General features: G+C 36.9%; 5 protein-coding genes and 1 long non-coding RNA gene across 7 annotated transcripts; 3 read left to right on the top strand and 3 right to left on the bottom strand.

Annotated features, from left to right (window-relative positions):
* Positions 1 to 5,651: 5,651 nt before the first annotated feature.
* On the bottom strand, positions 5,652 to 7,790 carry LOC111802351 (uncharacterized). Of its 2 annotated transcripts, XR_002816253.2 has the most exons (4): positions 7,535 to 7,790; positions 7,374 to 7,455; positions 6,823 to 6,900; positions 5,652 to 5,834 (listed from the first exon to the last, which is right to left on the bottom strand). It is a non-coding gene; the product is annotated as an uncharacterized LOC111802351 (long non-coding RNA). The 2 variants fall into 2 exon arrangements; XR_002816252.2 differs by lacking the exon at positions 6,823 to 6,900 and having other exon boundaries at positions 7,535 to 7,786.
* A 6,034-nt stretch (positions 7,791 to 13,824) lies between these two features.
* Positions 13,825 to 14,796, top strand: LOC111801330 (putative CCR4-associated factor 1 homolog 11). Its single transcript, XM_023685288.2, has one exon. It carries the CDS (start codon positions 13,910 to 13,912, stop codon positions 14,753 to 14,755), a length of 846 nt encoding a protein of 281 aa, XP_023541056.1. The 5' UTR covers positions 13,825 to 13,909; the 3' UTR covers positions 14,756 to 14,796.
* Positions 14,797 to 20,256: 5,460 nt separating this feature from the next.
* Positions 20,257 to 24,334, top strand: LOC111801549 (NAC domain-containing protein 89-like). The gene is made up of 5 exons (XM_087126726.1): positions 20,257 to 20,744; positions 20,923 to 21,176; positions 21,695 to 21,754; positions 22,497 to 22,691; positions 23,723 to 24,334. Exons 1-5 carry the CDS (start codon positions 20,513 to 20,515, stop codon positions 24,152 to 24,154), a joined length of 1,173 nt encoding a protein of 390 aa, XP_086982852.1. The 5' UTR covers positions 20,257 to 20,512; the 3' UTR covers positions 24,155 to 24,334.
* Positions 24,335 to 29,071: 4,737 nt separating this feature from the next.
* Positions 29,072 to 38,403, bottom strand: LOC111802119 (uncharacterized). The gene is made up of 14 exons (XM_087127205.1): positions 37,914 to 38,403; positions 36,934 to 37,103; positions 36,556 to 36,659; positions 35,712 to 35,778; positions 34,166 to 34,258; positions 33,913 to 34,077; positions 33,450 to 33,590; positions 33,286 to 33,363; positions 31,621 to 31,733; positions 31,440 to 31,500; positions 30,991 to 31,158; positions 30,312 to 30,413; positions 29,941 to 30,030; positions 29,072 to 29,600 (listed from the first exon to the last, which is right to left on the bottom strand). The coding sequence occupies exons 1-14, from the start codon at positions 38,191 to 38,193 to the stop codon at positions 29,538 to 29,540; spliced, it is 1,695 nt and encodes a 564-aa protein (XP_086983331.1). The 5' UTR covers positions 38,194 to 38,403; the 3' UTR covers positions 29,072 to 29,537.
* Positions 38,404 to 53,918: 15,515 nt separating this feature from the next.
* Positions 53,919 to 55,082, top strand: LOC111802352 (NAC domain-containing protein 90-like). Its single transcript, XM_023686682.2, has 3 exons — positions 53,919 to 54,134; positions 54,342 to 54,610; positions 54,685 to 55,082. The coding sequence occupies exons 1-3, from the start codon at positions 53,933 to 53,935 to the stop codon at positions 54,943 to 54,945; spliced, it is 732 nt and encodes a 243-aa protein (XP_023542450.2). The 5' UTR covers positions 53,919 to 53,932; the 3' UTR covers positions 54,946 to 55,082.
* Positions 55,083 to 61,297: 6,215 nt separating this feature from the next.
* LOC111802294 (uncharacterized) lies at positions 61,298 to 62,935 on the bottom strand. The gene is made up of 2 exons (XM_023686605.2): positions 62,760 to 62,935; positions 61,298 to 61,859 (listed from the first exon to the last, which is right to left on the bottom strand). Exons 1-2 carry the CDS (start codon positions 62,890 to 62,892, stop codon positions 61,462 to 61,464), a joined length of 531 nt encoding a protein of 176 aa, XP_023542373.2. The 5' UTR covers positions 62,893 to 62,935; the 3' UTR covers positions 61,298 to 61,461.
* Positions 62,936 to 72,089: the final 9,154 nt, after the last annotated feature.

Raw genomic sequence — 72,089 nt, 5'->3', positions numbered from 1 at the left:
TAAATTTGTTATTTAAATATTCTTCCATATGTTGGGATTAAATTTGTTATTTAAATATTCTTCCATATGTTGGGATTAAATTTGTCCGTTATTTGTTTTCTTAGAAGAAGTTTCCTTGCTTTTTACAATATTTTCCTCTCAATTGACAGAAGTTTGGTACCAAGTTTAATCTACCGTGGTATATTATTGCGGAAGAGCCAACTTTGTCAACAGTCAAGTTGAATAGAATGTCGACCTAACAACACACAGATCTCAAGTTTAAGTAAAGAAAATGCATAGTGTGAAAATTCATACATCGTGGGGTCCATCCCGAGCAGGCTCACTCCTCCGTGATCCGCATTGAAAAGTCATCGACGGATTCGCCGTCCATAAAGCAGATCTCCGAGAGCTCCTTCTCCTTTTGGTCTTCCGATTCCAAATCTTTTCATGGTGAGTCCATCAGTCCTACCTGACGTCCCTACGGAGGTAATCGACGACGGCATAACTACTCCGGTGAACTCGAGGAAGAGCACCGGACTGGGCATAACAAAGGCACCGGCTATGGAGCCAATTCAACTGAAGGAGTAGCGAGTGTTCGCTCAAATCGGTGAAAGAGGCAAGTAGCAAAAGCACCGACGATGGATCCTCGACACGGGGGCAACAAACCATATGACCGGGGCCAAGTCTGCGTTCTTCGAGCTTGACTCGGGGATTCGCGGGACAGTTAAGTTCGGTCTTTACATCTTGGAGTTGGAGATAGAGCAACCACTTAGCCTCTCGGCCAGGACCGAAGAGGTATCTTGGAGGTGGCACGCAAGGTATGGTCGACGACACAAGTTCGGTGCACGGAAAATCGAGCAACCAGTTAGCCTGGGTCAACTCGAAGATCCGCAATGATCGACGACAGCTGCTCACACATGTTCGGTGCACGGAAAACCACCTTTACATCCTGTAGTTGGAGATAGAGCAACCAGTTAGCCTCTCTTGGAGGTGGCACGCAAGGTATGGGGCATGTCCTCGACACGAGGGCAACAAACCATATGACCAGGGCCAAGTCTGCATTCTCCGAGCTTGACTTGGAGATTTATGGGACAGTTAAGTTCAGCCTTTACATCCTGGAGTTGGAGATAGAGCAACCAGTTAGCCTCTCGGCCAGGACCGAAGAGGTATCTTGGAGGTGGCACACAAGGTATGGGCGCACCTAAACTTTCTTGCTCTATAGAAATTACACAAGGAAGAGATGGTGCACGGTTTATCTTGGAGGTGGCACGCAAGGTATGGACACCTAAACTTTTCTGCTCTACAGAAATTACAGAAGGTGGAGATGGTGCACGGTTTATCTTGGAGGTGGCATGCAAGGTATGGGCACCTAAACTTTTAGGCTCCATATAAATTACACAGGGAGGAGATGGTGCACGGTTTGCAAGCAATCAAGGGCGTGAACAAGCTGTGCGATGGGTACCTCATCGACAAACAGAGGCGCACCCCTTTCCGTCTCAGGCATCCTACCGCGCCAGTGAGCCATTGGAGCTCGTGCACGGTGATATCTGCGGGCCAATCAAGTTGGCAACCCCGAGCGGCAAGATCCTGCTGCAAGCGAAAAGTGAGGTGGCAGAGGAGGTTAAGCCCATTCAAGTGCGAGCGGAGGCCTAATGCGGGAAGAAGATGCGAGTGCTGTGCACAGACCAAGGCAGAGAATTCACCTCAGCGAGCTTCGGTAAGTACTGCAACGAGCTCGACATATAACGGCACCTAACAGCGCCCTACTCCCCCCAACAGAACGGAGTGGTGGAGCGCAGAAATTAGACCATCGTTGGGATAGCGAGGTCATTGCTGATGATGACGACCGGGATGCCTGGGAGATTCTAGGGAGAGGCGGTAATGATGGTCGTCTACTCCCCCCAACAAAACGGAGTGGTGGAGCGCCGAAATTAGACCATTGTCGGGACAGCGAGGTCATTGCTGATGACGGCCGGGATGCCTAGGAGATTCAGGGGAGAGGCGGTAATGACGGCCGTCTATCTCCTCAATCGGTCGCCAATGCGAAGTCGCGACGGGAAAACGCCACATGAGGCCTGGTACAACAAGAAGCGAGCGGTACGTCATCTCTGAGTGTTCGGCTGCGTCACATACATGAAGGTAGCGCGTCCTCACCTTGCCAAGCTCGATCCCAGAGGGCTGAAGGTTGTCTTCATCAGCTACGAACCCGGGAGCAAGGCGTACAAGCTCTATGATCCTGTAGAGGGGCGAGCTCACATGTCGCGCGACGTCATCTTTGACGAGAGCACCTTCTGGCAGTGGAACAACGTGACCGAGGCAGACCAAAACCCAAATCAATTCACGGTGGAGTACCTCATCACCGAGCCGGGAGAAGGAGGAGCGCAGCATCAGGAGCCGTCACCGTCGCTAGCAGCTGCACCGGGCACGCCTACACCAACCCCAACCACAACTCCGGCTGCACCCTTGAACCAGTGGAGTTTGCAACACCACGAACTGCGGATTCGATGTTGGATGCTGATCACGATGATGATCTAGTGGCCAGGTACCGGAGGATGGAAGACCTACTGGGAGGAGGTGAACCACTTGGACTGGCGGCGCGCGAGCTTGAACGTAGAGTTTGGAGGACATGCAGTCAGGACACCGAGCCATAAGACTCAAATTGGAGTTAAAACATATGGTAGACATATAACATAGGGCTTTGGGAGGAGATTTGGTAGACATATGGTAGACATATACCATACCGCTTCAGGAGGAGATTTGGTAGACACATAGGAGGGGGGATTTTTGGTAAATCTCTTGTTGAAATTCATTCCTAGTTTTGAGTTGAAATTCATTCCTAGGTGTTAGGTAACCATCTCTTCTGTTAAATCCACAATTAGATGAGTGGAAAGTCCACGTTAAACCCACACAATTAGATGGGTGGGAAGTCCATGTCTGAGTGGAAGCCCTTTGATTGAGTTACCCACTGCTAGATTAAATTTGTTATTTAAATATTCAACTCAATCATAAATAAACAATCGGATCTTCAGCAAATATTTCTCCCTCCTCTTCTTTTTGGTTATTGTTGTTCTTCCGGAGAAGTTTTCCTTTGGTCAGTTTTTACTCCCGTTTTTCTCTCAATTGCCAAAAGTCAACAAAAACTTCTTCAATCCCAGAACGACCCAAGCACGATGAAGGTGAACAACAACCTAAGCGTGATGATAATAAAAGGAATGAAGATGCTGTCGCTGCAGCAAAAGAACGCTTTTTGGCTCGAAAAAGAGCAAAGAACGCTTATTGTTGTATTGAGGATAGTCCATAATTATGTCCTTAATGGTGAAGTTCGTCTTTGAGCTTTGGCACGTTTCTTTTTTCCATGTGAGACTCCTTGTGAGGAAGCCCGAAGGAGTAGCTGCTCAACATCACGACTTCTTCATCATCAAAAGTAAGCAAACACTTCCCCATGTAGGAACAAATATAGTGGCATCATCTGTTAACTGTCCACAACATGTATCTAGGTAGGCTCCTCTTCCATATCAAATAGGGCCTTATTTTTCGCATTTTTTTGTTATCACATGACGAATGCCTGCTTAAATTTAGGTAGTTAAATGGCCCACACCCTTTGAAACTTGCACGTGATGATTGCACCGACCCCATCTAACATGTTTTTATTGCTGCATTAAATGATATAGAGCCTTGTGTGCGCAGATGAAATGGTGTTATCATTGGACATTGGACATTGGACATGAACTCTCCTGCGTAGCACGTCAAATGCATAAAGTAGATCTTCCAAACTTTATGCTCAACTCTTATAATCAGAATATGGAAAGATTGTGTTGGTTCCTTTTATCAATAATGGTTAGGACCCAAAAATTGAAGCAACTTTGCTTTGTTTGGAGTTCCTATCAACACCACAGTGGTAGCTAGATGGTGATGCTTAACGCATACACGTCTATGAAGGTCTTGAAGTAGTGGGACTGTGACTGAACGGTTATTTCCTTGATCATATCATTTTTTTTTTTTTTTTTTTTTTTTTTTTTTTTTTTTTTGCTATAAATAACACCTTTCCACCTTTCTTTCCATTGGGAGTGATTTTGGAACATTTCTGTTTTTAATCAAAGTTGTTTGATTATTAATTAGGTTAAGAGCATGTTTAATGATAGTAACATAATGAAAGGAGTTTAATGATATGATCTTCAAAACCAAGTTGTAGATGTATACCGCCAAAACATGCAAAGTCAATGTTTAAACTTTGTATTTGCTCTCTAATTTCTTCGTTGGAGAGCTCTCGATTTTGGATCGAAGCCTCAACATTTTGAAGTTGGAACTACAATATTTTTCGTTCTCGGTGTCTAACTTAACTATCGAAGACGGATGCCTCATGTACGTCTTGTCGTCTAAGTTTGATCGCAAGTGTCCCATCTGCAACACCACCATGTTGCTCGATTTCTTCAATTTGGGAAAACAAGCAACACGGAGAGAGGTTGTTAACGTGTCGATCGACGTTGCTAAATGAGATGAGTTTATTGACATGTCGATCGCAGATATCTTACTTTATTCATACTCTTTAATGTGCATCAACTTTCGTTTCTGAATTTCTTCTGTAGCCTTGTTCTTATATGTTTTTATTCTTAGTTGTGAATTTCAAAATGTTAAGAACCACGAACCTCCTCAATGGTTTGATCATAAGCTCTCATGACTTTATTTTTTTGTTTCTTCAAAAGTCTTTGGACCAATAAGATGTATTCCTTATTTATAAACTCATGGCCATCTCTCTTAATTAGTCAAAGTGGGATTACTCCTCTCAATAACTCTCAACAATCCTCACCTTGAACAAAGTATACCATAGAGTCTCTCCTAAGGCCTCCTTCTCTGAAGCTGTCAAAGAACCTCCCCTTAATCGAGGCTCGACTTCTTCTCTGGAGCTCTCAATAACTCTCAACAATCCTCGCCTTGAACAAAGTATACCATAGAGTCTCTCCTAAGGCCTCCTTCTCTGAAGCTGTCAAAGAACCTCCCCTTAATCGAGGCTCGACTTCTTCTCTAGAGCCCTCGAATAAACGACACCATTTGTTCGACACTTGAGTCACATTTGACTACACTTTTGAGGCTTATAACTTTTTTGTTCGACACTTGAGAATTCTATTGGCATGGCTAAGGGCATGACTCTGTACCAAAGGTTGGACATGTCCCATGTAGAAAAAACAACTTGAAGAAAGAGTTTCTTACGACCAAAAAAAACCTTAATCACTATGTTTTCAATTCTTAGTGTGAATAAAACAGACCTCTGAAAACTATAAATGAAAACTATTGATAGGAGAGAAATCACTAACATATGGGCCTAAATTTTTTACACAAGTTAACAACTCCTAACAATTTTCTCCAACAAAATGCTAGCAAGCATTTTTCCTAAATTTGTTCAAGCTAATAACTACAAATAATTATTTTACAATTGATCTTAGTTAATAACATTTGTTTTTTAAATCAAGCTTATTGACTCACAGAGTTAACTCAGGCACCATAGTAAGATATTCTTCCTATCCATTATAATAATAGATATAGGAAGAAAGTAGAGAGTAAGAGAGAAAGTAGAGTCTCACGACCCAATTTTCGAGGCTTTGAAAAACCGAATCGGGACTAAAAAGATGAAATCGAAAACAATCAAAAGAAAAGAAAATAAAAAGAAAGTGAAATAGAGAGATGAAAATCAAATAAAATTAAAAGATTTCAAAAGAGGATTTAAGTTTACAAAAAGGAAATAAAATACAAATATAAAAGGAAAAAAGACTCCAAAAGACCGGAAAGGGACTGACGCTCCGGAACGACCTCCTCTGTGACCGCACAGCTCTCCAACGCTCCTCCACCTCGACCGGCACCTGACAAAAAGGAAGGTAGAAAGGAATAAGTATAAAAATTATACTCAGTAAGCCACCTACTTATAGGCTCTCTTCGCATCTTAATTTACAGATTCCCACGGTTTCCTAACTCGGTTCTAGGTCATCTGGTTCTAGTCTTAGTCCCTTGGGGCTTGCCCCTTGGATTTCAGCGGTTCATCGTCCTTTCTTTAAACGCCTAGAGGTTCCTTACGCCAAGCTAATGTGGTCGGTATCTCTCTATAAGGTGCTACCTTTACATGGCTATCTGGGACTACATGGTATCTAGCCTAGGGGTGTGCTGAATACCCCTACGCCCATATAGTCCCCCTGTGGGGGGCGCGACCCAACCCGTTCCCATGCAGCTAATGGGCTGTACAACGTGGGGACACATTTCCCATGCGAAATGGCTAAGAGCAGTAAGGACTGATCAGGGACCCTTTGTCCTCTCACGAAGCTATAGATACCGTTCTCACGCTAGCAATCTATGAACACTCCGAGATACCCTCTTGCCGTGGCAAACCGCTAAGTTCCTAGGAAAAAATTAAATCTGGCTAGAGCGACATATCGCTCCTAACAATAATTCCCTAAGCTTATCATAGAAATGGGCCCTAGCAATTATCAGAGTGTGCATGCAATCGTCTTCTAACATCGTTACTATTAATTTATGCAAACTAGGCATATCGGCTCAACGGGGCGATGACCTCCATCAAGCACCCAGAGCACAAAGTTCGCGCTCAATGGGGGGCGAATTCGTCCATCAAGCACCCGGAACACAGAATACACAATTTCAACATAAATTAAATGCATGCATACATACAGCGGAAGCATAAAGCATACAGCAACACTCATGTAATTCACCCAATACAATCATATCAAATACTCTGACAAATAATTTACATGGAGAGCTAATCTGAAGTAAAACTACTAGCATGCATGCAATCCAAGCGAATCCTACAAGTTTCTTCCTAAATACCGGGTGGTGACTTACCTGGTTGACGCGTGCCCTTTTCTAGCGTTTCTTTGCCTGTGAGGTGTCTAAAAATACTGATTTCTTTAAATTAGGTCCCTATTCACTTAAAAACAGTATTAGAACTGGAACAGGGACAAAAATCGAGCAAACAGAAAGCAACAGGGTCAAATTGGCCGTCCCACGCGCGCTGGGAGTGTGTGGTCACGCGCGCGGGAAGGCGCCAGTCGCAGGCTGCACGCGCGCCCGCCTCCGCCTAGTCGCGGGTCGGCCCGGCTTGCAGGCGACACGTGTCGATGCCTCGCTGGAGCTGGTTTGCTCCAGCCGATGGTCGATTGTGTCCGGCGCCTGTCGCCGGCCGACTTTTTTTTTTTTTTCTTCTTTCTTCTCTGCCCTTTGAAAACCGAAACACAATCCTCTTTTCCGATTTTCATATCTTTCGATCCGTAGATCGGATCGACATGATTCCTTCGGCAAAGTTTTAGATCGTGTTACGGACTACGTCCTCGTATTTTTTTTTGTAATTTTTGCTTGACTACCGGACGAGTTAAGAACGTCGGAAGTTCGCTCACCGTTCTCGAACGACTCTCGGATCTCCGCCTTCAGGTTGAGATCTCGGCCAAACTTCTTCACAGAACATGCGTAGAGTTGTTCCTAGATGAATATATCAAGATTTCAGATCTTTATTCACAAAGGAAAACCGTAGATCTGAGAAAACGTTTAAGATCCTTACCTTGCGGGTTTTCCGATTTCTTGATGAAAAATGGGACTCCGGCCACCCACATTCTCTTTTCCCTTCCAAGAAAGTCTCCCTGCATCATGATCTTCACCTCCTTGCATCATGATCTTCACCGGAATAGACTCCGACAGTAGTTTTCGGTGAGTCTTCCGGCCGTTCATCCCTTCTCCTCTCTCTAGGTTCTCTCTACCCCTTTCTCTCACTATTTTTCTTTTGTAGGACTCCGGCTGGGGTTTCATTTGGATCCCTTAGATGGTTGGAGGGGAAAATTTACCAATTTGCCCCTCTCTTGACTTTTCCTTTTTTATTTCTTTTTCTATTTCTATTTCTCTTTCGGCCGTCGTTTGAATTTTTTTTTATAACTTAACGGGATGTTAAAGAAAGTTCTCCTCTCGAACAGATATGAGATCTCACAATCCACCCCAAGCCACCGCTAGCAGTTTTTTTCCTTGTTGGGCTTTCCCTTTCGGGTTCACCTCAAGGTTTTTAAAACACATCTACTAAAGAGAGGTTTCTACACCCTTATAAACGGTGTTTCGTTCTTCTCCCCAACCGATGTGAGATCTCACAGAATGTGACCCTCGAGTAAATGAGATATACATGAATAAATCAAGATTCTTTTCCACTCCAATCCTTCCAACTTCTTGCACCTTTGGGTCATTGGTATCCTCAATCGACACTACTGATTCTCCAAGCACCGGTTCCACACAACTCATTATAATACCTTTGATTATAATATCTCTAGCATATTTCTTATGGGAAAGATTACTAAAGTATTAGACATTTAACTCTAAAATATTTAATATTTATATTGATTAAACAACATATAATATATTTTTAATTCATTCGAGTAGTTGGTGTTTGTTTCGTCAAAATTACCTAGGTAGAGACTATGTTTCACTTAAAATTCACTCAAGAGAGAATAATTAAATACCGTGCCATATTCGATAGAGAATAACATTTCTTACCCTTGAAAAATAAGAGAGAATTAAAATTTAACAGTACCCGTTCAACCGAGCTTAATCCAAACATCGACTCACAAATTTAATTAACCTTAGTTGTATCCAACTATTAATAGGTAAGAAAAAATACACGTACAAAATGTTTGTACTATTGATAATACACTAGTCCCGATTGTTTGACTAAAACAATGTAACCATCATTCCAATTAAAGAATTTGATTCGAAGCTAGCTATCTCCTAATAGAGGAACGATCCATTAGTTTTTGTTGTAAGATTTGACTATATCAATTTGAGTAGCGTTTAGCCACAACTATAAATACCAAACTCTAAAGTATTTATAAGCAAAGTAAGTTTGCTAAAGGTATCTCTAAAAGGTGTTTCAAAATGAGTTGCGGAGATGAGTTGCCTTCCAATCTTGTTCCAATTAAGGATGTAAACGATGAAGAAGTGCAAATTGCTGCAAGGTTTGCAGTGGAAATGCATAATAAAAGTGGTGGACATTGTTAGATGAACACAACTCTCCTCAATAGTATGACATTGTCCTCAATAATAAGCTCTCATGGCCTTCCCCAAAAGGCCTCAAACCAATGGAGTTAGTATTCCTCACTTATAAACGCATGATCATTCCCTAAATTAGTCGATGTGGGACTTTTATCATCCAACGGACATCATTTCATTTACAAGCGTGAGGTGAATGGTCTGTTCCGTCTCATTAATGTTGTTGAGCCATTTTATATTCTTGTGATAGAAGCTATAAAAGACGAAGGGATTCATTGGTCATTTATTGCAAAGGTGAAGAAGTTCCTTTTTATGCATATGATATATCCGCCGCCGCCATCCCATAAGCTCTTATCTTTTGAAGAAGTCATCAAGTTTCCTGTCCCGAAGTAGCAGTACAACTAATAAATCTATTATCTCTACTTATAATAAGTCCTCTTTCTATATGTGTTTTTCGGGCACTACTCTCTTTTATCTATGAAAATGACATTAGCCATAATGATATAATTATCCTAATATGAGTATCTTTTCTTTCTCTCCTAATGGTAGTATCAACTAATTTGTTATTAAAAAGTGTTTGTAAAATCAATTCCGACCTAAAAAATAATATAGAGCATGGTTTTCACAAACTTATTTTCATTCAGAATATTAAAATAGGTCTTTACAAAAAGAGGTGGGTCATTTGAGTAAAAGTAGGTAAATGAATGAACCGAGACCACATCTAAATGAGAGCGATCCTTTTCGGTAGTTCAAGCATCTTAGAAGAACTCGTGTTAATTTGTGGGATTCGTGTTAGTTTATGGGGGTAGTTTTCACTTTTAGAAACAAAGAGTAACATGATCATGTCGGAACCATCAGGTGTCGAACTAATACCTTAATCTTTATATACTTATCTTTTGAAAGTGAAATAATATTTAGGAGAGAATAACCACTTTTCATTTGAGATTAAAAAAAAACAATTAAAATTTAAATTAACCACATGAAAAAATGAGTCCTAAGTTTAATAAGCATCTTATCTTTTGATTTGACACATTTTTAACTACGAGCACAAAATATTGTACTCTTTATGTAAAACTTGATAAGTTATAAAAATTAATTGAATATTAAAATTTGTTTTAGACGTATTTTCATTTATGAACAGTTACTAGAAATGAGTAACGAGAAACTAAAACAGTTATAAAAATAGTTTCGATTTTTATTCTCCTTTTCCTCCCGAATTTAACTTCGCTTTAGGTTGGGATATCCATTTATGAAAATCTAACATGTAAGAACTCGGAGAACATAATATAGGGACATGAGACACAATTATAACACCACACAGACAACATAAATATGACAAAAACACGTTTTTTTTCTTCTTTTTATTTCTTCTTCTAACTTCTAAAAAAAAAAAAAAAATTTGAGAGGCTTTTTCCCTCTTCCAAACATGAGACAGAACAAGAGTGCAACAACCAAGTCCATCGCTAGCCGATATTGTCCTCTTTAGATTTTCTCCTCTGAGCTTTTTCTAAAGGTTTTAAAACATGTTTACTAGGGGAGGTTTTCAGACCCATATCAAGAATGTTTCATTCCTCTCTCCAACCGATGTTGGATCTCATAATCAAATGCTTCTATTATGGAGAGGGCCTAGCCCTACTCTGACCATTGGTTGAAGAGGGGAATGAAGCATTCTTTATAAGGGTGTGAAAACCTGTCTCTAGTAGACGTGTTTTAAAATCGAGAGGCTGACAACAATACGTAACGAACCAAAGTGGACAATATCTACTCACGGTAGGCTTGGGCTATTACAAAAGGGTTTGTTCCCTATCTCATATTTGAAATGGATAAGGAGAAGCTCCTCTCTAATTCTTTTTTAAAAAAAAAATTTTGAAAGAAAACCTTTAATTCTAGAAGTGTATCAAATACTCTTTAACTTATTCTCACGTCCCATCTTTAAAACCATGTACTAAAGTTTAAGACTTAATTTCCCTTTGTCATTTCTATGTTCATTCCCATCTTCGCTTCTTTAGTCTAAACGGCCCCTTAAATAACAAAATTAAAGTTGTAGTTAGTGAATCGTAATATTTGACGTGCTAGCTTTCAAACTACATTAAACGGCCGTAAAGAAAGCATCGAAATAACTTATTCTCATATGATTTAAGATTACCTATTCCACCGAGCTTCCAAACGTCTACCTACAAATTTAATTAACCTTAATTGTATTGAATGTGTAATCTGAAAAATATACCTATATAATGTTTGTACTTCTAGTAATAAATTAGTTGTAGTCTATGTTGTAAGATTGGACTAAATCAATTTGAGTAGCATTCAACCACAACTATAAATATCGAACTCCAAAATATTCATGAGAAATGTTTATTGAAGCTATCTATCAAAGGTGTCCCAAAATGATCTCTGAAGTAGTGTTGCCTTCAAATCTAGTTCCAATTAAGGATGTTAATGTAGAAAAAGTGCAAAATATTGGAAGGTTTGCAGTGGAAATGAATAACTGGATAGGTGGGCGTCCTTTAATTTACAAGCGTGTGGTGAACGGTATGTCTAGTCAGATCAAAGTACGTCTTCCTCGCATGCTTTATATTATTGTGATAGAAGCTATAAATGATGATCGTATTTTTAGGTCATATATTGCAAAGGTGGATGTCTTTATATTTCACGAGTTACCGCACAATCTCTTATCTTTTGAAGATGTCCTCAAAGATTTTTACGAGCATTAGACTGCTCTCTTGCTTACACTAAGCTCTCTCTCTCTCTCTCTATATGGAGGGCGTTACTGTCTTTTAACTATGAAAATGGCATAGGCCACAATAAAATAATCACATAGTTATCTATATATATATATTTATCTCTTTTTTAACAACTAATTTATTATACAAATTCTCTAATTTTATTTCGAATATGCTTATTATCTTCCCGTCGTTTAAGTATAAATGTTAAAATAATTAGGAAGCAGAACAAAATAAGATGTATAGAAAGAACTTATCGTAATTAATTTATTCAGCGACATTTAACATTAAAAATAACTTAAAATAATTTAATCATCCATTATGAAATTAGGCAAAAATTAAAAAATAATTTTTTAAAAAAATAGGGAAAATTCTTAACCAAAAAATAATTATATAAATCACAAATAATATTAAAACAAAATTGTAAATATAAATGGTTCAAAATTTGTTTGCACTCAATTCTCCTTTTTATCATATAAAATAATAATTCACAAAAATTAAATCCGACCCGAAACCCATGTACTTCATCTTCCTTACCCGTTTCCTCGTATTTTTCCATGACTTTCTTATTATTCATTTCGACTGCAAACCTTACCGCAAGTGTCTTTCGCCATCAAACACCTCTCCTTCTCGATCGCACACCCTTAAGCCGACTAGCAAATGGAAACCATTAACAAAATTATTAAGAAGAATTACAAGGTAGAGCAACTGAAATGTCTTTTGATGGAAGGAACTACCCAGCATTGTCAGACAACTCATTTGTATTTTGTTTTTATTAGATATGGTTAAGGATATTTAGCTTTAAATTATGGTTTAATATAATTATCATATTTAACCTTTTATTATAGACAAATATCTTATATGATATTTAGCCTTCTATTACCGCTTATCATAATTACCATATTTGACCCTTTATGATAGGTATCCATTATATCATAGGTATAAGTCTATCAAGACATCAGCAGTTTATCAATGTTTTCGACGGGTCTATTAATGGCATGAAGTTGGACACAAATTGTTATGAAGGTACGAGCATACTCAGCGTTTGGTGTCGCATTTCATCAGCAGCAAGTCCTTCATGAGTCTTAGTTCACAGGCTTTCGAATGATGGCTGCATGTAGTTTTCAACGTAAGCCAAACGTCACGTGATGGAGAGACCAACGACGATAACAATGACTTCCTTAGTGAGAGAGGAGATAGAGAAGTGTTTGATCGATTACTTTCCACGCCAAATATTTGGTGATTAGTGTTGAGAAAGTTTCTAGTGGTAAAACCATAGTTTCATAAGAATATCAAAGCATTGAAAATACAAAATACAAATAAAATCTTTTGTGAGTTTGTATAAGACTGAACTACAAAATATTTAAATTCTTATTATAAATTCTTTCGTTAAAAAATTAATATTTGACATGAAAATTATATGCAAGGTTACATAAAGTGGACACCCATTCCATCAATGTTTAGTCTGATCTGGTCGAGAGGGATCGATCATGATGACATATCAAAACTCAACACCGAACTATACACATCACACGAACTAACTAAATAGTATCCCATAAATCAATTCTATGAGAGGACCCCGCCCAAAGAATGATCCCACCTCTAGTATTATTATTATATATCATTCAAACTATATTACTAAAAAAAATAACATCTATTAAAAAGTGTTATTTAATTCACAACCAAATATTTAATTTTTTTTTAAATGTTATTATATTTCATAAAAATAACTTCATATATACACCAAGATTAAATTCTCCACGTTTAAAATTGCATTAATTTAATTTTCTTTAATTAAAAGGGAAAAAAGAAAAAAAAAAAAAAATGGGAATCAGCGTAAACACTCCAAGAGGAAAGTGGCACGAAGACAGAAAAAGTTGGCCCACTAACTTCTTTTTTTTAATTATTATTATTATTTTAATAAAAAAAAAAAAAAAAAAAAAAATCGGGCCGTAGAGAACCCAATTTGGACCGAGTCAACTCGCTCCAGTGTCCGAGTCAAAACATTTAATTACGCGTTCAACCTCACAATACACTGCATCCATCCTCGCACCTTCCCCTAAATCCCTCACTTCTCCCTTTTCAATTTCTATAAGAACTTCATCTTCTTCCTTTTTTTTCTTCATCCAAATCTCACTCCAATCTTGTTTTCAGATCAGATCGGATCAAATCTCGAGAATTCGGCCATGGTTAGCCACGATCTCAACAACAATCACTACAAATCCATCAAAATCCGTGAAGTTTGGGCCTCCAATCTCGAATCTGAGTTCCAGTTGATCCGCGATTTGATCGATCACTTTCCTTGCGTTTCAATGGACACTGAGTTCCCCGGAATCGTTTTCACCGCTCCAACCGCGCCTTTCAACGCTCTAAATCGCTCCTCCTCCTCTGATCACTACAAACTCCTCAAATCCAACGTCGATGCACTCAATCTCATACAGATCGGTATCACTCTCTCCGATTCCGATGGAAATTTACCAGATCTCGGCACCGATGATAGTCGATTCATTTGGGAGTTCAACTTCATGGATTTCGATCTAGCGCGTGACATCTACGCGCCTGATTCCATCGATCTTCTCCGCCGTCAGGGCATCGATTTTGACCGGAACCGCGTGGAAGGAATCGACTCGCGCCGATTTGCCGAGTTGATGATGTCGTCGGGACTCGTTTGTAATGACTCAGTGAGTTGGGTGACGTTCCACAGCGCGTATGACTTCGCGTATTTGATTAAGATTCTGACTCAAAAGAGCCTTCCTAATCGGCTGGATGAATTCCTCGGGGTTCTAAGGGTTTTATTCGGCGATAACGTGTACGATGTGAAGTACATGATGCGGTTCTGCAAGAGCCTGTACGGCGGGTTGGACCGGATAGCGAAGAGTTTGAATGTGAACCGGGCGGTTGGGAAGTGCCATCAGGCCGGTTCGGATAGTTTGCTGACGTGGCATGCGTTTCAGAAGATGAGGGACACGTTTTTTGTACAGAATGAGGTGGAGAAACATGCGGGTGTGTTGTATGGATTGGAGGCATTCTGAAAAATAGAAAAGAAATTAAATAAAGTAATTTTATTTATTTATTTATTTGGTAATTCAATGGCCCAAACATATTAACACCCTTTAACCTTTTAATTTATTAATATACATATTTATATCGGTAAAAATGAAAAAATTAAAAATATTGAAATAAAAAATATACAAAAATTAAAACTATTGAAATAAAAAATATACCTAATCTATAAGCATTTGAAAATATTCGAACTATAATTTATGAAAAATAAAAAATATACTCATTTGAAAATATTGAACAATTTAAATGTATGATTTATAAAATAGAACTGAAAAATTTTAAATTTATATGTATAATTTATAAGATAGAATTGAAAATTTTAAAATAATCCTACATTTAAATTTAAAATTTAAATCTATCATTTATAAGTTAGGATGGTATGATTTATAAGATAGGATTCAATTTAAATGTATGATTTATAAGATAGAATTGAAAATTTTGAACTTTTTTAAACTTTTTTTTGCAGATTTCTAATTGTACTTGAAAACCAAGTTAGCCAACCCACACATACATAAACCGACCCACACATACATAAAAAAAAATTTCGGTTCGGACCAACCCAAAAATTTGTCCAATGAGCCTGAAACTTGAACTGACTCTATTCTTTTTCCAACCCAAATGTTATCTAACCCAACGCTTGCTTATAATTGGAGTTGGATCGAGTTTAATATATACTCCTATTATAATTGGGGTTGGGTCGGGTTTAATATATACTTGGATTCAATATACACTTCTATTTTTGGTTGGATAGTTTTTCAAGCTTAATTACAATTATATAATATACATAAAAATATGGCCCAAAACATTTAAAACATATTTATAATACATCACAATCAAAACATTTAAAACATGTTTATAATACATCACAGAGTCATATATTTACATTGGACATAAGTCCTAAATACAATATTTATCCAAACAACCTCCTCTAATCATTCAATTTATCTCTTTCAAGAGAGGTCAACCATACTTAATTTAAATAGAAATTAAATAGTCTTAATTTTAATTTAGTCAAAGTCGTCAGAGTTCTATTCAGTCTTTCACTTTGAAGGAGAAATTGAGTGAATTCCAAACCATAAATAATAACAGTTCGTGTTCATTTGGTGATGCTGGTTAGACAACTGAGTTCTTTAATAGATTCCAATATTCTTCGTTTGTCTCAACTAAATTGATCAATTTGACGATGAACAAGCAAATAATTAGTTTTTTTTTTTTTTTTAATTTTTTATAAATGGAAAGCAAATAAAATGCTTGGTTAGAAAGATTCAATTTCAAAACGTACTTAAAGCTATAAACATCCCTATTAAAATGAGTCGGGAGTTGTAGCGTTCATTAGCTTCTCCTTCAGACGAGTTTGTCCGTAAAAAAAATCACATCTCTTATCTCTCTCTCTCGTTCTCAAGTAATCATTTAATTTTAATAAAAAAATTAATTATTTTATTTATATTTTACATTATTGATTGTAATGTTATTAATGTAATTCTAAACAATCCCATAAAAATTAATTTTCTAATTTTCAAAATTTCAAAATGAAAATCTAGAGATCCCACGGCCGCCGCCACAAAGAATTCAGGAGAGAAGTAGAAGGGCCCACTTTATCCAAATACTTCCACGTGTCAAATCCTGATTCATCAAAAAATGCATCCAATATCCACATCGATCAAATCCCAAAGAAAATCCCACGCCCTCTCTTCCACAAACGAACCGCACCACTCAAGCCCTTATTCCCACGAATCATCCAAAATGGCCACCGCCTTCGCCACCACCTCTCCCACCGTCGTCGGCCTCGGAACCTCCTCTCTCTATTCTCCTCCCTCCAAATCTCCCCGTCTCGTCTCCGGTAATCCACCTCTACGTGCAATCGATTCTCAACTCTGCTCTGAAAATTGATTTCGCCTTCTTTTCTTTTCGTCATCGCAGGGTTCATCAAATCCCTGGTGCCCGCGAGGAATCCGTTTCGCGTGGCGGGCGCATCTGGCCAAAGGTTCACATCGTAAGCGATTACTTCACTGGCGAGTGTGACGATCTTATTTTATCAGTTTGTTAGGTTGGGAAGAGAGTCCCACATTGGCTAATTTAGGAATGATCGAGTTTATAGGTAAGGAATATCATACCATTGTGGAAAGTGGTTATTCCTAACATGGTATCAGAGTCATCCCCTTAACTGAGTCATCTCAATAGAGTTCTCAAATGTCAATCAAAGAAGTAGTCAAAAGTGACTCAAGTGTCGAATAAAAGTGTACTTTGTTCGAGGGCTCCATTGGCCTCTGGGGAGACTCTATAATGTACTTTGTTCGAAGGGAAGATTGTTGGGAAAGAGTCTCACGTGGGCTAATTTAGGAAATGATCATGGAATACATCTACAATGACTTGAGGCCTTTTGGGGAAACCCAAAGTGAAGCCATGCGAGCTTATGCTCAAAGTGGACAATATCATACCATCGTGGAGAGTAGTTATTCCTAACATGGTACCAAAGTCATACCCTTAACTTAGTCATGTCAATAGAATCCTCAAGTGTCGAACAAAGAGTCTAATTTGTTCGAGGACTCCAAAGGAGTCGAGCCTTAATTAAGGGGAGTTTATTTGAGGGCTTCATAGGCTTCAGGGTAGGCTCTATAGTGTACTTTGTTCGAGGGGAGGATTGTTGGAAAAGAGTCCCACATTGGCTAATTTAGGAAATGATCATGGGTTTATAAGTAGTCGTCATTCCTAACATGTCATATGATTTTGGAGAATGAAGCTTTCAAAGAGACTGGTTGCGGAGAGATCTGAACGTGATCGAATTTGGACTGATCGGGTGGATTGCACTATCAAGCATTCCCGTGATTGACGGGAAGAGCTTGACCGAACTGTTCTTGGAGATATATTTTGAATTTTTTTTTTTTTTTTTAATCTTTCACTCGACGATTGGAGAGCGATGCTTGCTTGTATGATCGTACTTGATGAATTGTCATACTAAGTTCGAGGGAAGGATTTCATAAATGTTTGAAAAGGCATTTCCATCACAGTCAAAATTGCAAAAGATTGTTCTCAATTGTACTTGACGAAGAGAAAGAGTGTCATAACTCGATGTAGTCGAGGAGTTTAATTAAGGACTGATAAATGGACTTCTATTCAGAATATTAATTGCACGATTATAATGGCTAATTTCATTGATGATTGGAACCTACACAAAAATTATGAACCTTCTTCAAATAACTAATCATAAAGGAGAGACAATAGGAGCGAGAAATTGAAAAGTGCTTGCAATGTCGAGGTATTGATAGACTTTTTACCATCATAATTGAGAATGTTTGCTTAATCTACCCCACTTAAATGGTGTGAAAGTTATCTGTTTATAATCAAATAAAATGGAAAAAGTAATAAATAGAAAGATAGCTATGGTAAGAAGGCAAATATCTGCCTTATAATAAAATATCAAATATTTGCAATTCATAACTCATCACTCAACTCATCGAAGCATATTTACCATCAAGATTGTTCTACGGGTTTTAGGATGATTTGGTTAGCTATTTAATATTCTTTGTATCATATACCTATGTGTCATACATATATAAGGTAAGACTTTGTTCTAGTTCGAACTAATGGTGATGAGGAATCAACCCAAGGGAAAGCTCTGATATCATATGATAAGGAATCACTACAAAGGAAGTAAGATTTAGATTACCATGTTGATCGAATATCTCAATCACTCCACAAACAAGATCGATCATGTCTAGCTTGAATGATTCTAAACATGCAATCTGAACTAAATAGAATTGCAAAGAAACTTAGCCCTTGGCTAAAAGAAAGTTGAACACTTAGCCCTAATGATAAGGAATCACTCCAATGGAAAGTAAACTCCATATTAAATTGTTGATCCGGTATCTCAAGGCAAGAACATTTGATTAAGATTCGAATCACTTCACAACCAAGATCGATCATGTTAAGCTTAAATGATTCTAAACATGCAATCTAAATATTGGAAAGACTATTGGTTAAAAGAAAGCATAAATACTCATTTTATTACCTTTTTCAAGTTTTATGACATACCTGACTTTATGTAGTCTCAAAATGAAAACTCTTAACGTTCGGTGAGATTTCAAGGGTTAGTAACTTTCATAACCCACTAAGTAAATCTAATTAACCACTATGTAAATTTAATTTAAAGTAAATAAAAGTCTTAAAATACATAAAAGAACACCACGACTCTAGATTATCATCAACTTCAAATTTGTGCCTATGAACGTAAAACCTTGGAAAAAGATAAATTTAAATTAAAAATAAATATATTAAAGCAAAGGCGATGACAACATTGACAAACAACTTTGTGAGAAAAATGGAAGGAAAATTGTCAAGGCGTGTTGCCTATAGTTATGTGTTAAGGCACGTTGCTTGTAGTCGCATGTTGCATGTCTCAAACATGCTTGTCTATGGCGTATTGTCCATTGCTACATGTCCATTCTTAATCCCTTTTACTTGTTTTCACGTGTAATTTGGTCTTTACTATCCTTGTCATGTCAACACAGGGATGTTTGACTATTCACCAAATTCATGTCTATACTTGCTAATACCAAAATGACCCAAAATGTACGAGAGATGTGTCTAGTTGTCAATTCTTTCATTATATGTTATCAAAGTTGTAGTTGTTGCTTATTTGCTTTTAGCCTATAACATTACTTTCTTTCAAATTGTTTTCAATGTATTTCCTCATCCACATTTTATAAAACATGTTATTACATATACCAATAAGGTGCACATAAACTTTATAGGGAGACTCTCGATGAATGATCTGGATTTCAGTCTTTCACTCGGTAAAGCAGCAAAGAATCAGAATAAGATTTCCTTCTTTCACTGTGGCCACGACCGTTGCGCTCCGAAGAGGAAGGTTTGGATCTTTCAATCTTATGTCGTGAAGGATGTGCCCTATCTTAGGTCCATAAGATACCTAGAGGTTCAGGCATGAGACTGAGTTTACATGGAATTGCGAGACCGATAGGGGAAGGGGCGAAGCCAAGAAGGTCAGGTAATATCAGGGAATAGAGGTGAAGGAGAGAAGAGCAGCGATTGAACTGAACGTTCCAAGTGCATCCAGCAACTCGGTAAAGCTATTTTACGGTCTCGTTGCTTCGGGAATGATCTATCTATGTTGGACGAGCTTTTTGAAATTTTACTAAGATACATGATTGAGAATAAAACATATTGGAATGACTCGTGTTGGTTTGTGAGACTAGTTTTTGCTCTTGGAAACAAAGAGTAAGTAAACATGTTCCAAGGGATGCACGGAAACGTTGGAACCATATGGGGTGGAGAATTCCCACTTAAACCGAGAATGGGGGAGGAAGTAGTGAGAGATTTATACTCGTTAGATAAACAGGATCCGGACTCCGTCACTTAAATTTGTTGGACAAAACAATGAACTGTCCAGAGAAGCTTGTCATCATTGGAATGGCGCCAACAGAGGAGCTTATCGCCATTGGAATGGCGCCAACAGAACCATGGATGTCCAGATATGCCTGACGCCATACACGTTCTTTCGAAGCCTAAATCAATCCCCACGCGTCCTTCACGTTTCTCGAGGCTTCAAATGGCTTCAACAAAATCCCATTTGACGTGCGACCAAAGAAAAGAATTCTTCTCGGTAACCATTTTCGCCACACCAAAACCACCAACAATATACGATCCCTTTCCCTTTCCCTTTTCCTCTGTTTCTCCTTTTCCGTTTCGATCACTCGAGGTTGTTGCCAATGGCGGCGGCGGCTGCTGCTGCTGCTGCTGCTGCTGCTGCTGAGAATGGGATATCCAGGGAAGTGCAGCTTTCTATGGCGGTTTCTTCTATGTTTCCTGGTTTTCGCTTTTCGCCGACTGATGAAGAGTTGATTTCGTTTTACCTCAAGAAGAAATTGGAAGGCTACGAGAAGAGCGTTGAAGTGATTGTGGAGATTGAAATTTATAAGTACGAACCCTGGGACTTACCTGGTCAGTGTTTGCTTATATGATCTTGTATTCTTACTTCTGTCTCTGCATCTGAGCCCTAGGCAAAAACCCTACGTTCAACTTTGAATTTCTTTGAAATGAATCATCTATGGCTATTTCCAATTCTTTTGGGCTTTTTCTGGTGTTTGATTAGAACTGTTTGCTTTCTTCGTGTGATCAGCTAAGTCTATAATTCAATCCGATAATGAGTGGTTCTTCTTCTCCCCTCGGGGAAAAAAGTACCCGAAGGGTAATCAGACCAGGAGAGCGACTGATTTAGGGTACTGGAAAGCCACAGGGAAAGAGCGTAATGTAAAGTCAGGTTCCAATGTTATTGGTACCAAGAGGACTCTGGTTTTCCTTACTGGCCGTGCACCAAAAGGGGAAAGGACAGAGTGGATTATGCATGAATTTAACGCCAAGGATAAAGCTCAGGTAAGTTTCTTTCTGTTATTGGTGACCAATTTGGAAAATGTTGATTACTTTTGGAGCAAATTTTCTCGTTGAACTTGTGGCTTGTTTGAGGAACTGTTGTAGGATAAACAATTTGATTACCCTGTTTTGCTGAATTTCCAAAGCAGCTCTTACTTTTGGTGGTGACCCTATGGTGATTTGGTGTCATCGTGTTACCTTTAACCACTCTGTTGCTCGTTTCCATGTTGGATAAATATGCCTTGTATGGATTTTGTCGCCTTTATCGTTCGCCTCACTTGTTGAACTAGGAATCTGTCGAAGTATGGTGGAACTTCACTTTGAGAAGTTTATCTACTCTGGGAAAAAAATGCCTGATATAGTTTGAATTAGTATAGGAAGTGTTACAACAATTCGATTGTATCGATACATCTTTGAGGTCTAGGCTTTAGATTGTGTAGTGAATGATTAGTAGTAGTACATGGTTGTTTCCTATGTTTATTCTGAACCTTGATGGTAACTTTGCATGATTATGAGTCCAGTTGAAGGTAAATCATTGGAACTTTCAGCAAGGGGCTTCTGAGTTGGGAGTCAAACTGCTCGTAAGTTCCATGCATTCATGGTATGAATCGATCTGCTTCAAGACGACAACGAGTGATCTGTTTTGATCAAGAATCGAGGTCGAACAATCTGGATCAGCTTCTTTTTTTTTTTTTTTTTTAGCTTAGAATAAGGTAGGTAAAAGAAATCTAAAATTAATGGCTGGAAAAATAACATAAACAGAGCTAAAGCTGCAGAAAACAAGTAGAGAGAGAAGCCCAAAAAGAGACTCATGACCCATTATGAAATCTAAATCTAGATTTGTAAATTAAATGTAAGGTAAAAGCCCCCGAGGAGAGGCAGCCATGTTGAATTATCCTCGTGATCTGTGAGCAACACCCACCCAGAGTTCGCGTGTTCAAATCTTCAAGTGAGTTTAAGGGAAACCCTTGATGGCTCCAAAGTTTGGATCTTAGGAGCACAGACTTTGAAAAAGAAAGAAAAAAATTTAAGCAAAGTTTGAAGTCCTATACAAAAGTTAAATGAAGGTTTCATTATCTTCTTTCCGGACACCTTGTATGTAACCGCCCAAGCCCAAGTCCAAGCCCACTGCTAGCAGATATTGTCCTCTTTGGCTTTCCCTTTCAGGTTTCCCTCAAAGTTTTTAAAACGTGTCTGTTAGGGAGAGGTTTCCACACCCTTATAAAAAATGTTTCGTTTTCCTACCCAACCAATGTGGGACAATGTATATTTAGTATTTTGAATTCAAGATAAAATTGATGAACTATCTTTTGAATGGCGCAGGATTTTCTAGTTGTTTGCCGCCTTAGGAGGAATAATGAATTTCGTCAACATAGTTGCTCAAACCGAGCTGCTTCAAGTCAAATGAATTTATCCTCGTTGCAAGCTCATTCTGGCGAGCAGGTCGATTTTACATCTGAGTCCAATCAAAAAGATGTCGCAGAAGCTGTACCTGTGGAGTCTTCTGGTGATCAGAAGGTAAGTTCTAATTGTTAGACGAACACGACTCTCCACAATGGTATGATATTGTCCACTTTGAGCATAAGCTCTCATGGCTTTGCTTTGGGCTTCCCCAAAAGGCCTCATACCAATGGAGTTAGTATTCCTCACTTATAAACCCATGATCATTCCCTAAATTAGTCGATGTGGGACTTCCATCATCCAACACCTCCCCTCGAACAAAGTGCGCCTCCCCTTAATCGAGGCTCGACTCCTTTGGAGTCTTAGTCATTTTTGACTGCCTTCGAGGAGGGGCTTGGCTCCTTTTCTTTAGGAGTTCTTTGTTCGATATTTGAGGATTTGAGGATTTATCAATCTATTGGCACGACTAAGTTTAGGGCATGGCTCTGATACCATGTTAGACGAACACGACTCTCCACAATGGTATGATATTGTCCACTTTGAGCATAAGCTCTCATGGCTTTGCTTTGGGCTTCCCCAAAAGGCCTCATACCAATGGAGTTAGTATTCCTCACTTATAAACCCATGATCATTCCCTAAATTAGTCGATGTGGGACTTCCATCATCCAACACTAATATCCTGTCACCATTAGTCTTGTTGTTCGAAGTATATTTACGCCATGGATCTATAGATTTCTAGGGACTCTTTACCAATCTTAAGATGGAAACAATTGACTATATATTCTAAAATTTCATCTCATCCCTTATATTTTTGAAAGCTAGAGGCTTAATCTCGATATACCTCAATATACCTGAGAACAATATATATTTGTTACTGCTAGGTATATTCGCAGCTGCAGATCATTTGATTGGACTAAAATTTGAAATGAGTACACTTGACGATATGAATCATTTGAAAAATAAACGGATTCGTTCTATTGCCGATCTCTTACCAGATCAATTCGGATGGACTCTAGTTTGTTTAGAAGCTGTGGTTAGAGGAACTATATGTGGAGCAATTGGACATAAATTGATACCGACTCCTAAGAATATTCTCTTCTAGTACCCCCTACACATCGACTACTAAAGCCCCACATTGTTGTATCCAGGATTATGGTTCTGATGATTTCTACTCTGACATACTAAAAGACGACATTCTTAACCTGGATGCATCTCCGCCTTACAATGCTGCTTCGGATCTGTTCCCACTGGTTTTCCATAGATCAGATGCAGAGAGAAAGTACCAGCAGGACTGGAATGAGTATTTGGAATGGCTACCGAACCAAGGCTGTGCAAATCGGAGAATCAGATTGAAATGGAGAGAAGCCATTGGAGCAAAGAAGTTGGAGGCTATGCAAAATGGTGATTCCAGATACATGGTTGAGAAATCAAGGCTATCATCCTCAGAACTATCACAAAGCCAGTTGATGAACACTGCTTCTTCGGTTAGCGTTGTTCGGGGCTATGCTCGAGTCGTGATATATGCTTTGTTGATTTTGTTAGCTTTGTTTGTCTCGATTGGAGGTTTTTGGTATGCCTAAGGGACTCTACTGATCTTTCTATGCTAATGTGCCATAAGAGATAATTTTAAATGTGTAGTGTATATATATAGAGGTGTCAAATGTGGATTCTATATAATTCACAAAGGAAATTTTGAATTCTTTTAACAAGATTCAATTGTTGGGCTTTAGCAAAATCAGTGTTTATCAAGAGTTTTATCAGTGTTGATTGTGATTTGTATTAGTTGGGATTGGTTAAATTTACTGTGTTGTGTTATTTTGAAATGTTAACATACTACCCTATACTACCCTCGATCCCATGACCTTTACACTGCAGCGTTATCATTCATATTGGGATGCGGTACCTTAACTTGAGAAATAAGAGTAGCATATGGTCTACGTGCAATCCATCCAGTTCACCAAGTAGCCAACCCACACGCCTTGTGTCATGATCGTATTTAACACGCTCACGACAAGCCTTGAGAGGAATTCAAGCCCTATATTCATTTTCACCCTTCTTAGTGACTTCATCAGACTTTAAACAAGGTCTGTCTTCACCAACCAAATACATCTTGTGTGGAATCCAAGCTTGTTAAGCTAACACACAAAGCTTGTTAAGCTACACACGCCGAATGCATGCTCATCTTCAATCTTTTTCGACCCAATCGACTTGCCTCAACACTAGGCCAAGTGATTTGACTAAGGTCTCTCAACGCAACGTTACATTTCAATTATCATCTCGATTCCCAATTGACGTGACCTTCATGTCATGATGTTATCCCAAGTCCTGGGATGTCATCCGACCATCATAGCTCGCTCGGTCTTGCCCATCAAGAATGGACCCATATGTCATTCATAACATCGGGACATCTCGAACATCCATCCATGTGTCATTTAGAAGATGCACCATCCTCCTTGGTCGCATCATGACACTCGCCTTGTCTTGGCCCTCGCATGACCAGTTGGGAGCCACTACCGTGTTGCTACCTTGTCTTGTCTGCATGTGCCTCATAACTCGAATTCCACAAATGAACTAGCATGGACACAAGATGACCTAATGTCTCGATATAACCCGAATGGATGAATGTTTGGGATGTCTTGATGATATGAACGACAAATGGGTCAATTCTCGATGGCCATGACCAAGCGAGCTATGATGGTTGATGGCATCCCGAGACTTGGGATGGCATCAAAATGAGATGCGATGTTGCACATTTAAAGACCTTGGCCCCAAGTAGAGGCAAGGTCGAATCGGATGACTTGACCTAGTGGAGAGACAAGTTTGTTGGGTCGCAAAAGATTGAACATGCATGCACTTGCAACTTGTGTGGCTGAACAAACTTGGGTTTTGCACAAGTTCTGTTTGGTTGGCAAAGACAAACTTTGGCTAAAGTTCGACGAAGCCACAAAAACAGGTGAAAAATGTATATGAGCCTTGAAAAATGTATATGAGCCTTGAATTCTCCTCAAGGTTTGTTATGAGCTTGTCAAGATCATGATGTCGTAGGTTAAAAATGGACGACCGCGATAGTTGGTATCAGTGCACACTTTATGTCTAGTCGGACAAGATAGTAAGATAAATGAATCTCAAAGGTCGAATGAAGGCAGCATAAGAGTGTCAAGAGTGTCAGTAATGATAGGGTAGTTGTGTTGTTAGGATCGGAAACGAGTCGTCGGTTGAAGCCAAGCTCATTTGTCAAGGTCTTTGGGTTCCAAATTGGGTAACATATGAATCATAAGGTATACCAGGTCAATGTCTTCCAAAGAGCCATCTATATAAGATGAATAAAGACAATGGTTGCAAGCAAAGAAGTCAGAGATCAGTTGAGACATGCACGGCCCATGTGCTGGATTATGCACAATACGACACTTTGTAGCGAGGCAGTCAAGTTTGAGAGAGAGCTCGAGAAAATGAGTTGCTCACCTCTTAAGAGTTCTCCCAGAAACGAGCACAAGTGAATTCCTTGAGACATCCTCTCTTACTTAAGGTGGGTGGCTTCACAACCGATGTGAAGGCCAACATTTACTCGAGAAGGAGCACCCAGCTGGATATAAAGGCAACAGAAGAATGAAGCTGTGGGAAGACCAAGAGAATCGTCAATGTAGTGACTGCCACATGAAGGTGGCCAAGACGAGATAACTGAAGTTTAGTGCCAATAACTGAAAGAACCATGTAAAAAAGCTTTAACTTTGCTTCAATGAGGGATGTGACCATGACGAGAAAATGTTGTGGTTGGGCTTGCGAGCCCCACCTCAAGGGGTGTAAATGAACTAGAATGGACACGGGAGGGTCCAATAACTCAATATAACTCGGATGGATGGATGTTCATGATGTCTTAATGATATGAACGACACATGGGTCTGGTCTCAAAGACCATGAGTGAGTGAGCTATGATGGCCGATGACATCAAGACATATGGGTCATGTTAATTAGGAACCTAAATGAATAGTTGAGATGCATCATTGCACTGAGGGACATTGGCTCCAAGTAGAGGCAAGGTCGGAATTAGATGACTTGGCCTAGTGTAAAGGCAAGTCGGTTGAATCGTAGAAGATTGAACATGCACGCACAAGTCGCATGTGTGACCAAACAAGCTTGGAAGACAAGACTTATGTTCGGTTGCCAAAGACAAACCTCGCCTAAGGTCCAATGAAATAAAAAAGACGAGCAAAAAAAATGTATATTGAACTTGGGTTCTCCTTAAGGCTTGTCGTGAGCGTGTCAAGATCACAACGCTGCATAATTGAAAATGTACGACCGTGACACCTAGCATGTCATGCTCAGACGCGTGCAACCCAAAGCCCAGCAATCTAGTCCAGACAGGTGCACACGCAGGTCATTCCCTTCGGCGCCAGTTCAGCTCTAGTCAGCTTCGGTCCTATGCACCAGCATCGATTCAATTGTGGTTTACACACTGGTTCACATGTACAACTCTAGTTCACGTCTATTTTAGTCGTCCCAACTTAGGTTCAAGCATATTTTAAGTCAATTCAATGTTAATCCTACTAGTGCATATTGGTTTAGGGTTAATCCAATTGGTTCAAATCGGTTTAAGGTGTTTTTGTCTAAATTACTCCCAATTTAGAGCTTTTTAGATCAGTTTATCCTTAGTTTTAGCCCGTTTAGTAACTTTTTGTTTCACAGTTTAGGACTATTGTTTAAAATTAATAAGTATTTTTAGTATTATGGATGAGTTTTAAGATCAATTTCCCGTATGCTTCAAGGGTCGTAGGTAAAATTGGTCTCCAATAGGGTTTACCTAAGCTATGGTTGGCTCACGAGAATGTAGTAGAGTTGACCTAAGCTATGGTTGGCTCACGAGAATGTAGTAGGATTTGTCTAAGCTATGGTTGGCTCACGAGAATGTAGTAGGGTTTACCTAAGCTATGGTTGGCTCACGAGAATGTCGTAGGGTTTACCTAAGCTATGGTTGGCTCACGAGAATGTAGTAGAGTTTACCTAAGCTATGGTTGGCTCACGAGAATGTAGTAGGATTTGCCTAAGGTATGGTTGGCTCACGAGAATGTAGTAGGGTTTACCCAAGCTATGGTTGGCTCACGAGAATGTCGTAGGGTTTACCTAAGCTATGGTTGGCTCACGAGAATGTAGTAGGATTTACCTAAGCTATGGTTGGCTCACGAGAATGTAGTAGGGTTTACCTAAGCTATAGTTGGCTCACGAGAATGTAGTAGGGTTTACCTAAGCTATGGTTGGCTCACGAGAATGTAGAACATTTGGATTAATCTCCCTGTTGGACGCCTATGAACTTGATTTGATGAGCTATTTGATGTATGAATAACACGTACCATGATGTTTTAAATTATGAGCTATTGAATTGAATGATGCGATGTTTATGCATGATTAGCCATGATCATGTATGTTATAACATGGCCTATGTAAAGCATGTTCTATCATGGATTACTTCTCCGGTCATGCATAGTACAAACAAGTACCGTTACCATTCCTTTCTTTTCCACGGGTTTCAACTGCGTAAGAGTGCCATAGTCCATAGTTAGGCGAGTTCACGTAATGAATCATTTAAATACTTCTTTTTTTTCCTTAAAAACAATGATCTCTAATTGAATGGTGGTTTCTAATGTAGAGACTATGGAATGGTGTTTCTCATAGATAGTTGTCTACACTAAATAATATTTTACAATTGTCTTAGACGATCATGTTTATTTAGTTTATGGGCTCCTCAAAATATTTGAATTGTAGTTAGTATTTAATGTCTTAATTAGCTTACTTGGGTTTCCAAATTATACGTTGCATTGTTCTTACTAGGACATTGACGAAAAAGCTTCTACTGATTGAGAGTGGAGACTTCCTGAGAAAAATATGTGATCTAATCTTGGTTAAAGACCCACTAAGCCCCATCAAGATACCCATTGGATATTCAAATTGGAAGAAATTCTAAATGGCTTCCCTTCCCCCACAAAAATAACCAGTTTGTCGCTGGAATCTTCCCTTCAAATCAACCCGAATAACATATGCAGAATTATAGTAAATGATACAAGCAACAATCAGTTCTGAGAGAACTTAAAATCCAGGCATTCATGATGCCATTTGCAAGTCCAAGCAGGTAATAGTAATTCACCAGTGTTTGGAAAGAGTTCCATTGAGGAACCCTAATTTGTTCTCAATATAAAGAGCTATAATCATCGTCGGTACGAAGCTATATAACAGGAACAAGATTTAACCAATCATAATAATGTACGAAGTATGGATTCTAGACAGTAGCATCTGTAAATTTAAAAGAGGTAGAAGAATCTGAAGATGGCACCACAATGCAAAAGAAAGTTTGTGAAGCAGCAGAAACGTGTTACTATTTTGAAATCGAATTCGAAATTTGTGAGATAAAATCTTGTATATTATCTCTTAGCAGAAAGTCCATGCTTTTAAACAGAAATACTACAGAGATTTGATAGAACTGGATAATAGTTAACAAAATTACAAACTAATGACTAACCTGAAAGTTAATTCCAATACCAACAGTCAAAATCCCATACAAATTCTCTGAAAAAATGGAGGGAAAGAAAACTCTTATCTCATGACTTTTAACTGTTGAACAGAATCTAATGTATTTTTGCCACTAACATCGACGGTGCTCCAAATAAGACCCAACAAGTTTCAAGAAAAGAAATCTTAGTCAAAAGTGGAAACCACAATTGAGGGTTAAACAGTACGAAATTAAATATGGTGAGCACACAATAACGTTATTATGGCACAGATGATATAACTAAAGGATGAGAAAATCCAGAGAGGAATACCACATGAAATGTAACCTTCAGTTCCTCTAGCTGTGATGATTGGTTTGACACCTTGTCACATTGGACCCTATAGTGTATGGCCTGTCTAATCTAGGTGGCAAAAATTTGGCAGCAATGATGTAAATCCAAGCATCAAAATCTACAACAATACTCATCAAGCTGTTTTCACTTTTCGGGAAGGAGGGCGTCTAAATAGACCGATCAGATCATCAAGACCCTATGAAACAAAAACATTTTGTGAGCTTTTCTACCATTTTTTAACCAATTACAATTACTTTTTAAGATTTTGTATAACGTTTGAGTACATAATAAAAATAATTTAGAAATTCTTAAAAGCACTTAAAATCGATTCTAGAGAGTGTTTCTGTAGAGTGCTTATAAAAAAGAATTCACTGAAAAAAAAGCATTATTTTAAAAAGTCATGTCACACCTACTTTAAAAGTGTGCTTGAGAATGCTTTTAAAATAAGTGTTTTACGCAGATGTAAAGAAGTTTGGGTATAATTTTATATCATGAGAGAGATTTCTAAAATTGATTAAGAAAAGGATAGAACATACCCTGGTTGTGATCACAAGAAAACAGAAGAGTAAAACTAAATATGATCCCAAGGCCAAAAGCAAAAGCAAGTCGAACGTCACGCTAGCAACCTGAAACAACAAACATAAACCTTGCTTAGATTGAAGTCAAGAAAGAACACCTAAGGACTTAAATAGAGAAAGCAACCCTCATCCATTTCACTCGCATGTATAACCACAGATCCAGAATCAGCTGACTCGAACATAGGAAATAACTATGTACAAACTAAAATAGAAATGTAGATTCAGAATGAGCATGTGTGAATGGAGAAGCTGGAAAATTATAACAAAACTGGATCTTTAACATGAAAATACAAGTACAGAATCAAGTTCAGCATTCATCTGCAAAGTACCTGATATATGTGAAGTTTAGCTGCAGTTGAATCATAAAAGGTGAACATCCCATCGAATAGCTCATGTTGCAAGCTCACATCACTGGTATGGACCTCCAGTTCCTGAAAATAGTAGAACAATATCATTGGACGATGGCTGAGGTAACTTGAGTTAGTAACCTAAGGTATTCGTATGACTTATGAGTCAGCCCAGTCAAACTAACTGACGACGCAGATATTGTGTTAGCACAAATGATTTGCAAACTTTTGAATCACACAAACGTACAAGACAAATTTGGATAGAGTAGAAGTAACAGTATTAGTTCCACCATATTAAAAAAAAATGTCAGGATTTTATGATGTAACAAATTTAAATTATGGTTCAAAAAGATGGCAGCAATTTTATCAAAATTCAGAATGTTGCATGCAGCTGAAAATTAAAAAACCCCAAGCATTTTATGTATGTTTCAGAGCAATATTTTCAGGTTAACCTGAATGAAAGGAAAAGAATGGTAACAGCCTAGGAAGGGGTTATCTTATGACAGGAAACTTGCCAAGTTGACATCTACATGTTTCAGAACATTGTCTTCTATTTTCTTTATCAGATTGTCAATCAATCAGTCTTTGGGTGAACACGGTATAGGAAGCTAACTGAAAGTATGTGGCATCAACTGGAACAATTTTAGTTATGATATAAAACCTTTTTCAATGCCAATATGAAGGGGTCGTCTTTCGACAGAAATGGAGCAACTCGAGGCGTTTGTGACAAAAGATCCAACCATGATCGAATATAAGTTGGATTGACTGCCAAACTACTATCATCTGCAAATACTTGTATGTTCTTTCCATCATATCTGTAAATATGCCTCTGCATAAATACAAGGAATTATGCATTAGAGAATCCTAAAAACAATATAGAATAATACAACAGACATTCTGAATCATCTGCAATTTGAAAATCAATAATGTATGTAATTTATTCATGCACTCCCCCCACTTTTAAAGAACAGTAGAAGTTAATTGACATATTTAAACATTCAAATCTTGAAATGAATTCTGGATTGCCAAAAACAAACACTAGCAGTTGGAAACAGGAAAAAGTTGAAATAGCTTAAAGATTATGGCTAAGCAAGACATGACAAATCTTACTGCAAGACTCTCCGCAACTAACTTGATACTCTTGGCAACTGCACTCTCGTTCAAAAACGATCTGTTGGAAGTTATGATCTTGTCAGAATACACATCACACGATACACAAATATATAACGCACACATGCAAACATGAAGTGGAACAGAACCGAGAAATTGATCGATTTCTTAAAAACAGAACCTGTTATCAACTAAACCTCCAGTCCTTTCCAAAAGCTCAGGAGCAGTAGAAAGTCCAGAAAGGGTAGCAGCAGTTACTCTCAATCTTGAAAACTGTTCGTGCTCCCAGGCTACCTACAGCATACAAAGGAATTATGAAGCGGACTACGATAATCATAAAAATAAAAGTAACAATAGTATACCATGCTAAGGAAAACCTAGAAAAATCTTTTTTTAAAAAAAATGGAAATAGCACACATCATGTGGGAAAAAATGTAATAACGGAGATGTCTGTTGTCCAGTCACAAAAAGCTTTATAGTTCTTTTGTATCATCCATGTGCAGAATGACAGGCTTACTAAACCATCCATTAGATTTGTATGCGCACGTAGAACAAAGGGTGGGGAAGCACGAGGCATGACATAAGCAAGGGCATCGACACCCTCAGTTTGTTATTATAGAAAGATTGTAGGTGTCAATGGATGTATGTAACAGGTAGGTTGGAATTAGGCTTGTTCTCGGGAGAGAACAAAACCTTTCAAACGGTTTTCTATTTCCTCTTTCTATTTAAAATATATATATATATATATATATATATATATATATATATATACATATATGTATGTATGTATATGTATGTATGTATATGTATGTATGTATATGTATGTATGTATATGTATGTATGTATGTATGTATATGTATGTATATGTCTCTTTTTACTGTCTGTAACATTTCAATACAATGTTTTAATTTTTATATCAACTGTAATATGAAAACCTTAGCTAATTGAATCTAAGAACCTTAAAGATATGCAAACCCCTAGATCACAAATGCTAAAAATCTCCAAATCGAGATGATTTCATCCCAAATTATATGAAACTCCCGAGAATTTGATCTAACAAACTTATTGAAAAAAAGACTTTTAGATTTAAAATATCCAAGAACCCCAAAACAATAAGGAATTACTCAAGGGAAGATCTGGGTTACCTTGTTGATCAAATATCTCAAGATAAGAAATTTTATTTAAGATTCGAATCGCTCCACAAGCAAGATTGATCAAGTCAAGCTTGAATGATTCTACGCATGCAACCTAAACTAAATAGAATTGTAAAGAAAACTTAGCCCTAGGCTAAAAGAAAGTATAAATGTTTTTTTTACTACATTTTTCAAGTCCTCTTTGACCTTCCATGAGGCATTTCAAGAGTTGTACCCTTCATATTTTATGACAATAATTAGTTATTATGTAAATGTAACCTAAAAAGTAAATAAAAAGTCATAAAACTGAAAATACACTAATGAAAAACTATAAATTTTTCATTATAAATTTGAAAATAGTAGATTTCAATCAGCCATCCAAGAATTTGTAACCATTTAAAAATGAATAAAGTCTCACTTGCAGTGGCTTGAATCCATTGTCGCATAAATGAAACTTAATTTTTTTACGTGGCATTAATTGCAACTTGAGTTCAACTTAATGAAACTTGACTTCACTTAATGTGACTAGAGTTTAGCTTGTGGTAATTTGAACAACATTTTCTACATCTTCCTTGAAGTTCATATTGCATGATTGAGATGCCTTTGTTCATATCAAATTGTTAAATACGAATTATAGAGTTTCAAACTATTATCTTCAGCCAAAAATTAACTCTCTGTCAAAAAAAAGAAATATTTCAGGTGTATTTACTCACTCGAGGGTTTGAAATATTAATCTTCTTGTGCTTCAGATCAACTTTAAAGCCCAAATCCTCGGCAACATTTGAGAAATCCTACAGAGTCCAGTCCTCCACAATCAACAAGTTATAATGAAATAACAATCATAAGACATTAAAATTTTAAAAGTACATTTGCTTACTTCAAAGATTTTTTTGATGTAGGCATTTTCTGGAGGTTTAGAGACATGCAGCCACAATTTGTCATCCCATGAGCCAATACTATTTAAGCAAATAGCATAGTCAATACTCTCATGGAGACGGTGATCCAAGCTTTGAAGCCACTGGAAAAGCGATATTTTACATTAGTGGGCAACAAATGGAAACAATGATAAGGTAAATAATAAAATAAATAAATATATAATAATTAAAATGAAGAAAATTAACTAAATGGAATACTTTGTAATGATAAAAACAAGAAATATGACAATTGTATATACATAGAAAGGATGAGAACTGGAAACAGTGATAAAGTAAATAATAAAATAAATAAATAAATAAATACATAATAATTAAAATGAACAGAATAAAGTAAATGGAATACATTGTAATGATAAAAACAAGTAAGAATTATGACAATTGTATACACATAGAAAGGATGAGAACCTTGTGAGTCCCATTATAGTTGTAAGGTCCGCCGGAAGTGAGCCCAAACAGTAGGTTATACCTTCCTCTTGTCTTAGGGTTGGAATAAAGAAGAGAGAATAACCTTGAAATTTCAAGAAGTGCAACAATTCCACTTCCGTTGCTATCACTTCCCACAGATAAGTCCTACAACCAGAGAGAGGATCCACATCATCTAGATATAATATAGATAAAATATGGTCGATACTGTTAGTGCGTTACACAAATAACATACAGGAGCAGCGCCAAATGTATCATATGATGCTACAATAGCAATTGTTGGGAGTTGACTAGCATCTCCGTCAGATTTTAGTCCTGGCAGCCAACCCTGACACCAATTTTTAGGGGAAAAAACAATGTAACACTATTGAAAAGAATTAGACGCAAAATATTAGAGGAGAACAAAGCTAATCACAGCAACTCAATAACAGAACACTAACTATAAAATTGCACCAACGATGGAAACGGTAAGTTATAAGGAAAATACAGAATTTAGGCTGTAGTATTTTTAACACGCTAGCTCTCACTTGACCTTTATCCATCTTAATCCCTCCAATCATTTTTCGAAGTCAACAGAGAATATTGACATAAATGCCATGTGAAAATTTCAATTTTTTTTTTTTTTTTTTTTTAATAAGAAACAATTTCGTTGGTGCATCAAATTTACAAAACTGATGCAAAATCCATGAGGTTGAAGAACACTTCAAAAGGGTGTTTTTAATCCTACAACACTCTGGTTTCTTTTCTTCCAAAGGACCCAAAAGAAGGCCCTAGATATGTGCATCCACAGCAGGGCTTTGGCTTTATTGAAGGGGTGATCCAACAAGACAGTGTGAGAAGCTCCTTCACATCCCTAGGAAACACCCAAAACCAACCATAACCGTTGTGTATCATGTTCCCAAATCTCTAAGCAAATGCCAGTCTCCTTTGGATGAGAGCTTGGCTTCTAAAGGCTATGTGAGGATTTCCCGTAGGAAATATTGATCTGTGCTTTGGGCAATGATCTTTCCAAATATCTCTAGCAAAGGAAGTCTCCAGTAAGTGTTCAATCTAGTTTAACATATAGATTTGACAGGACAATTAAACTGAGAGAGGTTAGGGGGTCCAAAACAAAGCATTACATAGATATTATCCCTAGAACATCTTTCTCATGTGGTATGGATACCCAATACTCCAAAAGTCAAATCTTTCCCTTAGTCTACAGCCCTTGGTTAAGTCAGCATAGCAATAAAAAAAATCCGGTAAATAAAACCTCACAATATAAAGGAGGAAATTTCTTAAGTGCCCTTGCATAAGGTGGGTAGTGTGGAAATTTGCAATAGACATTAAGAAAATGGAAATTTGAAAAGTACAGCAGCAAAGAAGCCATCAGAAAAAAGGGCGGGCTAGGAAAATGTAAATTAGCAGTCTCATGAACATAGCAATCCATTCAAGGCAGAGCGCAAGTCATAATTTATTTCTGTAGAGAAAAACCACGTGCATGTACAAAGATGAAAGAGGGCAACAAACTCGACCATGCAGTAATTGCTTTGGTACAATCTTAAAGAAAACTAGAAACCCGACAAGCCAACCACTTCTTCTTTAGAAAGGCTTTCCAATCCGCTATTATGTATGATTTCAAGGCAATCAATTGGTCTCCAACGTGTTGCTTAAAAGCATAATGCAGATGGTGCATCCAAGCTTGCTTTAATTAAGCCGTTCATAAAGAGAAATGTACTCAAATAAATAATTATATGTAACAATTCTAGTTGTTAACATTTTAAGGAAACCAAAACAGGTACCTGAATGTTTGTAATAGTGGAAGACACAAGTTTCCTTGGTTCTGGTGCCGAAACAACAAGTTTGTATCTGACAGACATGAACACAGAGAAGATTAGCAATCATATAGTATCCTCAAGCTCTCAAGTAATTTTTTATGAGAAATAAGATTGAAGAGAGAACGAAACTATTAAATAAAAGCTCTTGCAAAAGGCAGAAGGAGAGTTTAAACTGCGAGCACTTTTTAAATGAAAAACAGAATGGTTTGATATGAATATTACAGGTTGATAGACGTTTGCTTTAACACTGTGCAAATGTCAATAACACATCGAAAGTGTCCAGAAATATTAGGAATTTCACAAAAAAAAAAAAACAACATTAATAATAATCATGATTTTATAAGTTACTTAAGAAGTGTCGAAACTTTACAGATTTCTAAGATTTTTCGAAAAATCTTCATTGAAATCACGACACTTTTGCCAACAATGATATTTAACTCCTTGGGCAAGAACTTAAGGATAAAGGAAGTTACAAGATAAATATCGTCAATATTTTATGCAAAAGGGGGATCAGACAAAGAATTGAGAAAAAATTAGAGATAGTGGTGAAAATAAAAGATGAGAACATAATATAACTCAACATTCAATACGTAGTGTTGTTTCCTGTTGCAATAAAAGGCAAACATAATAATCATATTGAAGTCAGAATCAAAAATATATAATATAATACCAAATTATCATAAATGATAAAAATTATTTTGTGATTCCAAAAACAACTATTCTTTTCCTACCTCAGTTGTGATATAAATTCATTTATCCATATAAAATCCACTAAAGCACCCAAAAGTTCATAATAGATTCAACTAACCCGCCAGTAGTTGCAGTTGCAAGCTGACCAGTGGCATCATTCCTCTTGACATCAGCCAAAACAGCATCAATATCGTCACCTTCTGAAGCAAAATATACAGGATACTGAAACGAACGACATAGATACTCTCAGAAAAAATAGAAATTGAAAATATATACTGAAGAAATGTAATACAAAAAGGTGGTCATAATTCACAGACTGAAAAGATCGGGTGCATTTAATGTAGAAAGAAAATAAAGTTCACATTTCTTTCTAGTAGCACTTGATATAAAAAGAAGTTAAATGTTCAAATGTTTCAATCATATATAGAGAACTGCATAACTATTGAAATATCTGGTGAAGTGAAGAAATTCCAGAAGTTATTTTCATTTCACTCACAGGTATATTTTCATGTATGAGGAACCGTTCAAGTTGAGCCAATAAATCCTTGATCATCCCCTCTCCATTATTTGGACATCTAGTACCCTCGTTTTTCAGGCCATCCAAGCCAAGAATCTTTGGAAGTAAAAACAGCAGACCTCCCAGACGCTTTTTTTGAGATATACATTCTGCACAAGACCAAAAAGATATCCCAGTTACCAACAGAGGAGAAGGAAGAGCGGGAATAGTATACCAACACTTCTCATAGTACACATATGTAAGATCACACAATCTTCTCACTGACAAAAACAGGCAGTATTTCTGAAATGTAAAAAGTTACAAAGTAAGAAATGTAAACTCATTCAATCCTTTACAGTCGAGTAAATGAATTAGCTGCTTTTGCTCAGTGAATAAGAAGAAATCCTCAAATTCTTCTTTCACTCTTTCTTTCACAAGGTAAAGCGGCTGGATGAAAATCTCCTTCCCTTAAACCTCTATTCCCTGACCTTATTGAAGGAAGTAAAGCTATTTGACGAACCATTCTTTACTGGTGTTTAGAATCAATCAAAGTCTACAATCATACTCTTCATTCTTCAAGTACATGATAAATTAGATTAACACTGTTCTGCAAGTCTACAAGCACAAAATTGTTTGATAATAGAAAGAAGAATCGAACCTTCCAAATTTGGCATATTGTAAAAGAAATACACAAAGAGCAAACTTCTTTAACTTGTTCAGTAATTAAAGCCCGGTCGTCAAGGAAACTTCCCCCAATGAAACTTCATGTGGAATTTCAAAAAGAACCCAAATGAAGTAGCAACAATCAAGAACTGAATCTATGAGAGTAATTCAATCCGCCAACAGTTAAAAACAGTTCAGAACTGCTCTACTGAAATCTCCACATTTTAACGATGTACAAGCGTCGTATTCATGCTCCACCAGCTAAGAAAGTGCGAGAATGACAAGTGTTAAAAAAAAAAAAAATAGAAGAATCGTACCCTTGACAAAGGTGATATTGAGTTCACAAAGAGGAGTGATGACAACAGTGCGAGAGAGATCAGCACCAGAGGGAAAATGAAGAGATCCAGCATGGTGATTAAGTGTGGCGGCGCGAGATCCAAATGGAACACCAGAGATATCGTACTGAATAAGACGGTAGACATCCACAACAGTGGCGGCGTCACAGAACTCGACACAGGCGACTAGAATGAAGACGAGAGCAAGGACAGGGTAGAAGGATTCGAGCACCTGTCGCTCGCGTGCTTTAGGAGGAGCCATGGATACAAGATCTGGAGGTCAGTTGGAGATTTGTGAAGTAGAGCGATGAGATTTGAGGGAATTTGAATACAACAAAATTGGTCAGACTACTGTGGGTGTGTGCACATGGAGATTGAATCACCTCGCGCCTCTTGCTGCTGTTCTTGCCGGATGCCGACCGGATGCTTACACCACCTGACCTTCACCCCCAACGCCCGCACCTCTCAGCTTCTTAAATAAAATAAATGCTTTCTTAATAATTAAATTATAATTTAGCCCTTTAATTTTAAAAAAAAAATATATTAATTAATTAATTTTGAATTTAATAAATCTTTTGACTTATTTTTTAATTCCTTCCATTTACATGATGGAGAGCATAGCACAATTCTTCTTGGAGGAGGGTTGGTTTGTCCCGGGGATCGATCCTGCCCAGACCATAGCAGCTTTAAAGACATCTCTTTAACAGTGACAAACTTTTGTTCGGTCCGATCTTGGCTTGCTTCATTGCAGTCATTCATTCTTTGTTTGATTCTTCGGCCTTCTTTCGATCTGCTTGAGATAATTTCCCTCTACTTAAAGTATTTCGCAATATGTTCCTCCTTTCATGGTTCTTTAAGTGCAGCATTCATTATTAACCGAGCTCCGAGGGCAATGTGTCTTTCCCATTGATCACCATGACTTGTCCTATCGCTTCCGAGATTTTGATGAACTTTTCTAACAAAAATGATAATAAAAATATGATGGTTTTTTATTTTTTTTTTCTAGTACATCCTGAGGTTAAACCGTTATTCATGCTCTCCGCATTTACATCCTTGAACATGTGTGTCACATGTTGTCGAGGGATCGACCTTATAAACTTAATGTAATGGTGGCCCTAGTGTGTGAAGATGCGAAGATGAAAAGTTATCGTGAATAAGAAATTAGAATCATGACCATTTAGGTCAAAGGATCGACATCAAACTGTGTCCATGTAATAGGAACTGTGTATTGGATGTCGTGATTGACCTCATCAAGCATAGGAGTACATATATTTAGGAGTTCAATAACGTGTAATAAAACGTTAAACTTGTGTCTTTGTCCTTTTTTGTCCACTATGCGCCTGACTTACTTCGTGTGTGAAGATGAAGGTTGTGCATGAAAGCCTTGTATGCTTCGTCGGGGAGGCCACCGAGCCTAGAGAGCCTATAGATTAGACGATAAGATAGGGAGTTGCGCTTGAAGATAATTTACATTTATTAACTATAAGTCGTTGCAATTTTATGCACTATATGATAAAGTTGTCTATTGATATAATCATTACAAGCAAGTCAATTTTCTTCGAGTAAAAAATTTATTTATTTTTATTCCTGTAATTACCTTTCATATCAAGTACCACTAATTCTCTAACAAACAAATTCATTATAGAACTTGCACTTTTATCTAATTTCAAGTACCACTAATTCTCTGACAAACAATTCTACGATAAACCTTGCACTTTATGTCATTACAAGTAAGGTAAATAGTTCATAATTACAGTTGGGTCAAAAGTCTATTTTATCCCTAAGGTTTCATAAGTGCCACTAATTCTCTAATTAACAATATTTTGCCATATAAAGTGATCCTTAGAATTTCTCTCGGTTATGCATTTCTAAGATGTAACATATGTACTATGTAGGGTGATAGAGTTTTCCGTCCAACCTTATAAAAACGAGGTATTATAAGAAATGTAAATGATTGACACTTCTTGAAACTCTTATCTCATCATCGAAGAGATGTCTTAACTATTAAGTTAAGAATATATATTTTGAGCAGATATTCTAGCCCAACGTAAAATAATTACCTTTTCTAAAAGCAAATAACTGGTTTAAAGATAACGGCAACTCTTTAACATATAAGCCGAGAAAACATTTACGGTAACTTTCATATAATTGACGTGTTAAATGAATTTCATGAATCAAAATTTGCACAAAATATGCATTAGAATGGGAAGATGGTAGTGGAAACAATAGAGAAGTAACTTGTAATGGAGATTAAAAGGTAAGGTTTGCTTTATTACATTTTCAAAACACTCCATTTTTTTTCAAACACATAGTTATGCATTATTACACTATACACTATACGTATTGATGTGAACCACGACCAAAGAATTTTCATACTTCAAGGTCTAATTATTAGGACGAGAGCCAAAAAACTACAACAAATTTTGTACACTTATATTCAAGCTACGGTGAGCTCATCAAAGAAAATTTTAGAAGATGCTAGAGACCTCCCTTATATGTTGTGCAAGGTTGAGCTTCAGAAGAAAAGAAAAAAAAAGATGCATGGCTAAATTTATGGAACTAGTCAAAGGACGACTAATAAGCACATTTCATTCATTGCACTATTTAATTATAATTTAAATATTTGTTTGTCATATTCAAGCTAGTTTTTAATATAAGAGTTAAGTTTATATGTAACCCACGTAGGTTATCATATTCCACCATCAACTAGTCATTTAATATGGAGATTATGGGTATTTTTGATTTCCTAGCCAATTTAATTTTGGAGTAACGTTGTAAAGTCTGTATAAAGCCTTCTCTTCTTCTATTAGAGGCCTCACATTTTTTAATTAAAAAAAATTCTATTTTTTTAGCTTGGTTGAGAGTTAAGATTTTCTTTGCAAATTCTTGTGTTTAGAACTTACATGCTAGAGTCATTCAAGTGGTATTGATCAAACCTCTTGTGGAGTGATTCGAATCACGAGTTTAAAAACGAGTTTTCTTTACTCTTGATATTGATCATCAAGGTAATCCGTTCCATACTTTCCCTTGAGTTGATTCCATATCACGTACTCACGCCTGAAGACAATGGTTCGGCCCCCGATGTCGAGTTGTCTCTTCTGTCCAATTGCTGCTTCAATGAGTATCTAGCGAGATATTCAGCTCTCGAAGCTTCCATCACCATCTGCTCGATCTCCTTTTCGGTATTGTCAAGATATGAGAAATACTGCCCTTGAGCAAGAAGAGCCTGTCAAAATGAATATTACTTACCCTCAATTAAACAAAAGAACAAAATCATGTTATCTAGAATTTAAGAGTACAGGGTACTTGCCCTATCAATCTGTTGATCTTGCTGCACTCTTCACTTTATCCTTGTCAACATTGAAGCAACGATTCCACATAAAGCAAAAGAAGATCCATGATAGAGTCTCTTTGGCAAAGGTGAGGGAAAAGCTCCACTCGCTTGTGGACCACTCATGCTGTCATAGTCGCTTACTCACCAGGTTGGTAATGAAAGGCTTAAGTTGTTAGGAACGCACAACAACGCACACACTCGATCTAGATGAACACAAAAAAACAAGAGAGAGAAAATGCAAGGAGAATATTGGCTAAATAATTTGTATAGATGACTCCAAGTATGTACAATAAAAGAGAATATAGAGAATATAGAAAGTACAAATCCTTAAGCCAATATTCTCCTTGTATTTTCTCTCTGCTGTTCTTTGTGTTCATCTAGATCGAGTGTGTTCGTTGTTGTGCAATCTTAACAAATGGTAGCAGAGGAAGACGAAATTCATCACGATCTGTGAAGATGAAAATTTCAAAGATTGGAATTGAAAAGTTTGATGGATCCGATTTTAGTTTCTGGAAAATGCAGATTGAAGATTATCTGTATCAGAAAGGTCTTCACGAACCCCTAATGGGGGTGATGCCGGATACCATGACCACGGAGCAGTGGAAGCTCAAGGATCGACAAACCTTAGGGTTGATTCGATTGACGCTATCCAGAAACGTGACGTTCAACATCATCAAGGAGAAGACAACGTCATATATGTTGAAGGTGCTGTCGAATATATATGAAAAATCGTCGGTTCTGATACCAGTTGTTAGGATTGCACAACAACGCATACACTCGATCTAGATGAACACAAAGAACAGGAGAGAGAAAATGCAAGGAGAATATTGGCTAAAGGATTTGTATTGATAACTTCATGTATTTACAGTAAGATAATACAGAGAATATAGGAAGTACATTTTCAAAGCAATGCCTGATAGGATATATATATGGTTTAGCTTAACAGATATAACCATCTTAAGGACCCAATTCTACCAGCATTCGAACTTGTCATAGCATGTCTCCTTGTGTTTGATGAGCTCGTTGAAGAAGGCTTAGAGAAGTCATTTTGAATGCCATTCCTCTCCGAAAGTCCCACATCAGGTAATTTAAGGAATGATCATAGATTTATAAACAAAGAATACTCTCTCCATTGGTGTGAAGCCTTTTGGGGAAGTCTAAAGCAAAGCCAAGAGAGCTTATGCTCAAAGTGGACAATATCATACCATTGTGAAGAGTCGTGTTCATTTAACATGGTATCAAAGTCATGCCCTAAACTTAGTCGTGCCAATAGATTGTCAAATCCTCAAATGTCGAACAAATGACTCCAAAAGAAAAATGAGTCAAGCCTTCTCGAAAGCAGTAAAAAATGACTAAGACTCCAAAGGAGAGGCGTGCTTTGTTCGAGGGGAGGTGTTGGATGATGAAAGTCTCACATGGGTTAATTTAAGGAATGATCATGAGTTTATAAATAAAGAATACTCTCTCCATTGGTGTGAGACCTTTTGGGTAAATTCAAAGCAAAGCCACGAGAGATTAGGCTCAAAGTGGACAATATCATACTAAGAGTGTCACTTCTTTTTGGAGCTCGCTCGTCTTGTTTTTTTATGATATATGAGAGGATCGTGTTCATTAAATAACGTCAATTGCTTGTAATAGGATAACTTATTTTGTGAAGTTACAAATGATTAGATCTAAATCAATTATGTAGAGATATGTAAGTGAGGGTATCATATATATTGAGTTTATGCGATACCCGATTTTAAATAATATAATCCTACGTGACACATAATCTTTGTTTTGAGTGTAGCCTTCATGTCCGTGAAGGTAAAATTTTATTTGGGATACATGAATAAACAGGTACCACATTCGAATAAGAGCGATCCCTAAGAATAAGAGAATTAAGAAAAGTTTAAAAAAATTGAAAATTACTACACATATACTAATAAAGTACAACTTTCTTTCTGGCGGCTCAATCGCAGAGACTCAAAAGTTCAACATGTTTTATATTGAGAGCATGTGACCTCTTGAGAATTTTTCTAGAAAGCATGTGGGTATAAAATATGCTGAATAGTCATGTTAATTTGTGGGGGATAGTTTTCGCTCTTAGAAGATATTAGTAAGTAACATGATCATATCATAAGAGATTTAATTGAATGTCGAGACCATCAGGTAACAAATATAAATGTGGGATCACACATCGGTTAGAGAGGGGAACAAAGCATTACTTGTAAGGATGTGGAAACCTCTCCCTAGCAGATACGTTTTAAAACCGTGAGGCTGATGACAATATGTAACTAGCCAAAACGGATAATATCTGCTAGTAGTGAGCTTGAAGTGTTACAAATGGTATCAGAGATAGACACCGAGCTGTGTTCCAGAAAGGATGTTGGGCTTTCAAGGGGGGTGGATTGTGAGATCCTTCATTGATTGTAGAGCGGAACGCAACCTTCCTTCCCCTCCCTAGCAGACGCGTTTTAAAATCGTAAGGTTGACGACGATACGTAACGAGAAAAAGTAGACAATATCTGTTAGCGATGGACTTGTTACACCAAATCAAGATCTTGATCCAAATCTTGGGCATAACTTTACTATTATATAGATTTAGAGTTCTTAGGACTCCTCTTTTACTCGGATATCACATGAACTTAATTGAACAACCAGTAAAGATAATTAGGGTAACATTAGCGAATTGAGGCAAGAATTTATGTAATAATCCAAACTCACCTCTAGCAAATATTATCCGTTTTGACCTATTATGTATCGTCGTCAGCCTCATAGTTTTAAAATGCATCTACTAGACAGAGATTCTCATATCCTTATAAGAAATGTTTCGTTTCCCTCTCCAACTAACGTGGGATCTTACAATTATAATGTTCCTACAAGACTAAAATATTAACTCGAGTAAAGTTAAAAATTGAATTTTTTTTTTTTTTTTTTTTTGTCTTTGTAATGGAAATTAGTGTGATTAGTGGAAAATCATTGTAAGTATTACGCGTTGAAAAAAGTGACACATTTCATGATTAAAAACAAAAATTGTTTCAATCCTAAACCCCAAACATAACATGTTTATACTATGTTTTTGTCGTTGACATCCTTCGACCAAGTCCAATCCCTTGAATTCAGCTCCATTTTTCCTTTTCCCTTTGGAGTTGGTGGAAAACAACTTCTTCCACCTATAAATCCAATATAAATTTTGGCTTTTTAACTTCTCGTCTCTCACCAAACCTTTTTCTTTACGTATATAATCCCGACCTTAACAAGGGAAAAAAGTTCATGATTTAGTACGTAATTGCTTCCAATTTGAATAAGGAACGAGAGGTTTGTTCCATACTCAAACAAAGAAACAAAGAGTTTGTTCGTAATTGACCTATCTTAGTAACACTATTAATATGAATTACTTTATAATTGTTACACATAGTTTTATTTAAATTGTTCAAATATATATTTAATATCTATATTTATAAATCCGTTAATCGAACCTATTAATATTTTACCTTATATTTATGAACACTAGATTTTGAACCGTTCTTCATTTTTCTCATAAAAAGTGCTTAGAAAATTACTAATAAACTATAAAAAAAAAAAAAACTTATAAAAGAAAATAATAGAAAAAAAAATATAAAAAACGACTCAAGTCAACTTTATTGGATATTTTGGTCATTTCAACCCCTTTTCCATTAGCTAAAGTTGATCGATGTTTTGAATGCATTGTGACTTGCAAACGTTTGATATTTAAAATTCGTAACATTTTGATTATTTATTTAACATGTAGATAAATAAATAAAAAATTTAAAAATAATTCGACAATACAATTTAATCCCACCCAAAATGAGAGAATTAAGTTAGATTGAGTTGGATTGTAAACTTTATTTAAATTATATGGCTGGTAGAGAAAAGGTCTGGATTTATTTACTTTAATATTTAAAAAAGAATTTAAATTTATAAATTTAGTGAGCTGGCAGTTGGGACACAAAAAAATAGTAGTCGGTAGTAATAATGAAGAAATAAAATAATAAAAATTATGAAAAAAAAAATATAAAATGGAAATAAATAAATAAGAGCCCCGAGCATGTGGCACCTAGGTCTAGCCCTAGAGTTGGGTAAACGGTCAACGGAACGCCGGTCAGCTAAAATCGTACGGCATTGCGCGTCAATTATTTATATATATATATATATATATATACATATATATAATTTTAGCTTGAAAATATTATTTTATGTAATAAAAATACTTTTAAATATTCAAATTTTTTCTATTTACACTTTTTCTATAAATATTTACTTTCTATTTTTTTTTTTTTTGTAATACAAATTATTTTTATTGCTTTTTTAATGTTAGAAAAATATTAACTTGAAAGGGTGATAATGATAAATATTTTAGGATTTATTAAAAATATAATTATTATTTAGAAATATTTGACATTATAAAAACAAAAAACAAAATAGAATAAAATTGATGTATTATGAAATGGATTATATATTTAAAATTTGAAGATTACTCCGTGTATGAAAATTGAATTGCAACAAAATGAGTCTAGGTACTTTTTAACCGAGTTGAGTAGAAAAAATATGACAATCCAAAGAAAATAGAAAAAAGGTCAGACAAAATGTGATGCTATACGGCTAGTCGATTGAAAGATGCATGTTGATGATTGGTTCGTATGCGAAGATCTGCATGGGACCCGACTTGATCTGAGATCCACAATCTGCTCCGCTCGTCTTCAACCTGAATCAACTAGCTTGAATCGATTGTTTGGTTTGACTCGAATTAGACGTACCTCTCTATGTATGTCACATGCCATAGGGGTGTATGACCACTCGCTAAAATTACATCTATTTCAGAAAGATAAGAAATGTCTTAAAATATACTATAGGGTGAGGCATGTCATGAGTATCTCAAAAATGTGAATGCGACCTGAGTTTTCTTTAAGCCTTGTCACGAGTGTGTCAAGATCATGATTTCGCATAGTTGAAAATGTACGATCATGACACTAAGCATATCCATCATGTGATTAGGAATTCAATTATGATGAATGCACGTTATAGCATGACCTAATTAGTAATAACCAAGATCACGTGCGTAGAGTATGATCATGTTAGAGATTAATGATTAGTATGTATGGTGTATGACTCTAGTTTATGCTTATGAGCCTATCATCGCATGTGATATATATAAGTGTACTTAGCCTGACTAGCAGTTCTGTGCTATGTTAGGGACATGAGTACTCCTGAACATCTGGTTGTGTGCTACTTCAAGCCGCTAAAGAGTTTAATAGACATGCCATTTTTTATCGAGCTTGACATATAAGTCTAAAATCCATAATAAGCATAAATAGAGCAACTGAGTGAATAATTGTCACCGGGCATGTCTCCCAATTAGTCTACTAAACTCCACAAAAATCCTGACTGATGTCTCAGACTATGTGGCTACTTCAGATAGTCAAACTGTTTCATAAATTGGTCATATTTGACCGAGATCGAGTCTTGAGCCCATAACTTTAAATTAAGTTTAAATAAAGCTAATAGGTAAAGGTTATTAATCAAATTTAATAGCATAATCATGCTTAATCAGAGTCTAATCCCCTCAATTAGATCATCAAAGCTCAATACAAACATATTTAAGGAGTGTTTCGTGTTCGACGAGCTCCTTTAAGTTGATACGGTCTTCAATAGCTCTAAATTTCTTCATCAAAGTAAATATAAAGAAGCAAAAGAAAAAAAAAAAAAAAAAAGAAGCTCGATATTTAGGAAGATAATTTAATTTTTTGAATCTCGGTATTCGATCTCCCTATACAGTCATCCTCAACGTTTGATTCCTTCATTAGTCTTGCTCCAAATATGATATGAAACTCTGAGATCTATATCGGTTGGAGAGAGGAACGAAAAAATCATTATAACAGTGTGAAAACCTCTCCCTAGCAGACCTGTTTTAAGACCATGAGGTTGACGGCAATACGTAATGGGTCAAAGAGGATAACATTTGTTAGCGGTGGACTTAGACCGTTACAAATAGACAGTATGCCAACGAGGACGCTGGCCCCAAAGAGGGTGGATTGTAAGATCTCACATTGGTTGGAGGGAGAACAAAACATTCCTTATAAGACTGTGGAAATCTCTCCTTAGTATACGTGTTTTAAAAACTGTGAGTCCGCGGCAATAAGTAATGGGCCAAAACGAACAATATCTGCTAGCGGTGGGTTTGGGCTATTACAAATAGTATCAAAGCTAGACACTAAGCAGTGTGCCAGCGAGAATGCTGGATCCCGAAGGGTAGTGGATTGTGAGACCCACATCGGTTGGAGAGGGGAACGAAACATTCTTTATAAGGGTGTGGAAACCTCTCCCTAGCTCATTCTTTATGGGCCCGAAGGGCGGTGGATTGTGAGACCCACATCGGTTGGAGAGGAGAACGAAACATTCTTTATAAGCGTGTGGAAACCTCTCCCTAGCTCATTCTTTATAACGAGTGTTGTCACAATTATATGCATGTTTACCCTTAGTTCATGACGAGTGTTGTCACAATTACTTTTTTCTACCAGTTAGATGTGGAAAAGTCGTGTATGTGCAAATTATGTATGTTTTATATGAGATGCTATGTTGTGATATGTCTAGTTCTGCTAGAGGGTCGTCTTGCCACGACTCAATTTTCGAGACTTTACATCTCTAACCGTAAAGAAAAAGACAAGACAAAATAAAAACAAGAAATAAATATAATAGAAATAAAATATGTAATTTTTGGCTCAATTTAAAATAAAAAAACACTAAAAACAAATTGAGATCTAACTAATACATAGATTGGACATGCATCTTGGGCCGACCCCCTCTGTGACCGTGCAGCTCTCGAACTCTCCCCACCTCAACTAACAGTCATCGAACACCTGAAAAAGAAATAAAAGATGAGGTGATTATAAAAATACTTAGTAAGCAGCTTACTTGTAGGATCTTATTGCATCTAATTCCTCGTGCTACATGCTTTTCTCTAGGTTTTAGAAACTTTTGGCCTAATTCTATAGTTATTTAAGTTTCTAGGAATACCTCAAAGTTTCCAACGGTTCTCTTACTTGTCACAGACTCTATCGAGGTCTGAAAGCTGCTCACTAGGTTTTAGCATCATGGATCTATAAGATAGCAAATCTCATCTCGGGGTGAACCAATTTTTATATTATCATACTTAGGAAACTTGGATAGCCACAATAGTGAATGGTCGGTATCGTAGGTTGAGGTACAACCTCATCATATCTCATAGAACAGTATGGAGTCTCGTCTGAACACATATGGGTATAATTAACTAATGACGCTTCCTCAGGAATATATCATGTAATCAACATCTAGGGAAGGGACCCCACGTGCCAACCAACTACTAAGTCTACCCATATGGTCACTCACCCCCTCTCACAAAGGATTTACAATACAACAAGCCTATTTAGGGACTCCTGACCAATTCTGCACATGATAGTGACACTCATCACGAGCTAAATACTTATATAGTCCCTCGTCCCCTCTGAGGATGAGTTTACAAAATCACGGTCTAGGCTTTCAACTCATTTCTACACACAATAATAACTCCCCAAGTCACCACGACTCGCCATCCTATTAACCTTGGTTAAACTGGATGGTACAAGTTCCTAGATATCAGTTGCTTGGTAGGGATACTACTAGGTCTAACCTAGGTCACCAAATAGTCAGGCTAGTGACACCATTCACGCTCCTAGCGGCCTTATAAGCTTTCTTAATTTCCTTGGGTGCTGCGTGTCATGGTCGTACTTTTTTCAACCATGCGACACCATGATCTTGACACACTCATAATAAGCCTTAAGGGGAACTCAAGCCCTATTCACATTTTCACTTGATTTTTTAGCTTCGTTGAACCTAGGTGAGGTTCTCCTTCACGGACCGAGCACAACTCATGCAAAATTTAAGTTTGTTTGACCAGACACATCGTACATACGTGCATGTTCAATTATCGGTGACTCTAGCCGACTTGCCTCTACACTAGGCTAAGTCATCCAACTTGACCTTGCCTCTACCTTAGGCCAAGATCACTCATTTGCAAAGTCGACCTCATCCCGTTATCATCTTGATTCCCAAAAACATGATTCACACATTGTGATGTCATCCCAAGTCCTAGGATGACTTTGGCCATAATAGCTTGCTCGGATATGTCTATAAAAAATCAACCCATGTGCGAACTGTATTGTCAGGCATCTAGAACTGTATCGTGACATGGATCCTCCAGTGTCCATGCACAACCTTTTATGAACTACATACCAAAGAGCAGGTGCATATATCAACCCCTAACACATGAGTTGGGGCTTAATGTTGACGACACTAACCTAAAAAATCCATCTCAAAGGAAGTATCACGACCAGACCGTGACACACGTATGTGTCATAGGGTAGCTCATTTAGACCACATGACTCAGTGGTAGTGTAGAGTTGACACCATCACACTATTGTGGCAGTGGGACAACAATTGTGCGGCACTTGTTATAACCTAGTGAACAAGTTAGCTACGCAAAAGTCAAATTTTGCAGACAATCTTAATATATGATCTCGCCTGAAGTCACATTTGAGAGAAATGTTTTAGAAAACATGAACCAGATAATGATTTGAAAATAATTTGAAAGAAAGTAATGTTATAGGCTAAAATCGAATAAGTAACAACCACGACTTTGATAGCGTATAACTCGGGCAGAAAAAGTTGACAACTAGTCACATCTCCTATAGTACATTTTTAGGCATTTTAGCGTGGCGAGTGTATACATGGTTTTGTTGAAAGGTCATACACCCTCGTATTAACATAATAAGAATAGTAAAGACCTAACTAGCATGAAAGCATGTAAAAGAGGATTGAACAGTCATGCGACCATGGGTAATACGCCCTAGACAAGCATGACCATGATATTTGACACACGGCCATAGACAATACAATACGTCTTGGACAAGTATGACAATGTCATCCTCCTCCACTTGGTTGGTTGACGTCTCTGTCAACCAACTCTTCACAAACTCAACGATGTAGGATGAGACTGATTTTAGGTCTCTCGATGCACTTCCAGCTAATCTCAACATTAAGAAGTCTCTTCCAATCTACCAGGAGCTGTTGAAAATCACTTATCGGTTCGTTGACTCTTCGTATCTTCTCTATCAAAGTCTCTACTACTTTCTTCGCCATGGAATTCTTTATCGTGGCATGAGGTGTACCACCTTCTTGTGTCTGTCAAAGTCTCTCCTACTTACTAGTTTGCATAACAACGTCTCAAGTTACTGACATAGACAAGAGGGCTAGTCCGCATCTATGAAAGCAATTAGATCATGTATGATGTCTTCCTAACCTTCTAAATTATTTCGACTAGTCCATAGTATTTTCATACTAGTTGTTAGTTGTTGGTTCTTGCTACTTTGCAATTAGAGTTGATCTGACCTCAACTTGATCAAAACTCTTTCTCCATTTTACAATTGTCATGGTCGATGCTTCCAATTGGCCTTTATCTTCATCCGTCTCGGATGGTCTTCTCGAGTAAACACGAGTTAATTTAGAGGTTTGTCTTACCCATTCAATGAAGTGTTGGCTTGGGGTCTACCCCAGCATTGAGAGAGTCGTTGACAAGAGGTTTTGTTGGTGTAATGAACCAATTTTTAACAAATAATTTAGTCATCTAGTTTAAAAGTGAATAAGCAACCACCTAGTATATAATAATCCAAGAATAATTGACAAATAGCCATATTTTCATATTGTACATTTAGAGACATTTTAGCCCTGCCCCGTATTGGAACTAGTATGCAGCCATAGACAATATGATCTAGACAAGCATCAACGAAACATCGGATATGCGGCCACATGAAATACGAGTTGCACAAGCATGACCATGACACCATGGAGGTTTACTAGGTTCTTAGAACATCTAGATGATCTAATTCTCATCTTACATTTCCAAGACGCTTGGGACTAGCTCATCGAATCTAATTCAATTTTTAGGTGCACTCAGGTCTAGACCTCTAATGGCTTGGTCACGATTCTAGGATGCTCTATCTATTGGAAATGTACTCACCTAGGTCAACGTGTAAACCGCTCTATCTCTAGCGCCCTAATGTTTACAAGATAATTCTATCAATTACCTAAAACATAGAGAACATCATGTAAACATTCATGCAAGCTCAACAGGAAGATAGCATCCATCAATCACCTAGAGTAGAGGTCACAATGCTCTATCCTCCTTCCTAGCATAGAGTAAAACATTAAAATCAGTATGCAACTCAAAATCTCATCTTAGGGGTATTTCGATAATTTTTCATAGCACATGTTGCTTATTAAATTTGTGACTACCTAAAGCAAGATACTTACCTACAAGTATTTTTTGAAAATCTTCAAATGATTACTTACCTAGATGACACGTGTCTTTCCAAGTTTTCTTTTCTACTTGTTAGAAGTTCCAATTTTTTGAAATGTCTAGTATTGAAATCCGAGTGAAAAATTGACACACGAGAGTCGAAATGAGCCAAAAAAAACCATCTCACACCCCTCCATGCACGACTAGAGGTTTCCCACTTGCGAGTAGCTCACGTGCTTAGAAGGAGAACTCACTTCCACAACATGTCATGTGGCATTCACGGATTGGCTGCTACGACTTCTACGTCCCATATTCGAACTCTAGGGACATAACTCTCGCAGAATTTTTTTAGCGCGACACGTGCCCACCCCCTTCGTCCCGCTTACTAGCGGATGCGTGTTCCTTCTCTCTTCAAATGCATTCATGTTGACACATGAAACTTGCATTTGGATTTTTCATGAATCTTTTCTAGATTTCACGTGTGATTTCGTGTTTTTTCTAGTTTCTTCTAATTTTCTTAAATCTTTTATATATAACTTGATTCAACTCGGGTTTTTCACCAAAGTTGAAGATTTTTCCGCCAACTTTCTAACAAAATTATTTTAATTATGTTTCGTTAACTATGGAGAGAAATAAATTTCCAAAGGAGATTTGAAATTAGAAAACACATCATTCTTGAGACTCATCAAATTTCCATCTTGCCTCGAGTCTCCTTAATGTAACTTGTATGAATCTTACTTAGAACAATATACTTAAATTTTAGAGCCTAATTCCACTGTAATCGTTAATGAACTCACTCTCAATTACCGGGTTAAGTTGTAAGTTGAAATAACCAAAATATTCCTTCCCGTTGATTTTGACCATTTTTTCTAATTTTTCATTATTTTTTTTTTATATTTTCTAAATACTTTTTCTTTTTATTCGATCTTAAAATTTGGCCTTTAAGATCCTCAATCAAATCTGAGAAGCGGAGAAAAAAAAAGTTAAAAATTAATTCTCATAGCGTCTTAGATATTACAATTTTTCCTTACAAGATTGACCCACATAAGGGTCGCTTCGATAATGTTTAAATATAATATTTTTATGAGGTATTATTTGGGACAGGCCCATACCACCAGCCTCCCAGAACTAATCCACAAGCACGGGTTAATTACTCATTTAGATATCATATTTTCATATTTTAAGATAAGACCTTTAGGTACCCGACATTTTGTGTATAAATAGTCGGGGTCCATCATGAGCTGTAAGTGAACATAGTCTCAACCTATCAAGTAGGGCTCACCATCACTATTCTTTTCTTTCTAAATAGTACACGAACGTAATAGTGACGTGGTGAGTGCGTTTAAATATGCTAAAATACAAAGACAATGTCAAATCAAAGAGTCTTAGAGACTTCCCACTCTTGTCTTATGCTCTAATCTTTTGCTCATGTATTTGAAATATTCAAACTTTTTTTGAATTTTGTTTCAAAAATAAATCTTTGATTTGTCTTTTGAGGTCGTGTAGTTTACACGTATGTAGTAGTATTCCTCATGCATGATGTCGAAGTAGTCGGATCCTTACCTAAATAATGATTATTTAAAAAAAAAATGGTTATTATATTAACGGTGTCTATTGGGTTTCTAAATTTTTAATTATTTTAGTCAACTTCTCCCTATAGTACATTTTGGGGCATTTTAGCTGTTGCAGGTGTAGACACGATTTTGGTGAATGGTCATACACCCTCCTACTAACCCAATATGAAATGATAAAGACCTATCTAGGATGGAAGCATGTAAAGTGGGTTTGGAACGAGCATGCAACCATAGACAACACCTCCTGGACAAGCAAGACCGAGATATCTATCATGTGGCCATTGACAACACGCCTTGAACATGCATGATCGTGATATCCTCCCCCACTCAATTGGTTGACGTCCCTGTCAACCAACTCGAACAAACAAGACTGTGACATCTATCATCAAATTTATAATTTAAGTTCTAAGCGGTTTTTGAATCAAATTTATAATTTAATTAAACAAAAAATAACCGAGTATTTCCTTTTTTCAACTAGGAAAGTTCCCCCAACCCTAATTCCAATTCTAAGTGTAAAATTAACCACAAACAACAAAATAAATTTTTTATTTTTAGTATTAATTTGAAAATAAAATTACATATTAAAAAAAAAAAATGAAAATTGGGCATTAAGGTTAAAATATGAGGCACTAAGCGTCTATGACCAATTCAAAAAGAGGTCTTATGATGCATAAACATCTCTGTCCTTGTCTTGTTTTTCCAACATAAGCGCGTTGAGCTTGATGTCTACATTTCCATTAACTTATCCCAATATATATATATATATACATATCAACCTACAATGGGTATCACAATGCCAATGTCAATGGCTATCGAGGGAAACGACTCGAACGTTGAGTACCCACCGGGATTCCGCTTCTACCCGACTGAGGAAGAGCTCATTTCCTTCTATCTTCGACACCAACTCAATGGTCAGCTACTCGAAAAGCACCGCGTCATTCCTCTTCTTAATATCTACGATTCCGAGCCCTGGGATCTTCCAAGTAACTACTCACTTTCTCCTCTTCTCTCTTAAGTTCGGTTTAAATTTCGTTAGATTACGTTGTCAATACCGAAGAAAAAGGTTAAAGGGTAAAATTGAAATTTTGACAGTGATATTAATTATTAAATATTTAAAAATTTTAATTTGATCTAATTGGGTCTTTTTTTTTTTTTTTTTTTTTTTTTTTTTTTTTTTTTTTTTGAAACAGAGTTCGCCGGCGAGCTCTGTAAAGGGGACAGCGAGCAATGGTTCTTCTTCGTGGCACGGCAAGAGAGGGAGGCTCGCGGTGGTCGGCCGAGTAGAACCACTGCTACTGGCTACTGGAAGGCTACCGGCTCTCCGGTCTACGTGTACTCCGCCGCCAATAAAATAATTGGATTGAAGAAGACGATGGTGTTCTACAAGGGCAGAGCACCGACCGGAACCAAAACCAAGTGGAAGATGAACGAATACAGAGCAATTGATGATTCCACTAAGGTCCGACACAAATTTGCTTTGTTGATTTCGATTATTGACTCTCGTTTTCGCCGTTTAATCGATTTGTGTTGCAGTTGAGATACGAATTCAGTTTGTGCCGAGTTTATGTGATTTCGGGATGTTTTCGAGCCTTCGATCGGCGGCCAATGGAAGTCATCGGCGATGGTCGGAACAACGCCGATCAGAAACAGAAGGCGGAAGCGATAACGGCGGCGATTTCATGTTCGGCGCCGGCGACTGGTTTCTGCGGCGTAAGTGGCGGTAGTTCGGGAATGGTTGAAGACGAAGAGATTGAAGAGGCGAATTGGGAATGGGATCAAATAGATTGGCCCTAGAAATAGAATCCTAAAATTAAAAGATTCTTTTTAGAATATTTCAGAAATTTGGGGGAGCTTTTACAAATAAACAAAAATTGGAGGACCTATAGGGATATTTTTGATAAATGTTTCAAATTTTTTTTTTTTTTTTTTTTTTTTTTTGAAGTTTATTTGTTTATATTATAATTATAACTTGTAACAACTATGTTACTTAGCTTAATAACAATTGGAATTTTATACAATTCAATTTAAAATATGATACAAACTCGTTACTTGTTTGTACTTGTTGCGATCGTGCAAGATTAGGTTCCCGATCGCTTTTTTTTATCAGGTCTAGGGCTTCTATTGTATGAAAGTAAGAACTAGGTTCTATCGAGTTCATTTTTTTAATTTTAATCATTCGGAGTTTATTTTATCTTATAATTTAGTTCCTCGTAACTCATTTCATACTTTGAGATTCATCGGATAGTTCCCGAACATATTTCTTTCTTTAGGGTTAATTGACTATTGTAGAATCTAGTTGACTATTTACTGTTCTCTACCGTCATTTCAAAACATGCATTTCATACCTATAAGATGTGCGACTTATTATAGATTTCAACTCAGTGATATACTTACCGACCCTATCATAAACTAGTTGGTGATTGTGACCCTCCAGTAAACGAGAGATACATAAATGAACTAAGACCACACATGAATGACAGCAATCCTAAGAATAGAATAACTAAAAAAGACTTAAAAATTTTGAAAGTTACTGCATATATCAACAAAGTGCACCGTCCTTTTTCGGTGGCTCAATCGTACGAATTTCATGGTTTAACGTGCTTTACTTGAAGTAATTCTATGTGAGTGAGGACAAAATATGTTGGAAAGACTCATGTTGGTACGTATGGATAATCTTCACTCTTAGAAGTGAGGAGTAAGTAATATGTCTATATCGTGGGGAATGTCGTGGCATACAGGTGTCGAATCCAGATTACGAAACCTAATTTGAATCCTAGACATGGATCATTACTCTAACTCTCTTAGAGTCCCTGTATAGTGTCATTATCATAAAAGAAGAGAACGACCCTCCTTGCCCCTACTTTGATATTTATTCGACCCTCCTTGCCCCTAAGTCACGAGTTCCTAAGAATAATTGGGAATTTCCTGATAGTTCCCAAATAATATCCATACGACAATATGATATAAACCCATTACTCGTTTGCGTACTCGTTGCGATCATGCATGATTAAACATCATATGTAAAAGAAGAGTAGCATTAATGCGTATAAAAATACTCAGTAAATAATATACACGTAGGTTTTTAAATTTTTAATCACTTTTAAGTATCAGATCTAGGGTTTCTATTATATGAAGGTAAGAACTGGGTTCTATCGAGATAATTTAATTTCTCGTAACTCATTTCATACTTTGAGATTCATTGTATAGTTCTCTTGAACCCATTCCTCTTTTTAGAGTCGTGACTATTGTAGAATCTAGTTGACTATATACTATTGTTTGCCGTTATTTGAAACCATGCATTTAGATCTATAAGATGTGCGGCTTATTATAGGTTTCAACTCATGATATATTTACAAACCGTATCATAAACTAGTTAGTGATTGTGACCCTCGAGTAAATGAGAAATACATGAATGAGCTGAGACGATGAATAAGAGCAATCCTAAAAATGGAATAACTAAGAAAGACTTAGAAAAAAATTCAAAGTTACTATATATGCCAACAAGGTGCATCTTTCTTTTCTGATGGCTCAATCGTACGAATTCATGCTTAAGCGTGTTTTACTTAAAATAATTCTATGTTGGGTGACCTCTGGGAAATTTTCCTATGACGTGAGTGAGAACAAAATATGTTGGAAGGACTCGTGTTGGTATGCAGGTATAATCTTCACTCTTAGAAGTGAGGAACAAGTAATATTACTATATCGTTGGGAATGCACGGGAATGTCCTGGCATATAAGTGCCGAATCTAGATTACGAATCCTAGACATGGATCATTATAGTAACTCTGTTAGAGTACCCGTGTAATGTCATTATCATAAAAGAAGAGAACGATCCTCATATCTGCCAACTACTTTGATATTTATTTGGACCCTCCTTGCCCTTAAGTCACGAGTTCCTCACAATAGTTGGAAATTTCTTAACAGTTCCCACATAATATCCTTATGGCACCATATCATTGAGATTTAGGACATGACCCAGTCAATGTCAACTCAGGATCATAAAGGTATACAAATGCAGACACTTGCCCTTGGGCCGGTTAACTAGCAACTATTTAATAATCTCCGCATCGTATAAGCACAAAGGAACATGATCGCACGTCATTGTCATCTACGAACATTCTATGTTTCAATAAACCAAACATATAAATTTTTTAATTCTAGATGATTTTTATAAAAAAAAAATACTTAAAAACTATATTTTTGAAGAACACGAATCTAAAACGAACCATTCTTATTCTTAACATGTAGTGTTGAAATAGATCGATCTCTGAAGGATTAGATAATATTTGAATACGGGTCATAGTTAGGTGGGAAAGTTGATATATTTTCGCTCTTCTTCAAATAATTAATGCTTTTCTCTTTTCCATCACAAAATTTGTCAAATGGTCCCGTTGACATTATATCTAAAATTGTCCTTTGACTTTTGTTCATGTTTTTCCACGCAATTTTTTTTAAAATTATTTATTTATTTAGAATTTAGAGCCATCGAGAATCCGACCAACCTGTCCGACTCAACCGAAACCATAAATGCACCGCCCAGTTTGCAGATTGACATTTTCTTTCATTGACTCAACCTAAAAATAGGGTTACTCGCCAGGCTTATAATTGAATCGTATTAATTTTATTCTTTTATTTATGTCTTTTTTATTATTTTTATTAAATTTGAAAATTTCTATTTATTTTTATTCAGTAATTAATTATTATTTAATTTTTAAAAATAAATTATTTTATTAGATGGAATATACAAATAAAGTACGTTCATTTGCTTTTTTCTCAATTATTTATTGTTATTAAATATCATTATACTATTGGTCAACATGAAATAAGTCATTAGAATAAAATATTATTATAAAATAAATTAGTAAAAAAACTAATAAAATTATTATTGATTATTAATTATATACAATAAAATTTATATTAGTATATTATTTAACAATCTATTTTAATTATTTAAAAATACTTCTATTGAGTTGTTGGTATGGTAAGTCGGAGAGTACTAACGTCCCTACAATCAATCTCGATGTTGAGATATAAGAGAAAACGAAACTCATTTAAATATAACTTATTGAATACTCTAATTTTCATTTAAAAAATTGACGGTTCTATCTACTATCCCTATCATTGTATATATTTTTTTATGTGTTAATTTGGATATATCATATCGACCCGACATTCTAAAACCCTAAATCAACCTAGGCTCGTTACCATATGTGTCATTTAAAGCAAAAAAAAAAAAAAAAAAAAAAAAAAAAAAAAAAAAAAAAATTACGTTGCAGACTCGTAAAATTTAATAGAAAACATTTAAATTTAATATGGGTACCTCGTAAAAATTTAAATAAAAGAACATGTTTGAGAAGAAAGAACTTCTAAATCAATCGCTAGAGTTTGTAGTTAAAAGATAAAACAGAAGTGCAAAATACTGTCGGAATAAATAAATGAAGATAAAACAGACACAATGACCATTGCCCAAGGCCATAAGTACTATTGGTTGTCACAATCATTGCACGCTCTTATCTTTAACTCGAAACATATTGAGAAAGCCTGAGCGGTGAAAATACTCCTCCTGTATCAGAGTTAAACGTGCATACAATCACAACAAATATCAAGAAACTAAGGGACCTGTAATCATTTGAAATTGGTCAACTCCCGTGGACACGCAAATATCAAGGGACCTATAATCATTTGAAATTGGTCAATTCCCATGGACACGTAAATTTGTTGTTGCCACAAGTAAAGCCAAAATAGAGTATACAAATTCTTGCATACCCAGACACGTAATTGTCACAACGGTACATCACACGTCTCTAAAGTAATTTGCATGCATACAATTAGGTAAATTACTTAAGTTTACACGTACACAAGTAGGTAGTTGTCTTATATCCTATGTAATTCCATTTACACAACTTCGTAGTTACTACAACTTTCATGCACATAGATTGTCATGACCTGGCTTTTGAGGTTTCGAAAACTCAGACCGTGACTAAAAAGGCAAAGACCAAGACAAATAAAATAAAAGTTGAAAAGATCAAATACGAAAATGGGGTAACATTTAAATCAAATTAAAACAAAAAACAATACCACAATTAAATACAAAATTAAATTTTATTACAAGATGATACTATTTAAATTTATTACGAATGAAAAAATGGGTTTGGGATACATTCACGTAATGAAATACAAAACACTCAAATATTAAAATATTAAAATAGACTGACGTTCCAAAATGACCCCTATGTAACCACACAACTTGAACTCTCCTCTACCTCGACCGGTAGCCTGCAAACAGTTGAGAAAGAAGGGAGAAATGGGTGAGTATAAAAATACTCAATAAGCAACCAAATTATAGGCTCTCATCTATCTTTAACCTAGTAGGTATCCACGGGCTTTACTCTATGCTCTAAGAAGTTCGACCTAGCCTTAACGGGTATCTAAGCATTTAGGGTACCTTAAAGTTCTAAGCGATACTTTAGCTGCTCATCGCTTACGAACCAACTTTGGATATGGAGAAGGTGATTCACCCTTTCTTGGTTTCACAGATCTATCAAATGACAAGTTCCCTCTCTAGTGTGAATTACTCTTTTGTTATTTTGCCGAGTTAGTGTGAAATTCTTGTCCTTGGTTGAGGTGCTACCTCATAGAATTCTCTCTCTTTTGGGGACTGTATGGTGTGTTCTAGCCTGCTCATTATCCATGAGAGGTTAGCTGGTAAACCCTCCCATAAAATCATATAGTCACCCAAGATTGGGGGAGCGACCCCGTGTGCTTGCTAGTTACTAAGATTACTCACGCGATTCTACTCCCCCTTTTAAGACAAATTTGATGAGCATGGGTAATCTCTTGCTTGATTCCACGCCCTCCTTAGGATGGATCTACTGGTTCCACAACCCTCTCTAGAAAACACAACCCTAACCATCTTATTCATGGCTTGACAGGGGATATCGAAGTAAAACTCGACAGTACGGGTATTAGAGTGGAAAGGGTAGGGAGACTCTAATGACACCATTAAACTTATGACATCGTACATACTCTTATGCTCTGAAGAATTATCTTTGTCATTCTTGGATGCCATGAAGATTTACTAGGTTCTTAAGCGCATCTAGGCGGTTTAAACCTTGTCTTTCATTCACAAGACGTTTAGTAACTCCTCGAGCCAATCTACTCTCTAGGATGCATACAGGTCTATATCTCAAATCGCCACTCACAATCCTAGGATGTAGTGTCAAATAAAAACGTACTGACCTAGATCAACATGTAAATCGTGATTGATTGATGCATACATGTGTAACCATTAGAAAAATATTTAAAACATGATCATCTAATACTAGAATCCAAGCTAATCATCAGCTAACTCCACTCTTGACGATCAACGATTGCTATTGCTTGGGCTTGGGCTTTGGCATGGGCTGGGCTGAAGGAGGAAATGAGTTTAAACGTGGGCTGGGCTTAAGTTGGTATGCTGGAGTTGAGTTTGGGCTGAACTGGATTGTGGACTTTCAGTGGGTTACGGGTTAACCTGACCTGACCCGACCCGACTCTCTGGCAACTTTTCCAGTGACCTCCTCCCAAGATCCACAGCTTTTCACCATTGTTGGCCTCTACGAAAATGTCTGGTGCATGAAGGCGAGTCTACTGCCCCTAATAATTGAACCAATTGGTGTCGACAAGTCGATAACCCAACCTAAATGATAGGGGTTGGGTTGGGTTGAATTTATTTTTCTGAACCTGAATTGTTTTGGTTCGATTTTAGATTCATGGAACAAAAACTTCGAGTTGACCCGAACCAAACAAAAATTTACAAAATACATTAAGAAGTGTAGTTTAAACATGAGAATAGAGGGTTCGGTTGGATTGTGAAAATTTTTGGATTGGATTAAGTTATCAATTCAACCAACAGAACTTTTGGGTTTGTCCAAAACAAATCTTTTAACCGGGGTGCACCTCAGATGGCTCAAGAATCATCGTATGCCCCCAAAGACAAATTATTACGAGCCATACTTGGCATTCATGTATCCACTTCAAAAGAAACCTATCTAAAACTACCTATAAAGAGTAGGGGGTCAAATTATTGATGTGATATGGGTCCGAAAAAAAGGGGTTGGTTCTTTGGCAACTTGTGAAAAATCTCGTGAAGATTCCGACAACAATATATATTAATAACAAGTATATATAATTCATCTTTTCCATGGTTACAAACGTATTTAAACTACAACACTTAATCATATTACTTAAACATGAATATAACACGGTGTTAAGACACTTATACTTTCCTACGAGCTCCTACGAGTTCCGAGATTCAAATCTCTCGCCCACTCAAGGAATGCCTATGATGGGAAGCACAGGAAAATAGTAACTTGTAGGTGGAAAGCCCCACTCAGGTGGCAGAGGTAAATCAATGGTCTTTGAATCAGCAACAAAATTTTTGATGGATAAGCACTTTGTGTTATGTTTGCATGTGGAGAAGGTGAGAGCATTGGCAAGGGTGAAGAAGTTGGAGTTGGTTCTCTTGATGACTGTGGAACTCATGCCTTTCCTTGAAGCATAGAGCTGGTGAGGTCCCCCAATAAGCTTGGCTATGCAGTTGGATGGAGCTGCTTCGGAGTCGTCCGAGGCCGTGTCGAAAGGAAGCGTAGTTTTGAATGATCCATTGGCTTCGGTAATTGCAACGCTTAGGTTCTTCATGTTCTTGCAGTTTACTACGATCATGTTTCCTGAAAGAAAAATAAATCTATTTTAGAAACTTTTTAACCGTTCAAAAACACCTTTAATTGTTTAAATACTAGAGTTCATTAAATACTTATCAAATAATTTTTTTTTTTCTTGATAAAAACATGTAACCGTCCAAGCCCATAGTTAGTTGATATTGTTTTCTTTGTGTTTTTCCTCGTCTACTAGGAAGAAGTTTCCACCCCCAACCCCTTCGGTGCTAGTGTTCTTGTTGGCATACTGCCCAAGTTCTAATGCCATTTATATTAGTCTAGGGTGCCAGTATCCTCGCTCGCACACTGCCCAATGTCTAGTTCTGATACTATTTATATCCGTCCAAGCCCACGGCTACGTGATAGTGTCCTTTTTGAGTTTTCCCTTCTAGGCTTCCCCTCAAGGTTTTAAAAAGTGTTTGTCATGGAAAGGCTTCCACACCCACCCCTTAGGACCCTGGCACACTGCTAGATGCCTAGCTTTGATACCATTTGTAACAGTCTAAGCTCACTGCTATGTCCTCTATTTGGGTTTTCCCTAAAAGTTTTAAAACTCGTCTACTTGGAGGAGGTTTGCAAACTTTGGGCTTCCCCTCAAGGTTTTAAAACGCGGCTACGAGTGAGAGGTTTCCACACCCACCCCTTTGGAGGCCCAACGTCCTCGCTAGCACACCGCCCGGTGTCAGGCTCTGATATCATTTATAACAGTCCAAGCCCACCGCTAATAGACTCATTTTTAGACTTTCCCTTATGGGCTTTCTCTCAATGTTTTAAAACGTGTCTACTAAGGAGAAGTTTTCCCACCTTATAAGGAATGTTTCGTTCTCCTCTCCAACCTATGTAGAATCTCACAAAACACGATACAAACAACATGAAATAAAAACAAAACGTAAGTCAAAGGGTTGCAAAGACCTGAGAAATCATAGTTGGATTGACAATCAAGGCAAGAGATGTTGGCCTTCAAAGTGTTGCATTGTGCAAGTTGAGTTCTTGCAAGAACCATGAGCAAGAGAAAAGCAATAATGAAGAGCTTAAGAGAAGCCATTGATTAGTGCTAAAAGTAAGAACATGTGAAGTGAAGAACACAGCATATGCAGGCAGCCCTATAAAGGAAGGCATAAAGGTGATGAAATTACAAAATTTAATGCAAAGTGTCCTACGGCCTCATTATGTAGGTGGTGCTATGCTAAATACCTTTTGGTTTTACTACACTGCTTAGAATCTTCCTAACATGATATGAGAAAATTCAATTTGCATTTAATTGATTTTGTTAAGTTCATCGATTTGGTAAGAATTGCAACGACTTAGTTAAAAAATTTAAAGAACAGCACGGTGACTTGCCCGAGGCTTTGTGATTCTCAACCGTCGATCAACCTAGACGTTCGAAATTGTACCCTAAACCATTCACCTCTCTTAATTATCGAAACTATCATCTTTCTTGTCCTCTAAACGTTTATCGTTTTAATTGAGGATTGCTTGAGAAAAATTTGAATTTTTCAAGGTTGTCGTTTGTTTCGCGATGATAATGATAAATTCTAAAACATCATTAATGGTTTTGGTTGAGTTTTTTTGGGTTTTTAGATCCATAATTCTTTTTCAAATTCATTTAGTTTCAAAGATGTTATTTCCCGATTCACCAGAGAAAAAAATCATTAAAGACGGTGTGAAATGTCGTGGAACGCCAAAACTTGGTCAATGGAGAGTCATTGGAGCGTAGCCAGAGAAGAATAAAAAATAGCAATAGAATCAAACGGAAAGAAGAATCCACTAGGTCGAGTGTCTATTAGCTTCTCCTTCAACCCAACTCATTCCAACTATATGACTGACCAAGCTCAGACCCAACATCGATAACTTTAGTCTAGACTCTATTCAATGCGTGACTAACTCTGTTAGCTCACCTAGTTGTTTGCATAGCCATTGGCATAGACCTTGCGCTACGACCCAACCCAACTCAACTCAACTCTTATAATTGCTTAGCCAATAGTTCAACATACACCTTGAGCTTAAAAAAAAGTCTTTAAAAATTACTCAAAATTTTAACGGTAGTATTAACACTATTTATCTTTATAACAAAAAGAGTTTAAAAAAATTCTTACCATTGATATATGGACAAAAATCGTCTATCGACATCTTATCATTATCTCTAAATTTTTTAATATTACTTTTAGAATTTTACGGATATTTTTTAACTTAAAAGTCCATATAATAAAAAATAAGTGATTATGGAGCTACGTCGGTGTCGGTGTCGGTGTCGTTATTTCATTCACTTAATAAATAAAATAAAAACAAAATATCTTATAGAAAACATGATGATTTAATTCTAATAACACGTCAACAAATATAACACAAATAATATAAATCATACTAACCAATTCAATAAATTTGCTTACATATTTTGACTTTATCGACCGACTATGTAGTTGTAGTATCCACGTCATCATTAATAACTATAATGTCGGACGTAGACCTCTATAAAATTAATTTAATTGGATTTTGTTTTTCCGTGCAACCCACGCGCACCCACTTTTAAAATCTCAAATAATAATATTTTTTATCGTCTGTATTTACTCGATCATCATAATCACTTTTATTTGGATATAGTCTCTATTAATTTATGTACTCTTTTGTTCGGGTGTCACATGTCCACCAACTTCTTCCTTAGTTCACGTATTATTGGAAGACACCGAAAAAGATGATGCACTTCATTGGTATATATAATAACTTTTAATTTCTTTAAACCCTTTTTACCTGACCTCTCTTTAGGATCACTTTTATTTGGATACGGTCTCTATTCATTCACATACCTCTACTTTATTCGGGGTGCACGTGTCCATCAACTTTTGCCTTGGTTCATCCTCAAACCACATCTTATTGAGAGAGATATTGCTCTGGTACCATTTGTAACGTCATATGTCTAGAATTCATACTAGTTATGAGATAATGTCTCGTTTAACTGTACAAAATTTCAAGAATCCAACGCTCTAATTAACAACATTTTCAATATAGCATGCGACTTTCGATTTGGGAGTGTCAAATGTTCGATGGATAGATTCACTAAAAAACAAATTTCAAAATAATGTAACTATCTCAAGCTATTATTAATTACCCTTATCTATACAATCGAAGGAATCAAAGAGAATTAGAGTTCTTATGTCAAAAGAAACCATACAAACCGTAAATATGCATAATTACATAATCAATATTGTGAGAGAATTAGTAATTTATTAACTATAATCAATGACATTAAGAATGTTGTTGATAACTAAGAAAGCTTCCTCAACAGCACAAAGTTAGGGGTTGTACGCAGGTGTTCAGTCTCGAGACGTTTTCAGTAATATGTGAGTCTTGGATCTGGTTAAGGTCTGATTCTTGAACATGATATTCTAAGAGTAGAAATCTCGAAGTTTTAAGTTGGAACTTGGCCAAAAACTGCGTTAGAACCGAATTTGTTGGGGTCTCGAATTTGGTAAGAACTCTTATTTTTCTAGGTATTCAATTGAGATTATTAAGGTATATGTTTGGCAAAAAAAAAAAAAAAATCTTTAAAAATCATGTTTAGATAGCTAGATTAAAGAGCTATACTTCTCTTGAAGAAAATAATTCGTTTCGAACGATGAACGGCGGAGTGTGTTTGGATGCCACATGGACAAATGTCGAATGAGTAGTGGATCAATGTGTTATATTGTATGCATCGACACGTCTACGGGCCGACTCAACCCAAATTCGATTCAAAATCCACGTGCAACCATACTGATACCTAACTCGAATGCCACTCAACCCGAAGTCCAACTCGAAGACCCTTGCCTGAATCTGACATGCAGCCCACCAACCCTCGCGCGCCACATGTTGCTTCTACGTAAATTCAGGGTAAGGATCACTTGAATTTGCATGCATGCTAGAAAAATCGACCCTGGGATTAGTTTGGCATGATCTATTCTAAGGTTTATGGTTTAAATGTGTGATTATATACTACAATATATGTATATGGATGAATTAGACCTCGCATGTTGTACTGTGTTATTTTATACTACTTGTACAATATTATGTTGTGCTCAAGGATGAAATTTTGTGAAATCTACACTCTAGGTGCTTGATGAATGTCATCGCCCCACAATGTATATTTACTTGCATGATAGAATGTACATTAGCTCCAAGTGATCATTGTGAGACTATTCTTGTAGAGGTTTAGCAGTAGAAACGACCTAAAACTATGATGCGTGAGTTAGTTTGACTAGATTGCGACCTAGGATGGAGCGTCTCTAGAGGACGTGCGCTAAGAAATCATGGGAGAGGATCAGAGGGTGAGACCTTGTGCTCCTGACCGAACCAAACGGAGTCAAAAATGCAAAACTACCCTAGAGACTTAGACAACCCCACAACAATCCTTGAAGAAATAAAGGTACCTTGTAGGCTAGTAAAAGTTGGTGTGGCATTTGCGGAGCTTTCACTTCCCTTTCCACTCTAGTTTGATATCATTGAGCTCGGCACAAGGCTGGTTAGAGTTTGTGTGACCTGAGCGAGAGAATCTAGCTGGGTTACCCTTCGCAGAGGATCCGACCTATGGGAGGCGTTGATTATGTAGGTAATCAACAATGTTGGTTTGCTAGCAACCTCCCATGGATGACGAGGATAGCACTCACCATGTTGTCCCACTTGATTGTCAGATAGTTCTTAAGGCAGCGTCTCAAATCCGGACACTGAACATCATTGCACAATTTGAGTTACATCCGGTCTTTCGACGCCTTGAAATTTAGGGTGTGACAGATTGGTATTAGAGCAGTTCGAGTTTTAGGTCCTATAGATATTAAGGGTAGTGAGTCGTTAACCTCACTGACTCAGCTCGCCGACACACCCCATCGTGATTAGGTAAGTAGTTTGAATTTGAATTGTAGAAGCTTATTTATAAGAATTTTGCCTCTCTTGCCCAATTGTGATGTTTTGGATGTTATTATGATTTTTTTCTTTCTCTATTTGGGGTCTCTAGCGGTTTGGTTTTGAATTAGAATTTTCCTATGTGATGACAGATAATGCCTTGCAGAGGAAGATGAGCCACTGCTGGTACCATGCGTGGATGGGGAAGAGGTAGGCCCCGCAGGGACGTTGTAGCTCTGTGACTCGAGGCCGAGTAATTTTTCCGTTGACAATGCCACAACTCTGAATCTCTCTATTTTGATGGACCTACACCACCTCAAGGTCAAGCCTTCGGTGATTGGCCACACCCCCTCCACCTCTTTCGGACAGAAGAAGAAAGCTGATAAACAGTCCTCTAGGAATGATAGGTGGGTACGAGAGCGTACAGGGCATCACAGTCATCAGCCAACAAACCATAGGCAACATGTCCTAGACAAGCATGACCTGGATATCCGACATGCTGTCATAGGCAACACGTCTTGGAAAAATATGACCGTGACATCCTCTCCCACTCAATTGGTTGATGTCTTTGTCAAACGACTCTTCACGAACTCAACGATGTAGGGTGAGGCTGACTGTAGGTCTCTTGACGCGCTTCCAGATAAATTTAGTATTGAGAAATCTCTTCCAATCTGCAAGGAACTGCTGAAAACTACTACTTGGTTCTTTGACTCTTCGCGTCTTCTCTGTCAGAGTCTCTCCTACTTTTTTTTGCTAGGAAATTGTTCTTCTTTTCCTGAGGTCATACCACTTCCTTATGCTTGATGTCTTTTTGGCTGAGATAGTAACGTTTCCGTTACTGACGTGGACAACTGGGTTAGTCCGCATCCATGGGAGCAATTGGATCCTATACGATGCCTTCTCGACCTTATAGATAACTTCGAATGGTTTATAGTATTTTCGCACTAGTCCTTGGTTATTGTTGCCTTGAAATCAGAGTTGATCCAGCCTCAACTTGATCAGAACTCTCTCTTTGTCTTGAATTTTTCGTGGTAACACTTTTGACCGGCCCTTCTCCCATCTGTTTGGATGATATTTCTAAGTGTAGAGGTTTGTATCTGTCTTCACTCCTTCAGCAAAGGTGTTGGCTTGGTGTCTCTCCCCAACACTTGTGTGATCACTCCAACTGTCAACAAATCATTTAGTTGTTTATAGAGTTCAGCTAGCTCAGGTTGAGCCGTATGACATAAGTGTGTGACTGACGATCTTGCACCCGACATAACATCAATTTTGTGATCTATCTTCCCAAGTGGAGATTAATACTCCGTCCGACATTTTAGCTTTGTGTCTTTGTGTTCTTATTGTGGCCGCGAGGTTTCTGTTGGAGTGAGCTCACTCGAGCTCCCTCTTTAACCATGAAAATGATATCAAGCGTGAGTTCATCATCGATAAGATCTCTTCTCAACTGTAGCGCCAACATCATCTTCACCCTTTTTGGCTAACAGGTGATAGTTTCAATGTTTGTCGGGTTGGACTCTGTTACTACTAAACATTTCACTAGGTGCATAAGAATGACTTTGTGTTTAAGTAGGAATCCATCCCTAATACGATGTCGAGTCGTCCATCTTAACAATAACAAAATTAGTTTGTCCCATCCAAGTCCCAATCTTCATTCGTCTTGTATCTCAATGCCATAGGATGTTCAAGCATTTCATTTCAGACTCTATCATTTAGTTGTGGTGGCTCCAGAGTCAACAATAGTGTTCTTGGCCACTCTGTGATTGATCTAGGCCTCAACATAATAAGATCGTGTTCCACTGGCTATTCTATCGAACACACTCTCTTCTAAAGAGGAAATAAATACTGTAGGGTCCCTATACGGGGGTTTTCCACGTTTTCGACTAGTCATATTTCAACTTTTGATATCTTGTACTCAACTTCTGATTTCATTCCAAATTTTGCTTGGATGGCATAGAATGTCGTACTCGATTTCTCGATGGGCTCCCTTACATACGAAGCAAGATGAGGGGCCTTAGCTTTGACTATGGTTGTTCTGGCTGTGAGGTCTGAGGTCTCTGCAATGGAGTTCTATCTCTTTGTTGGGAGGATTCATATTCCTCTCCTCTGCCTTCAAGTCTGACACTTCCCCACTTTTGGGGAGTTGGGTCGATAATTTTTATTTCCACCACTTGCGGACACCTAGTTTTGCCTTATCCCTTGGGGTTGATCAATACTATAGATCAAACAGTCGTTCAGTTGTAGCATGGGCTATGGAAAAGTCTTGAACTCTTTGTTTGTAGAACTTGACTTTCACCTACGGTAGCCCCTCAATAAAACTGAAGACCTTATTTTTCTCACACATATCAAGAATATCTAACATAAGCCCCTCAGTAAAATGTTTAAGAGAGCTGGGGCATACTAGATATTTGTCACAATTGCATTCTTGTGGAACCGGGACAATAATTATACGACACTTGTTCTAATCCAGCGAACAAGACAATCATGTGCATTCAGACTTTGTAGATAATAATGGCGTATGCTCGAGCCTCGGGTCACATTTGAGAGAAATATTTTAGAAAATGTGAGCGAGGAAATACATTAAAAATAATTTTAGAGAAAAGATTCTAAAACATCACAAAATGAATGCTATGAATTGTCTCCGTGTGATTTTGTTGTTTACTTTTGCATCAACTTTTAATGCCTTCACTTGTTTATCTCTCCAATCTCGAGGGTCACCTTGGAAAGTGACCATTCTCAATTATAAGGAAGGAGATCCTGATAAGCGCCAACTATGCTAGATTTTGCAAAGCTAGAGGTCCTTCTAGAATCTTTGCAAAACGTTCACAGAAAAACCTAACTTAATGGATTAATTCCAACCAAGAGTGAGTTAGAAGATGAATGACTCTTAGATCAAACTTGGAATCTATGATGGTCACTCTTAGATACCAAGACGACTCACTCCAGAATCGATTTTTAACCTCAAACCTAAACCAAGGTTTGAAAGAAACATACCACCCAAATGGTTTCAACGACAAGGTTTTTGTATTCCACCTTGATTTCAAAATTGAATATTACATGACTTTAAATAGGCCCATAAAATAATCCTAACATAATAAAATTCAACCACCAACTACAAATTACTCATAAATGCTATTAAATACAAATTAAAGAAAACAAGGCATTCATAAATTGTCTTAATTGGTAGTTCAACTACCAAAAACGGGTCTTCTAATCACTTTTCAATGTCAGCCACTCCATTATTTTCTTGATTTGATACTTGAATCTTCTTTGTATTATATTTTGTAATTGCTTGTTCGGGTACATGCAAGTGATCAGTTGTTGAATTCATATCATCCCCTTTCTTTAAAAAAGGATTTGTCCTCAAATCAAATTATTCGTTTCTTTCTGGACAAGAACGGAATATATATTTTTTTTTCTCTACTAACATATATATTTTTTTCTACTAATATATATATATTTTTTAATCCGAAAGACTAAAAAAAATCGACATAAAAAGAAGAAGGTAAAGTTAATTTAACGACAGAAAATAACATAATCATAAGCGCTCACAATGTTGGATTTTGCAAAATTAGAGGTCCTTCTAGAATCCTTGCAAAATTTCACACATAAAGCTAACTTAACGAAATAAAGATATTTCACCTCTAGAGCCAGCCAAAGATGTCGACCAAATGCTCTGATAACAAATGATAAGCGCCATACAATGCTAGATTTTGCAAAGCTAGAGATCCTTCTAGAATCCTTGCAAAACGTTCACAAATAAAGCTAACTTAACGGATTGATTCCAACCAAGAGCTGGTTAGAAGATGAATGACTCTTAGATCGAACTTGGAATCTATGATGGTTGCTTAGATACCAAGACGACTTACTCCAGAATTAGCTTGATAATGGTTAATCCAATGAATCAATTTTTAACATCAAACCTAAACCAAGGTTTAAAAGAAACATACCACCCAAAGGGTTTCAACCACAAGGTTTTTGTATTCCACCCTGATTTCAAAATTGAATATTACATGCCTTTAAATAGGCCCACAAGATAATCCTAACATAATAAAGTTCAATCACCCACTACAAATTACTCATAAATGCTATTAAATACAGATTCAAGAAAAATAAGGCATTCATAAATTGTCTTAATTGATAGTTCAACTACAAAGGCAAGTCTTTTAATCACTTTCCAATGTCATCCACTCCATTACTTTCTTGATTTGACACTTGAATCTTCGTTGTATTACTTCTTGTAATTGCTCGTTCGGGTACATGTAAGTGATCAGTTGTTGGATACATATCAGAACCTCTAACGGTCTATTGCAAGTTGAAAGCCAATAATTTAGGTAAATAAGGGTGATGTATTATTTCAAGTTTTCAACGACACCGTCTTTTTATATATATATATATATATATATATATATATATATATATATATATATATATATATATATATAGATAGATAGATAGATATATATATATCTCTAAATTTATATATTTGATAGTTTTTTAAAAAGAAAAAGTTCAACCTCCGAAAGTTTAACATACAACGGAAAAAAAAGTCATTATCGATATTCTACAACAGAAAAAAAAGTCATTATCGATATTCAACTTCTATTGCGATTTATAAAAAAATAATAAAATAATTATAGTTTGAATGTTTAATTAGAAGTTTAATATTTAAGTTCAAAAGTGAAGAATTCTTTAATGCTTTATGGTTTACTACAACTTCATATAGTCTCCGTTATTATTTTAAATTTTTTTTTGTTGATAAAAATAAAGTGGCAAGTTCAAATTTTTTATCTCTTAATTCAAGTCTTTTTTAACTTAATTTGTGCCCATCTAACATAAATTTCTAATATAAGGAGCATATCCTTCAGTTCAAACAAGAATACCAACTCTAGATTTCTACTTATCTAGAGATATTATCGTCATCATAACTTAATCATTTTGTGAAGAAATTCTAGATGTAATGGGTCGAGCGATCGATGGTATAGGTGGGCCGAGCGTTACAGGTGGGCTTTAGGAATTTGTTCGTGGCTGCTGGGCTTCACACTAGTCGTGGGTCGAGGCTTGGGTTTGTCTTAATGTGAGTCAGGGGTTGTAATCACGGTTTACAAGAATCTGACCCAACCCGATGGATATTTTCTTCTCCACACGACTGTATGTGAATTTACCGAAACTTTTATCTCTCTTCTCAAGAGATCCTCGCCGTCGATTTTTGGTCCCTTTTTCCTTCTTCCTGTCTTTCCTCCCTCTCCCATGAATTCACAAAGTCATGGATGTGACTACCGTTCCAGACCCATGTTTCGTTTCAGATTTCCAAAACACACGACGATTGCAGGCGTAACACCCCCAAAATGAAGGGAATTAGCCCCAACAAGA

This window comes from Cucurbita pepo, chromosome 9 (assembly GCF_057944985.1).
Source record: "Cucurbita pepo subsp. pepo isolate OVF chromosome 9, ASM5794498v1, whole genome shotgun sequence".
In the NCBI taxonomy this organism is placed as follows: domain Eukaryota; kingdom Viridiplantae; phylum Streptophyta; class Magnoliopsida; order Cucurbitales; family Cucurbitaceae; genus Cucurbita; species Cucurbita pepo.
The sequence above is the reverse complement of the archived record's forward strand: the minus strand, read 5'-3'. Positions and strand labels throughout refer to the sequence as shown.

Excerpts from the sequence above, each read along its gene's own strand:
- LOC111802352 (XM_023686682.2), top strand. The coding sequence starts at position 53,933 with ATGGGTATCACAATGCCAATGTCAATGGCTATCGAGGGAAACGACTCG. Across the intron at positions 54,135-54,341 it reads CGAGCCCTGGGATCTTCCAA|AGTTCGCCGGCGAGCTCTGT; the intron begins GTAACTACTCAC and ends TTTTTGAAACAG. Across the intron at positions 54,611-54,684 it reads CAATTGATGATTCCACTAAG|TTGAGATACGAATTCAGTTT; the intron begins GTCCGACACAAA and ends TTTGTGTTGCAG.
- LOC111802119 (XM_087127205.1), bottom strand. The coding sequence starts at position 38,193 with ATGGCTCCTCCTAAAGCACGCGAGCGACAGGTGCTCGAATCCTTCTAC. Across the intron at positions 34,078-34,165 it reads ATACATTTGGCGCTGCTCCT|GACTTATCTGTGGGAAGTGA; the intron begins GTATGTTATTTG and ends CTCTGGTTGTAG. Across the intron at positions 31,734-33,285 it reads TTAATATTTCAAACCCTCGA|GTAGCCTGGGAGCACGAACA; the intron begins GTGAGTAAATAC and ends TGTATGCTGTAG.
- LOC111801330 (XM_023685288.2), top strand. The coding sequence starts at position 13,910 with ATGGTTAGCCACGATCTCAACAACAATCACTACAAATCCATCAAAATC.
- LOC111802294 (XM_023686605.2), bottom strand. The coding sequence starts at position 62,892 with ATGGCTTCTCTTAAGCTCTTCATTATTGCTTTTCTCTTGCTCATGGTT. Across the intron at positions 61,860-62,759 it reads ATCCAACTATGATTTCTCAG|GAAACATGATCGTAGTAAAC; the intron begins GTCTTTGCAACC and ends TTTTTCTTTCAG.
- LOC111801549 (XM_087126726.1), top strand. The coding sequence starts at position 20,513 with ATGGCGGCGGCGGCTGCTGCTGCTGCTGCTGCTGCTGCTGCTGAGAAT. Across the intron at positions 21,177-21,694 it reads ACGCCAAGGATAAAGCTCAG|TTGAAGGTAAATCATTGGAA; the intron begins GTAAGTTTCTTT and ends TTATGAGTCCAG. Across the intron at positions 22,692-23,722 it reads AGTCTTCTGGTGATCAGAAG|GATTATGGTTCTGATGATTT; the intron begins GTAAGTTCTAAT and ends TGTTGTATCCAG.